General features: G+C 40.3%; 3 protein-coding genes across 3 annotated transcripts in view; 2 read left to right on the forward strand and 1 right to left on the reverse strand.

Moving 5' to 3' along the window:
- The first annotated feature begins 3,262 nt into the window (after positions 1 to 3,262).
- Positions 3,263 to 11,324, forward strand: PSMC1 (proteasome 26S subunit, ATPase 1). The gene is made up of 11 exons (XM_063399200.1): positions 3,263 to 3,364; positions 3,739 to 3,792; positions 4,610 to 4,706; positions 5,097 to 5,221; positions 5,689 to 5,874; positions 6,066 to 6,194; positions 7,120 to 7,216; positions 7,395 to 7,584; positions 8,593 to 8,744; positions 10,072 to 10,226; positions 10,997 to 11,324. Exons 1-11 carry the CDS (start codon positions 3,362 to 3,364, stop codon positions 11,129 to 11,131), a joined length of 1,323 nt encoding a protein of 440 aa, XP_063255270.1. The 5' UTR covers positions 3,263 to 3,361; the 3' UTR covers positions 11,132 to 11,324.
- Positions 11,325 to 12,894: 1,570 nt separating this feature from the next.
- Positions 12,895 to 43,773, reverse strand: NRDE2 (NRDE-2, necessary for RNA interference, domain containing). The gene is made up of 14 exons (XM_063399199.1): positions 41,197 to 43,773; positions 37,326 to 37,434; positions 35,101 to 35,319; positions 32,923 to 33,072; positions 30,114 to 30,576; positions 29,519 to 29,921; positions 25,807 to 25,940; positions 23,295 to 23,415; positions 21,077 to 21,252; positions 20,004 to 20,390; positions 18,715 to 19,643; positions 17,534 to 17,672; positions 15,542 to 15,613; positions 12,895 to 14,894 (listed from the first exon to the last, which is right to left on the reverse strand). Exons 1-14 carry the CDS (start codon positions 41,273 to 41,275, stop codon positions 14,769 to 14,771), a joined length of 3,507 nt encoding a protein of 1,168 aa, XP_063255269.1. The 5' UTR covers positions 41,276 to 43,773; the 3' UTR covers positions 12,895 to 14,768.
- A 26,458-nt stretch (positions 43,774 to 70,231) lies between these two features.
- CALM1 (calmodulin 1) overlaps positions 70,232 to 72,089 on the forward strand; it is an 11,622-nt gene continuing 9,764 nt past the window's right edge. Inside the window, exon 1 of the mRNA XM_063399201.1 lies at positions 70,232 to 70,411. Coding sequence (XP_063255271.1) covers positions 70,409 to 70,411 — 3 coding nt within the window. The 5' untranslated portion in view covers positions 70,232 to 70,408. The remainder of the gene's footprint in view (positions 70,412 to 72,089) is intronic.

Below are 72,089 nucleotides of genomic sequence, written 5' to 3' on the forward strand. Positions count from 1 at the left end.
TTTCCTCCCTTCCCTTGGGTAGCAGCCTGGCCATCACAAGGAAACAAAGGCAGGGTGAGCTCTTTGCGCCTTGGGGATGCAGCAGTCACTGCAGAGGCTGCTGAAGCTGCTCTCATCCACACTGGGAGCAAGGCATAGAACATAGGCAAGGCAGAAGGACCACAGCCCTTTACAGCTGGGAAACACAACACCGTGTCAGGGAAGAGCAGAGAACTTACCACTGATGATTCGAGTCATGAACCGTCAGGTGAAGCTTCCCTAAGGGAATGTCACCTTTGTGAGTACCCAGTAATTCACATCAAAGGGCTTTTAGCTAAGTGTATTGGATGTAGTTAGGGCTGAAGCTTGTTGGCTCCCACTCCTTTTTGAAAATGAAGTGGCTCAAATGTACAGTACAGACTTCAGGAAAAACACTGGAGGTGAAGGTGACATTCCTACTTTTAAAACCGTATTTGAGCCTTGGTGATGGGAGAAGGAGGAAGCAATCATGTTGCCTGATATCAGGCACTTATTTGAGTACCTTTATTTTAAAAGGTCATGTCCATAGTTCCATGGATGGACAATGTAAAGTAAAAGACTCTTCCAGAAGGTGAGAAGACTTATTCTGAGTTTGGGAGAGAATCTTTGCTGAGTTGTTTCTGTGAAAGCCCACAAGGATTAGTATTCTGCTAATAATTATCCTTCACAATGTTACTTGCCAATTAGTAGGTGGTAGGAATACCTTCCACTTCTAAACTGTTTGAGTAACTTGTAAGTAGCAGAGAAGCTTAATGGTTAATTTGGTACTTTGACACATGCACACTTAAAAAAATAAATACCAATGGTCCTTAAACCCTTGCATTTTTATTCATTTATTGAAGGAGTTTCAAGTTCAAAGCCCATTTATGAAAAGAGGGAGTCTAAACTGCAGCTTTTGAAATTGCAACCCATTATATGTAGCCTCAATAACAACATCAATATTTTTCCAATCTGTAGATTTATTTCATTTTATGCAAACATTAAAAGCTCTAGGCAGCTAGACATATACTAAGAAAGACAAATTAACATCAACAACATAAGCAATCCTAGTAATTTCCTGTATGTGCAAAGGGAAAATAAACCTCTTTGCTATTTACTAACCCCAAACCCAATATTCCCCCGCCTCAGCTGCTCTCTTCCTCCTCAAAGGCCTGGGAACAGAGCTGGGGGCTTTACAATATGCCTAAAAGATCAGCAATAAGCTTACTGCAGAAAAAAGAAGAGGGGTAGAAAACACTAACTAAAAACAAAGCACTAAAACTCTAAACAAGTCTTGGTATTTTTTGATGTGAAGAGTTTTTGATGCCCCTGAGGCTATGTTCACCTTTAACAAACAAGGACTGCGTGTTCCTTCCTGTTACCCCTGCTCCCTCTTTTGGGTTTTTTCCTAGTAAGCATAACCCTAGAAATCAGAGGCACTTGGATCATTTTTATTGTTTATACAATATTTACTGTTTAAAGTTCCTAATTTGTCATTATCTGTACTCTGCAACCAAACCAAAGTTCTGGATGTGTAAAGTTAAGGCAAGCAGCCAGGTTCCAGAACCATGTTTCAATTTGACTTCAGTTGGGCAGCACTATTCACCCCAAGAACTGAAAGCCATCAACCAGCTCACCCCAAACACAGTGTTTCCCTTCTGCAGATCGTGTTTTCTGCCACAGCTGTTCCATAGTATCAAGTGAATGAGCTGGGAGACAATCTTGACGACATCCTTTCACAGTTGCTCCCATTTATAATTTCCTAATGTTTATTAATACTACAAAACCAGATAGGCTGTCACAGATCTGTTTTGTCAGCTTACAAATGGAAAGTTCAGCTTTTACATTCATCCTACACCCCTACCATTTAGGTCAGTTTATGCCATAATCCTCACAGTTAAAATGTCTGCAAAGCTACACAGCACTAAAATCACGCTTTCCAAAGAAAAAAGGTGATAAGAAATCTCAGCCATAACCAGAACTATCAATTACAGTTAGAATTTGAAATAAATATGGGTATATCTTAGTCTAAAGGGAGGTTAAAGGAAGGAAAATTTGTGTGAGGGAAAGAATATTCCAGAATCCTTACATTGTAAGGTTAAAAGAAATATAGATGCAATTCTGTAAGACTGTAAACTCCAAAAAGTGAATGTTATTAAAGCAAAGAATACCTGTTATATTTAATTCCATTTCAATGTCCTTAAAAGATACAGAACAGTTGATACTGTAACAAAAATGTAGCTAATTCATAAACCAATAAAAACAATAGAAAAGTTAAATTAAATCCACAGTGCACAACAGTAACCCTTGTGAGCAAATGGAACAAAACCAAATTAAATCATCAAAACCTCACACCTTTCTACACAGCTCAGCCAGTTACATTAATAATTAATAAAGTTCCCTACTCAAACCGGAATTCTAGAGAAAGTGTGAAAGAAAAAAACCCAACATCAAAGAGAAGCAAAACAATCCCACATCCTACAGTCTGCTGTAAACGGAAGCCTCTTTTCACAAATGCTCTGATCTGTGCACTGAAACCAGTGATGGATGTAAATATCATCTGTATGCTGGTTCACTGGGTGAGGGCAGGCTGTAAGCATTTTTAGACTGTGCTCTCATCCTGACTGTAACCTGTCTGCTGAAGGTGATGCCCTTTCAGCCCGAAGCAGAGGAGCCTCTGCGGATGCCCCGGGAGGAGGCAGGCGCTCTGGTTGTGGCGGGCAGACACCGGGCAGGCTGTGGCCCGCACACGGACAGCGCCTCTGCAGCAGGGAAATGGTGCAAAGCGGGCCAGACCCACAGGCGGCTCTGGGACCGGGATCCTGCCTGAGCGCAGGCTGAGCTGTACCTCGGGAATGCCAAAAGCAGACACGACAAGTTCCAACTGCATTTCCCCGGCAATATCACACACCAGTAGAACCAGAAGTGTAGGTATAAAAGTTATGTTTCTTGTGGAGGGAGGGATTTCCTGAAAACTTTACCCGTGTTCTTAAAGTGCTGCCACAAGAAAAACAATTCTTACAGCACACACAAAAGTGTTTTTACATTGACTAGCTGGTGCAAGAGATGGAAGGAAAGACCAGAGCTAGGAAAAACCCTGTAACGTTAAATACAGGGTATGAAGATTGCCGCTCTTGCTCCGCTCGGCTCTGCGCCCCTCGAGGCGCAGGCGCGGGCACGCCGCGCCTCACACACGGCGGGCTCGTGGCGCGCCCTGCCGGCCGCTGCCGGCACCGCACCCGCCGCTCGCTTGTCCCTCGCCGCTGCCCGTAGTGACGCAGTGACGCAGTGACGCGTCCCTGGCGCGGCCCGTGGCGGTGCGCTCGGGCCGGTTCCGGGGCGGTTCCGGGGCGGTCGCGGCGCGATGGTGAGAGCGGCCCCGGCCCGGCCCGGCACCGAGCGCGGCCTCGGAGGGGACAGGGCGCGGCGCTGCCTGCGGCGCTGAACCGGGGTGCTGCGCCCCTTCGGGCTCCGCCGCCAGCGCCCGGCGTTTTGCGGAGTCACCGCCGGCGCCTCCAGGCCGCGGCCCGGACTGGGGGGAGCGCGGGCGGTGGGGCCGGGCCGGGCGAGTTACTTGTTTTTATTTTTGGACAATAAGCTGCAGTATGGTAGCGCTTTGTTTAGACAGGAGAAATCCAAATAGGGGGTTTCTGTACATGGAATTGCCCGTAGGCTTCTCGAGTCATAGAGTTGTGCATATATTTAGGTTTCTGTCGTTTGTTTTTTTTACCTTTTTTCTAGGGCCAAAGTCAGAGTGGTGGACACGGTCCTGGTGGTAGCAAGAAGGATGACAAGGTAACTGAAACCCAAATAAATACTTACAGAATGAACTACCAGTGTACTGCTGCAGAGCCTGGCTGTAATAGGCTTTTTAAATTTACTTTTAAAAAATTATTCTTGTATTTGGAACTGCATAAAATTATGCTCTTGCTGGCTCTGATGAATGTCTTTTCTGGGTGTACATTGGAGAAAACAGTCGTTGTTCATAAATTATAAAGGGAGCTTAAACTGAAATGCCTTGACAGTGACTTGTTTTGTAAGTACACAGAGCTGTGTGTCAGGGTTAGGAAAGCCTTCAAGCGGTCACTTAAGGAGCTGTTGTTGGCTTGAGAGTGACACGACACCATGATCTGCAGTAGGAGTGTACTTCACCTCGGGGACATCGGGGCCTCCCTGGCCTCCTTTGGAGCTGAAAGCACAGTGTACACGGCAGGCAGTGTCTGGGCTGGGAACCTGAATGTGTCTGAGTTATTGACTGAAGTGCAGCAGAAAGGTGGAGAGTCAATATTTTTCTTGTTGTCTCATCTATTAGTTTTGTTTGTGATTGACTTTTGGCTTGAGCCTTGCATGTCCTCTATTCACTGAAAACTGGCAGAAGTTTAAATTGGAAAGAGAGATGTAAAATAAGCAGGAAAAGAAATTTGTGAACATTCTTGAAAAATAAGAGTCCTGGTTCTTTTGGCTTTTTGCTACAGATCATAAAGAGAAAGTTTTGTTATGAAGTCCTTCACTTTGAGCTGGTTTTATTCTGTGCAGTTTACAGCTGTGTGTATTGTTTCATTGTTATTACCCTTATTTCTTCTCCTCTTATGCAATTCTTTTCATGAATAAGGATAAGAAAAAGAAATATGAACCTCCAGTTCCAACCAGAGTGGGGAAAAAGAAAAAGAAGACCAAGGGACCAGATGCTGCCAGCAAACTCCCCCTGGGTAAGAATTCTGCCTCCCCTGCAGAGCTGCAGCCTGTCCACTCTTTGGGAAATACAGAGCTCTTCTCTCCTCGAGATCTGCCTCTGTGGAGGTCACTAACACAATGCTAAATGTAATTTTATTTCTAATTAACATGAAGAGGCCCCCCACAGAATAAGATTATTGTTTTTCAAGGTGCAGCCCGTGAATTCCCAGGTAAGAGAGAGAGAAATTAAATTGAGGAAAAATTCAGGGGAAACACTGAATGTGTTTTTCGCCTGGAGTTACAGTGGGAAAGCAAGGTAGAAGTTACAGTCAGGAAAATGAAGCAGGATTTCTAGTAATGAATTAGTGGTTAGTTGGTAGATGTCAAACGTGTTCTAAAATCCTGTGGTTCTCCTTTGGTTACAGTGACTCCTCACACACAGTGCAGACTCAAGCTGTTGAAATTGGAGAGAATTAAAGATTACCTCTTAATGGAGGAAGAGTTTATCAGAAATCAAGAACAGATGAAACCTTTGGAAGAAAAACAAGAGGTGAGGCTTGAGTCAGCTGGTACTTCTAATGTTACAGTAAATGCTCATAATTAATGGAAACTACTTAATACCAAAGCAGTGGAAATAGGGTACCACCGATGTGCAGGTTGGTACAAACATACCAGGTTTATCACAATCCCTCATTAATTGGCTGAATTGTTTTAGCCCAAGCATGGATCACTACAGATGAAGCCATGGGAGTTGTTTGTTTCTTAATGCTCTGTCAAAGTGCGGCTCACAGATATCCATCAACAGAGAAAAGATTCTAGTCATTTGCACCCAGATAAATGTGTCCATAGGGTAGGACTAAATTAATTGTGGATTTTATTACTGACCTCTGTCTTTTTGGGGCAGTAGAACAATAGGAAAGACTGGTTCTGCTGTGTTCTGTCTGAACTGTTGAGCCAATGTAAAGAATGTTTTTGCCTGTGTTGTTCAGTTGTTTCTTGGATTCTTGTTGACAACAGGAGGAGAGGTCCAAGGTGGATGATCTGAGAGGAACACCAATGTCTGTGGGTACCTTGGAGGAGATCATTGATGACAACCATGCTATTGTGTCCACATCAGTGGGATCAGAGCACTATGTCAGTATTCTGTCTTTTGTGGACAAGGACCTGCTGGAGCCAGGCTGCTCCGTTTTGCTAAATCATAAGGTGAGATGTTTTTATAAAATCAAGCTTCTTACAAGTTCTTGTACTGTTTATAGCTGGCCTTTTTCTGAAGACCATAGGGGAGAGAATGCTGTTTATTTCACACACCTAAATAAGTGGGCATGGGGATTAGACTTCAGCTTGTATTAAAAATGCTGCTTGCCTTCTTTGACAACTCTTAATTCTTGAATTAGGTTCATGCTGTGATAGGAGTCCTGATGGATGACACAGACCCTTTAGTGACTGTGATGAAAGTAGAAAAAGCTCCTCAAGAAACGTACGCTGACATTGGTGGCCTTGACAACCAAATTCAAGAAATCAAGGTATTTAGTTGTATAAAATAACTCATTTACAGTTAAGCCAGCAATGTAACTGTTGTGCTACGAGCTGAGAAGGGAACAGCAGGACTGGCTCCTGTTCCTGTAGTGGTGTTCTTTATCCTTCTGTAGTGCATTTCTTCACTAGATTTCACTAGGCAGACTTGAGGACCTCACTGTTCTAAGCAGGTCACCAGAGGCTGTGTGCACAGGAGTTTCACACACAGTTGCTCAGGAATCTATAAAGCCCAAAGCTCATAAAGTCTAATAACTTTTTACTTTGCAACAGGTAATGTTTCAATTGTTGCAAGATGAGAGTTAAATTGTAAAAATTGCAGAGGTGGTTTTGAGTGTCTGATGCCCTCCAGTTTAAGGATTTACTCTCTCAGGACAGTTGCTTGTTTTGTTTTTGCATTTGTTTGTTGTTTGGTTAAGGTGTGGTAGGTTGGTTGATTTTTTCCCTACAAACAGAATTCTGCCTGAACCTTGCTAAAACTCAGCCCTTTTTGTTCTGGGTTCATCTAAAACCACAAATGCTCTTAAAATCTGTGGTATCTGGTAACTCTTTATAGAAGGCACCCTTTCATAAAGGGTTCCCTGGCCCCAAGGTCATCCATGGGTGTTTGGGGTTCAGGAATTCCAGGGTTCTAAATTTGGGATGATGCGTTAAAGATGGAGGAGGGGGAATGTTCACTGCTGCTGTACCACGTGTCAAGTGGGACAGTAGGAGGACCTGTGCAGATAGAGCAGTTGTCTGCCTTAGAATGAAAGGCAACAGAGAGCCATCCATGCTGTTCAATGTCTGTCTTGAAATCAGTGAAGTTCTTTCTGCCTTCGCTGCTTTTGTTATTGCTGTTCTGAAGATCCCTGCAGATCTTTGTTGGAGACCACTCAGTCTTATAAAAACACGTTTGTGTTTCTTGTGCTTCAGGAGTCTGTGGAGCTTCCTCTCACCCACCCTGAGTATTATGAAGAGATGGGTATAAAACCACCCAAAGGAGTCATTCTGTATGGCCCACCTGGCACAGGTATTTTACAGTTCAGTAACATGTGCTGAGATAACACAAGTAAAATGATTCACACTTGGTTAGTATTTAAAGCATTGCCGAGTCTGTCACAAATTTCATACAGCTGTTTGTTAGGGCACTTTTTTCTTTTTCTTTCCCTTCTCTGCAAACTAATTAAAATATTTCTTTCCAACAATAGGCAAAACTTTACTCGCCAAGGCAGTGGCAAACCAAACATCGGCCACCTTCCTGCGAGTGGTGGGTTCGGAGCTCATCCAGAAGTACCTGGGCGATGGCCCGAAGCTGGTGCGCGAGCTGTTCCGCGTGGCCGAGGAGCACGCGCCCTCCATCGTCTTCATCGACGAGATCGACGCCATCGGCACCAAGAGGTACAGCAGCTGGGCTCCCTGCACACACACGGATTCTGGGGCAGCAAAAGCTTTACCAGAAACTCTTCTTTTGCAGATAAACTGAGATCAGGTCCTTTGCTCTACCGCTGTTTGCAGACACTGTGTTGATGTAAGCGTTTGTAACAAGTAACGGCTCAAATAACTTCACAACATGTCACAGCCTATTCATACTTGAGTAGACATGACCAGAGAGAACCTCTGTTCTCTTGCTGTATGGCAGCATCTCTAGGAGAGTGTCAAAACCAGAAAGAGACACTGTGTATGTGGGGATCCTCTAGCTGCGAGTCCATCTACAGTAATTGGCTTTACTGATCTAATGGTAAAGCAGAATATTTAATGTAGAATATATCCATGTGTTGTTTGCCTCTTGAGTAGGTGGCTAAATACTTCAGCTCTGAGAGTATTTTACAGAAGGTTACACAGTTAAGTCAGGGAGAAGCATCGCTTGTGCCACAGTAAACTGTTGTTCAGCCTATATCCAAACTGTATTACTTTGAAAATTCTGTAGGCTGTTGGAACTGTCTAATGCAAATAGTCTTTAAAGAAGTCGGTGTTTTTTAAATAAATAAAAGGTGCACATACATGTTTACTACATGGTTACCAGCCCAAAGTGCCACTAGCCCGAAGTGCCAGCTGCTCCTTATGTATGGATGTATGTGCTTTTAAAAATTAGGATTTTTCCTCTTCTATGTTGATTTTGTTAGGTGGGAAGAAGATATTTCCAAATATATAACAAACGTAACAAAACCAGATTTCCTTCACATGATGGCTGTTACATTCCCCAACTACAAGAATAGTCCAGTGTCTCTTGACTTACCTAGATGTCATGATTCTGAAAACCTAAGTTTTGTTTATATGGATAAACATTATTTTTTTTTTTTAATTTCTTATGTGTGTTAACTAACTAAATACGCCTCTCCCCCTTTTGTTTATAACTTTGTGGCAGTTGCTGAGTGCTTTTTCTGACTGTGCTTTTCTTTCTTAAAGGTATGACTCAAATTCAGGGGGTGAGAGAGAGATCCAGCGCACAATGTTGGAGCTGCTGAACCAGCTGGATGGGTTTGACTCTCGGGGGGATGTTAAAGTTATCATGGCCACAAACAGAATAGAAACACTGGACCCAGCTTTAATTAGACCAGGTAAGGGACTTCCCTGCCATGTATGCTTAAGCCACTTTTCTTGTGAAAGGACTTGTCATAACTTGACAAACACAGGCAGGTAAAAAGACTGCGAGTTTGTTCTTATTCACCATCTCATCTGGTGATGAGATGCTGGTGCATCTGTTGAAATCAGAACCCATTCACAAGCTTCTAAATAGGAGAAAAATCTTTGGAAGGGAAGAGATGTGTTCATTCCTTTACATACACATAAATAGTTTGAATATTCTTCCTTTCTGTTAAGATGACACAGCTGTTTTAAGTAATTTTTAGGCAAGCTGTGCAGCAGCAGCAGACCTGCAGCAGCTGGGGAAGGCAGGGCAGCACCACCTGTGTTTTGGGGGTGGGAGCCTGGGCCTTTCCAGCGACAGCCTGGATCCTGGTGCAAGGAAAGCAGGCTGCTCCTTACTGACCTGGCACACTTCCTGCCATTTGGGGGATGAGTGAGGGAAATGTGTTGAGCCTGAGCAGGCACAGGTAGTATTTTTAAATGGTCACTAAAAATGTATCAAAGCGTAGTATGTCTGTGGTGTTAAATTGGAAGGCAGAAAACAACACAGAGATCAAAGGAATAAATTGAAATACCTCCATGGTATGAAGTTGCTGAGGTATGTTGTTGGTTTGGTTTTATCATCATTTAGCTTTAGACCCTTCAGCTTACACCCAGTGCTGTTAGAGTACAGAGGAGATAATACTGTGCCAGAATTGAAAGAGATAGTCTGACCTTGCTTTCTACTCCAAGACATGATTCATTGTGGCAGGAAGAATCACAGAACTGTTTGAGTTGGAAAGAACCTTTCAGCTCAGAGTCCAACCATTAAGCTAACATGGCCAAGTCCACCACTAAGCCACATCCCCAAGTGCCACTTCTACACCTCTTCTGAGCACTTCAGGGATGGTGGCTTCAACACTTCCTTGGGCAACCTGTTCCAATACTTGACAACCCCTTCCATGAAGAAATCTTTCCTAATATGCAATCTAAACCTCCCCGTGTGAACTTTAGGCCATTTTCTCTTGACCTGTTACCTGGGTGAAGAGACCAACCCCCAGTACCTGGCTACTCCTTTCAGGCAGTTGTAGAGGGTGTTAGGTCACCCCTGAACCTCCTTTTCTCCAGACTGACACCCCCAGATGTTCCTTCACATCTTCCTCACAGGACCTGTGCTCCAGATCCTTCACCAGCTCCACTGCCCTTCTCTGGACATGCTCCACCTTAAGAATCACTGTCAGTCAAACCCTTCAGGTGTTCTTCCTGCTGTTTCCAACAGCTGCATGCAAAAAACCTAAGACTGATTTTTTTTTTGTACAGGACGTATTGATAGGAAAATAGAGTTCCCTCTACCTGATGAAAAGACGAAGAAACGAATCTTTCAGATTCACACAAGCAGGATGACGTTGGCAGATGATGTGACTTTGGATGAGCTGATTATGGCAAAAGATGATCTCAGTGGAGCAGATATTAAGGTCAGTGCACATCACCATTGTCTATACTTCAAAGCAAAAATCAAGTCTCATTTTTGCTGCATCCAAAACTATTGTCATTTGAACTGTTCACCAATTTTCTATGCTTACATCACCGAGGGACAGTGGGATGGCTTTAAAATACCTTTTGTGAGTGCCAGGTACTCTGCTTTACAAATAGGAAATTACCGAAATCGTAATTGTGAGGTAGGTTGTGTTGGTTAAGAGTAGGTACCAATGTTACCCGAATATGAAGTTTTTAAAGTAGCAAAGTAAAAACTAAAAGGAGAATGTGGAATCTTTTGCAGGCTATCTTAAACATTATTTAAGATAGTACAGGATAAGTAGCACTTTTAGGAGCTATGTTGCAAGGCAAATAAAAATGCAACTATATATTAGGAAGCTTCAGCCATGCCCTGTGTGCTTTTTTAAAGCAGATAGAGTCCTTGCTACAGTTACAACAGTCATGAGTTTAAACCAACCTGACACAGCTGCCACCTCCCTGCAGAAGGATCACACAGCTGGATGTGTCTGTCCTTGCCGCCTGTCAGGGAACTGTAACTCCTGACTACTTCCGTCCTTTGGGACACACTCATCTGGCTTTATCCAGCCTGCTTTAGTGCTACAGAGCAGTCTCAAACTGAAGAATGCAGATTTTGTTAACACTCCTCCCTTCCACAGTTACTGGAGCAGGGAAGCTGCAGCTGCCTGTGAGGGAGTGTTGTGAAGGGGTTGCCCAGAAAGTGTAACTGTTCTTGCTTCCTGTGTTGCAGGCAATTTGTACGGAAGCTGGATTGATGGCTTTGAGGGAACGGAGAATGAAAGTAACCAATGAAGATTTCAAAAAGTCTAAAGAGAACGTTCTCTATAAAAAGCAAGAGGGAACCCCTGAGGGACTGTATCTTTAGGCCATTTGTCTCTTTGGGATTTATACAGAACTTTCTGTGTTGATGAGTCTTGTGTAAAACCACACAGCTAGTTTGCATTCATGAACAGGTTAAAAGCTGGTGGGCTGCAGGTTTTCAGTCAGTGTAACTCTTCACTTCCCAATAAAACCCTTCAATTCAAATAAAGGTTTTGGTGGCAAAGCCCTGCTATTTACATGGGACTGTCTTTTGCATTCTCTGATTTTCAAGAAAAAATGCTGGTGACCCCCCTGCTTGTCTCAGTGACCCACACCACCTGGGCAGGGAGCAGTGCAGGTGCCCCAACTCTCAGTCCTCCTTAGGCATGGCAGCCTCTTACAGCTACTCTAGCATTGCTGTTGTTCTTGATTACTTTATATCTTTTTTTTTAGGTGCTAACTAGGACAAGTGTCACTTTTAAGTAATCTCAGTGTCATCAGTCACTTATACAAGAAAATCAGTGACAAGTATGCAACCCTGAGTAACAAACACTGAGATACACTGGAAAGGTACCTATATCTAGCACTTGCAGCTTATAAGAGAGCAAGGTGTAAGTAGTAGCTCATTAGTAATCTTACCTTAAACATCTAAACATGTTTGGATAGGGCACTTGTAAGATTAGCATTTAGAAATTTGTTTTTCCCAGAAGGCTTTCAGTTCATTTGATAAACATCCAAGCTGGAGAATGTCTCTGAAGAGAACCAATGCAATAGGAACGGGTTCAAGAGCCCCGTGCTGCCCATGGCAGGATGTGTGTGCTCAAAAGGCAGCAGTCCCTGTGCCAGAGATGCAGGGTCTGGCACAGGGGCTGGTGCACAGAGAAATTCTAACTACGTGTCCCATGGTCCTATAGTGTTCTACAGCAGAACCTTGAATTCTTCCCCTCTACAATTCTGTTGCCCACAGCTCCATTCCCATGGGGGCTAGGTGTCCACTGGCTCAGGTGTAGCCATGCATATACTGCTTATGAAGTATTCTGTGTAGTACACTTCTGTGAAGGGCTTGTTAGAATTTTTAATTAATTTCCAATGTTGTACGTGTGATCTTTAAGGTTTATACAAAAGTTCCACATGCAAACCAGTAATGCAATATGCAGTCCTTGTTCTGGGAACTTTGTGAGGGAGAAACGTGGGCCAGTACCAGACGGTGGAGTTACCCCCAGAGCAATGCCTCTGCTCACTGCCAGTGCTCCAATAACAATGGCAGCAGCAGGGCCAAGAGATTCTATTTTTCTATGTAAAAAGTATGTGGCTCATTGTTAAAAATGAACCCTACAGATAAATGGAGTCCTTTATTTAATCTGGATGACAGAAATCCTGAAATAGAATTGTTTTTCATCTGGCGCTAGAAAAAAAAGTTTCATTACCCATTCTTAAAAACCTTAGATCTGTCTCCTCAGAAAGGTCACAAAAAGCTAGGAATTTTTTAGCACTTTCTGATCATGGCAGTTGAGCTCACTGTTGCTTGAGGGGCTGGAGAGCTTTATGACATGTGGCAAGCAAGGCACATTTTATTTGGGACATGGCTGTTACTGCTGGCTCAGAGCAAGAGGCACAAAGAGATGGGTTCATCTCCCTGAAGAACAGCTGCATTGCATTAAATGAACCCAAGGACTCTGTTCTAGTAGCCTGACTGCCACCACAGGAACTGAAAAACACACGTTTGAAAATTCAGTTCTTAGCTTTTGCAGCAGAATTTAACTGCTGCCCCTTCTGCCAGAGTTTCTGACCTTGACAATGAAAACAAAAGTCATAAATACCAGGAGAAAGTGAACAGCAAGTATATTCCCCACAAGGACAGGAAAGCTACTGGGGTCTGAATTAAAAGGCAGGAATTGTTCCAGGAAGCCTCTGACCATCAAAAGGAAGGAAGCAGCCCAAGTGCTGCTTTGGGAGAAACTGCAAAGGAAAGGACTTGGGCCAGGATGCATGGAAGAACAGAAAAGTGACAGATACAGAAGTCACTGCTGCCATCAGTGGAAGTTTTCAAATGTGACTGTAGAGAGAGCGTGTTAATCTCATCTAGGCTCCCTGTCCCACAAAAAGTCCCTCTCAGCCTGGGTTCCTCTGACTCTTACAGGAGCACAATCAAGCTTCTCCCCTCCCCATGGCCCTTTCAGGGCTTCAGAGGAAATGGCATTCTGCTGTGATGGGGAAGCATTAACAAACACAGGCATAATTTGTCATCTTACTGATCAGGGTACAGAGTAACTTCTACCTCCAATGCAGGAGCTCTGTCATAGTTGTAGAAAGTAAAGATTTAAAAAATAAACTATACTTTTCACAAAGACTAATCAGTTACAGCAAAACCAGCATCACTTGCAACTACATCAGTATTATAAGGCTCTTCAGAAGTGCTGTAATGCCATTTAAAATTATATATATTCCCTGCAATATTTAAAATAATTTTAGAAAGGAACAAATGAAATGGAGCCTGAACTAAAGCGTGTTCTATCTTGTATCATGGTGGCAAACCCGAGCCAGAAGTTGTACATCTTGGTCCAGACATAGCATGTGTAATAGGATCTCACCAGCTGGGTGATCCAAATTGCTCTAGTGCTACTAGTGACAATTAGTTTTCTCATGAAAAATGTCTGAAGCACTTTTGTGTATTCAGTGGCTGCAGGTATGTTTGTTTCACATGAAAACCCAGTTTCTGAGTCCTCGGGTCTCTTTTCCATGTTTCAGCATGTTCTGTTTTACAAAGTATATAACATACCTGTATCTTTAAATTGTTTCCATGTTTCATATTACTTCTCTAGGAGCTTGCTAATAGTCCCCTGGAATATAAGCTACTTTTTAAATAATCATAGAAGACTATGCCTTCTTGATGAGAAGTAAACACAGATCAAACCTCTATTTCTCTTACAATTGCCTGGATTTGAGTCAAAGCAAGTAATCAATTACAAAAATTTGCTTAGAAGTGAGCTGCTTAGAGATGCATTATGGACATGTTTTCATTTTGAATACACTCAGAGTTCTATTAAATTAATAAATAAAAAACAAGTTACTTTTGCATTTTCAAATATTCAGGTATATTTTTCAGAAATCTTTATATTAAAATGGTAATCTGTCAAAGCATACCAAAATAGTTACCTGCTCAAACAAAAATGGAGCTTTTACTCACAGTGTATGTACAGATGTAATGGCTGTTTGACTTGGCAGTTCCATACACAGGCATACCAGGCTGAAGGAAATGACTAAGGTCTGCCAGCTGGAGGACAGTGGAGCATCCATTTGGCAGATGTTTATTTCCTGTGCTGCTCACCAAGCCATAGTTGGCATGTACTGAACCTCTACTGAACCCTAGGGAATGTAATTTCAAACAATGGAATAGGAAATGCAGGCCATGTCCAACAGGAGCCTATTTAAAGAGGGTATCCTGTGGGAGCCAGCAGTACTTCAGAGAAATGGATCCATTATTGTGGGCAAAAAGCAGTTCCTGATTCCAGCATACCTGCAGGTACTAGAACTCCATTTTGATAGGAATTTATATAAAAGATTTAACAACAACAACAAAATATCAAGTACACAGTACCCAAGTCCCAACAGAGTTCCTGTATGGAACTATGAAAAGAGATGGATGAATTGTTCGCTGTGCAAGCAGCTTCTGTACCCCTCCACTCTGCTGCAGTCCTCTCTTAAATCTCTAGCAGCAGATCCAGCTCTTCCATGGGTACCCGCACTCTCAGTTCTTTTTCAGTCATTAGATCAAGTGTCTCCTGCAGATCATCAGGGAAATATTCTACTGCATCCATATAGAGCACCTGGAAGGAACAAGAACATTTTCTGTGCTACCTTTCTAGCAAGAAACCCGGTATACAGAAGTAAACAGACAGCAACAACTCTACAGCAAGAACGTAAGAAATATCATGTATTCTTAAAGTAATATAAACAGAATTAGTACTCCTACAGTGACAGCCAAGGAGATGTTTAATCAAGTCTTTTCCAACTCTTACTGAATAACTTTATCCAAAAAGGTAAAATGGAGGTCAGGAGGCACTGGAGATTTGCAGCATATACAGACATTACCTGAGGAGTTGCAGGTTCCCCTCAGTAATTTTTATACATTATTGCATAAATAAATTTTTATTTGGCTGTGTATTTCTGATACTACCATGCTCATGATAAAAGTCTGAAAGACTCAATCATTTCTAGATCACACAGGATTTCTTACTGCTGTGCCTCAACACACCTCTCTGTCCTGAAACACAAACAGCACTAACTATTGACCATGTTTCCATTTAAGATGCGTCTCTTATTTGCAGAAAATCCTAACATTACTTTCTCAGAAACCTCTCCTTTCATTTGCATTTAACTCCTTACAACAACTACTAAAGATTAATTTTTTTTTCAAATACAGAACTTCAAAAATTAAAGTATGATGACAAGTTCACCTGTTTTCTGTGCTTACCTTTGCCCAAGGACAGTTTTGAAGAGCTTTATAAAACAATCCTTTACTTTTTTCTTTTTTTCCTAGTGAAGCCTGTGTGATTAAAAAAAAGCCATTCATACTTCAGTGCAGTAATAGCTGAAATACTGAAACAATTACTTCAGAGACAAAGAAATGATTGCTGAAAAACTCATGGTTCTTCAGCTGAGAAACCCTTTTGATTACACATTGTGGTAGCTCTGTAATTTGTCAGGTTACACTCGTCAGATGTCTTTAAGGAGTTTCAGGGCTTTACTTGTAAGACAAGTAAGAAAACAAGCACTCTTGGCTATTCAAAAGGAACCTGGACAGACCAAGGGCAGAATTCCTGTGAAAAAGGTATCTTCCATGAATGAAGCACTAGTGATAAAATACATAATGGGTGATCTTTAGCATTTGTGCATACTGGCGTGTCATTATTAATTTGTAAAGAATAACAGTAATTCAGTTGTATATTCCTGTGTACAAAGTTATATAAAATATTTACAAGTGTGTATTTGTGTAGAAATGGTCACAATTAACAGTCCTACACAAGAGATGTCAAACACAAAACAAGATCTCTCCTTCCCCTGCCTCCTCTCTATTTCACAGCCTTCTGACTGCTGATCCCCCTCTGACAACCAGGGGATGTGAACAGAAGAGTAACACTGGGGAGTGAAAGTTTGGGTGTTTTCATCTTCCCTATTGTACTTTGAAAAGCAAGAAAACCAAGATGGCAAAGCTGACTATATGAAGTTGGTTTTATTTATGTACTTCCATGGGGAACTATGGAAGAAACAAACATTATTGCTTTTTAGCATTAAACTGCAATGCCATAACATAACTTTTATATGCAGCTTTTAAGATTCGAAAGACTGTCAAAATGAAGGCAAGTTACAGAAGCTGTAACTATGTTTTGCCTACTGTGCATTTATTTTGCATATGAACTGCACCTCAAGTGTTGAGGGAGCTGGCAGATATCACTGAGAGGTCACTCTTGACAATCTTTGATTGATCACAGCAACTGGGAGAAGGACCCAAAGACCAAGGCAAGTAAAACATCACTCCTGCTTTCAAGCAGGGGAAGACGTACCCAGTGATCTACAGGCTGGTAAGCCTCTCCTTGTGCCTTGGGAAGGTGACAGAGCAGCTAACCCTGGAAACCATTTCCAGGCACGTGAGTGAAAAGAAAATCAGCAGCACACAGTGTGAATTGAGTAAAAGTCATCACTGACTCACTCAGTAAACTGCCATGATGAAATGACTGGCCTGGGGGGAAAGGGGAGAGCAGTGGGCACTGCCTGGACTTCAGTAAGGCCTTTGATACTGTGTCCTGTAAGAGCCTCCTAAATCAGCAGTTGACAAAGCGATTCCATGCACAGTGAGGAACCTCTCAAAGGCTGGGCCCAGCAGGTGGTGATCTGTGGAACAACTCCAGTCACAGGTCAGTGACTAGCAGTACCCCTGGGGACACTATTGGGAGCAATCTCATTTAACACCGTTGTTAATTATCTGGCTAATGGTGCAGAGGACACCCTCAGCAAGCCTGCAGACCACACAAAACTGAGAGGAGTGGCTGATACACCTGAGGGTGATCACAGTGGGATGAAGAAATCAGCTGACAGGAACCTCAAAGTTCAACGGAACCGCAAATTCCTGCACCAATACATGCTGGGGTCTACTCCACTGGAAAGCAGCTTGACATCTATTGGTATCTTATGACAAACTTTTTATCTATGCAAGATGACAGATACAACGTCTGCATCTATATTAGTATTACACTGTCAGAAGCTATTACTCCTAATCCATGTCAATTACCTCTTCCTTACTGTTCCTAACAATAAGGAGCAGTACAAGTCAAATATATCACCTTGCAAATCACAGAAGCATGGTAGAATTTAGTATTCATTTTTCTAAGCAGTATTGCACCTGTGTTTATGAGAGTTCCAAATATGGTAAAACAAAATAAAACAAAACTTATACTCATCTTCTTACCATAAAGTTCAAATACATTCTCCATAGCAGTGGACAGTGGGTACCATTTTCACTCTGAACTGCATGTTCAAATAGAGCTATAATCCGATTTGTTAATCCAGTTTCAGGAATAGTACAATGTATCTCACCAACATCTGCCCTGAAACAGAGGAGAGAAGAAACAACAGTCCTTTAAACCCAAGCCAAGGGACTACATCTGGGTAAGAAAGGTAAAGAATGATGCACTGCCCCTGTTTGCAGCACTGTATATAGCCAGGCTTTTGTAATTCATTCTAGAAACCCAGTGTTATAAACCAGATTTTTAGCACTTGTTAATGTAATCAACACATTTCCAAACTGGAAAATTAGGAAAAAAATATAAATTAAGTATTTTTGTGAAAATTCATGAAGCAAGTTCAAAACTAATTTCTCTTTGAACATGATAATCCACTGTCTTATGACCTTAAAATATCTTAGCCTACCTCCAAGATTAGTTACCGTTCTAAGCTTGGCAGAGCAGCTCAAAAGAAATTCAAGTCTGGATCAGCACATCTTCTTCTGGTGCCTAGGCAAGTTTGTTCAAAGTTACCCTTAACTTTTGTAAGGCCATAGAAAATTTTGTAAGGCTTCCCATATCTCCTACCCTTTCCTCCTTTCTCAGGAGCAAAATATCTGAGCCCAAAATGCTCTCAATTCATGGATTTTCCAGCCTTTTCTACCTAGTAACAGCCCCATACAAAAACTAAACTCTCAAGGCCTCACTATGGAAACAGATCTGCCACAATTTTATTCTGTGATTCAGGAGTAAAGTAGGGCAGCCAGCTCAAGCAGAAACTGCAGCATAGCTCTGTATTATGCTCTTTATTGCTGTAGCACTAAATTGCAGCAGTTTCTAAGCTCACAGTGTCACATCTGAACAGGCTTAGTTATTTAAAAATTCCTTTAAGAAATGTGTCCTGATGCTAGTAGCAAGTAATCAAACAAACTCAAACACAATGTGGCTCAGTAGAAAGGACATAAGGCTATCACCAAGGGCTTTTACTCTGTTCAAGATTCTGCCACTGACTCCCTGTTCAGCCTTAAACAAAAAACCTCCAGCTACAGCTTCTTCATCTGCAAAATGAGAACTGTGATCGCATTTTCTCTCCTCTGTTGAGTGATTAGATTCAAAAAGCAGAATTGTAAGGAGCTGCCAGTGTTACCTCTGGACCTTCTCTGTGAGTTTTTTTCTCGTCTGCTCTGCTTGGATTGCGAACAGCCATGGCTCTAAGGAGTCAGAAGACCTTGTGACACTATCAAAGAATCTCCTTGCTTTGCTGGCACTGTGAGACTTCCTTTGGATGTGGATGTATGACCTCCACAGGGACTGGTTGCTAGGATACCGTTTCAGAGCCTCCGTTAGTGCCTCTCGCAGGGGATTCAAAGGATAAACACTCATTTTCATGTGGAATCTCAGCAGATTTGTATGCAGCAGTGTGATGGCTTCGAGAGCAGTGGGAAAATTTAGAATGCCAAAATTCTCTCCAGTATTTTCACATTTCTGGGAACCAGAAGCTTCAAGTTTTTCTGAAGCCTGTGTATATATTAATACTGCAGCATCAATGCCAACAGTCAAATACTGGAACAGTGCATAACAACCAACCAGGTTAACCAGCTGATCAGTATCCTTGACCTGATCCTGATCAGAAACTGGTATTTTACTTAAATAATCTTGCAGAGCATGCTCATATGTTTTACGAGCTTTCAGGACATTCACAGGCAGCACTTGTCCGCTGTAGGGCACATATGGCCCATTTTCAGTCAGTTTGGTCAATATATGAACAGCACGTGACATAACAGCTCCTTCTGTGCTTTCCAGCAGCTCCACTTCCAGCTGAGCATAGAGCAGGCTGAGGCTGCAGAGCTGGGCACTCTTCAGTCCCCCTGTCCCTGCTGTGCACAGAGCTGTGTCAAACACCTTCCTGGAATCATCCGTGTTACCAAGCAGCCATTCCAGGTAGGCATAGAGTTTCCAGAGAGAAAGGTTGTTTCGGTTGTCAGGTGCTTTAAGGAAATTCTTCGCCAACTTTTTACTCTTCCTCCCTTGTGCTTTCAGCTTCTTTTTCTTTTTTGCTTGGAGACACTGAAGTACCTGCAGGGGAAAATAAATAGAGCATATTTTGAGAGGGATGGAAGCAGAAAGGAGAAAAAAAAACCTCACAGCAATTTTCAATAATATAATTATAAAATTATATATTCTCATATAATAACATTTATGCAAAAATTCAAAAAATAGTTTGCTACAGGTATGCCACTCTTTAACATGTACTGAAGAAAAGGGAGTTTTGGTTTTCTTTTTCTCCACCTTGTGCAATCTTAACTGGTGATTTCTGATTTGAATATTTAGTCCTGCAAGACAACTTTCATCAAGATTTTTTAAAATTCAATATAAACATTAATGCAGAAGAAAGCCACACATCACAAAATCGATTATATGCAGACTCCTCATTACCTTAGATATCTCATACTGTAGCCAACAAATGGCCAGGTTAGCTTTTTCCTTTCCTGAAAATAACTGGGACAGGACATGGAAGACATTCTGTATGAACTCCTCTCCTTCTTTATAGTGGCCTATCTGATGTCTGCCTCGTGACATCGTATCCATGTGACCAATACTGTTGAATCCAGAAAGTGGAAAATCAACAGAAGTCAGCGGTTTATCATCATAAAGCACACTGTCAAAGATGTTATTTTCATCCATGGCAATGTAGAGACTGGAAGGAAAGAGTTTACTTGTACATGGAACTCCCAGGAATTGCAAGAAAGAGTACAGTAGTTGATGTTGAAGCTTTGGATTAGAAAGACGGATTAAAGATGGTCCAAGATCATCAAATAACACCTAAAAATCCAAATTAAAACAAATTCCATTAATTTATGCAATCAAATAAAAGCAGTTACTCTGTAATCTATGTAGTTAAAGAATCTTTTCAAATCACTAGGATTTAATTAAATTGTATCAAAATGTCATTCAACTTAAAAATGGACAAGTTAAACAAGCAATCCATTTTTCCAGTCAGACTGTAAGTTTGCTATCACAAGATTTCTTTTTCTATGAACAACAAAGACCTCCATAAAAAACTTACAGAATGAAGGTCTGGAAGAATTTATTCATAGGCCTTTTAATACATTCTAATTTGAAAATTAATCTCTGATTTGACCTATTTCCCAAGGAATAAAAAATATCCAACTATCTGACTTTAAGGCAATGAAATCCTTGTTTAATTAATGCACATCTCTTCTTAGACATATTTCTGTGAGACTTCTCCACACAGATGACAGGAATCACTGAACAGCAAAGACAGACTATTTGCCTGAAGACTTTACAAAGTTTACCATGAGCTTCCCATGGTTTCCACAAGTCTCAGCACAAAACCTCAGGCAAATTTTGAATTTCAAAGAAAAAAATCTTTTTTCCAAACAAAGAAAAGTATTACTGTTCTAAAATATCCACAAACATGACAATGAATTCAAATGAAAGGATAACTAGTCTTATCATCTCCCCTTGTTCTATTATATCACAGTGACCTGTCTTTCTGGATCTTCACAATCTTCTTCAGTTTCCTTTTTGGTTTTGTCTGGCCTCCAAGGTAACCAGTGCCTTGCCTCACGGGAATATTCAATATCCAACCAAATATGCCACTTGGGACGAGTTTTATCTTTTATTTCTTGATCCTCATCTAGCTCTTCATCATCCTCATCATCTAAAATGAAATCAATACATACACACACAAGATTGTTAGAGAAAAATGATCCCACCAAATCCAAAGGCCAGGCATGACATACACTTTAACTACTTTAACAATGGAAATAAATATAATGTTAATAAAAAAACACACAAGATGTAACTGAGATTTTCCACATCACAGTTCTGGGTTTTGACACCAACTCTGTAAGAATAGGAAGGCAGGAAGCTTCCAAACTTTCAGAAGCTGTGGATCAGTGTCAGCACTCAAACTTTTTCACAGAGGAGAAAAGAAAACACTGACAGGCTGTGGATCACTTTTATCAACAGCAATTTGCAAGCAACAGCCAAGAGTCAGTCATCCTTTTGTGTAATTTAGATTCTTCACTTCATACCTGGGCATAAAATTTCAAGTATGCTTATGAATACTAGTGTGCATAAAACATTTTGAGAAAACCACTGTACATAAGAAATGGTACTTTAATATTAAACACTGCAAAACAAGTTTGGCCATGCTGCTTTAGAGTAAGTGGTATTTTCAACATTTTAATTAATGTGCAGTTGAAACAACCCATGTAGTTACACACACACACACAAAAGGACGTGGATGCTTAACCACATCCCACTTCTATCTATGATAATCTTTCTGGACTGTTGGATAAAATTACACATTTTTCCTCTGACAGCAATATATTAGTTCTGTGCAGAAACTGACGAACACCTATAGGCAAAGGGAAAGTTTGTAGAGATGCTTCTTTTTTATTGCTGAGGAAAACAATAGCCCTCAAAATTTACTGGTTGCCTGCATTATTCAAATCAAGCCATGTCTACACCACCTCCAAATTCTTGATCCTGACATCTGCCATTACCTAGGTGAAATGGTCCCAATCCCAGTTCTTCTGAAATTTCAGGTACAACAAACAGGTGGTTGCAAGATTTTTACTCTCTCTATATTTTTGTGATCAACAGTATCTCCTTTAGTCAGCAGCTCTATGAAAAAAGACAGCACTTCCACAATCTAATCAAAGTTTGAAGAAACCTGCTAGTTTTTAGTGAACACACTCAAATGAAAATTGCACCTGAATTTCAAGGGTTGACACAGATGGGAAAAGCACTGATATATACTGGAGCTACCCAGTAAGACTGGCAGTGGTCTTCTTCTCTATACTGAGTCTTCTCGATTTGTGAACAAAATGTTTAGAGCCAGCAAAAAAACCCCTGCTGACCTCAGTTGGGGGCCAAGGAGATTCCATCTTAATCCAGGAACAAGGGAGGCATATAATTATCTTTCAGTTCCTTTGTTTACTAAAAGCAGACCCCAACTTGCTTCATCAGAGTTGTTACAGCAGGAGCAGCAAAAGCAAAGACCACTCAGCTTTGTTCAGACACATTCCAGCCTCGTGCTTCCCTGCAAGCTGTATCTGCTTGAGAAATAGTCCTTGACCTGAAAGGAAGTGCTGTAGACCACAAGACAGGGTGAGGCTAAGCAGCAGGGAGTGTTTTCTGCATCCCTGCTCTTCCAGAAGCACTCCAGCCAAGTGAAGACACAATTCCTTCCTTTTCTGCATCACAAAAAGAAAGGAAATGTTTTCCTCCTATTTTAGCTATACCTTTGCTTGATTAACTAAAATCTGATTCTAGAAAGAGAATCATAAATCTAGGTATCCTTGAGGCAACTATCATCTAATAATATAATCCCACCTCACCTTACTAATATGGTGAAAGGGTCTTAAGAGAAGTAGCTTCCTTTCACTTTTGATGGGCGTGAATCTCCACCAAGTACTCACACCTCTGGCTCTTTCCACATGAAGTGGAGGATATGCCTCTCCCTCCTCTAATTCTCATTGTAGGAAGGACAACAATGTTCCATAAACAGTAGCATACATAGAACATTCTACACGTGCTATTCCCTGTGAAGTATGATATACATTATCTTGATATCAGTATTTTTTTAAAACTTTTATATAAAAACATGACAAGAATCAGATCAGTGATCATTCTAATCAAAATGTTCAGATGAACACATAAGACATACAACTATACATATTGAGACACACATACCAGGCTTAAGAACAACCCAGCCACCCTTTTCTTGTTGGTGCATCCATGCTTTCCAGCCTCTGGCTCCTTTTTCCCCAATTCGTGGTTCTCCACTATCCCAGAAGGGTTCAAAGAATTCCACCTATTGTTTTTGACAGGACCAACCAAAACAAAACATATAGGAAAACAGTTTTTGCTATTGTACAGCCATTATCTCTGCAAACTTACGTTTCCCAGACCCTACAAGCACATATCTGGATGTAATTTCTGTATTTAAAGCCTTTGTTAGATGCTGCTTAAGATTCAGCAGGATCAATTGAGTACTTCAGTTACAGCTGTGGCATGTAAGGACTGTCATCAGCTCTTCTCATGAAAATAAAATTTGTTTTACAAGGTAACTGGCTTTAAATAAAGCAAAATACTTTTGTGCCTGCAGTCCTTTACAGATCTTTCAAGGATAAAGATCCAAAGTCCCCAAGGTGTGGCTTTCAGAATCCAAAACTCCCCTACTCCCCAACTTCTATGAGATCACGAAGAATTTGGCTAACGGAATGATAACCCAATCACACACCTATGGTCAAATCAAAATATTACATTGCACATAAACATGACCAGACTACAGACATGAGGGAAAAGATGTGTAAGGACTTATATCTTTCAGGTTTAGGGAGGCCAAAAAGGTCAGGGCACTTTCCAGTGGATCAGAAGTCCAGGGTTCCAGTCCTAGTGACTTTGTCATCAATTCATCAATTCCTCCTCTGCTTTGTGTATCCTAAGCTCTGATGACAATCTCTCACCTATTATTAAACGATTCTGCTGTGTACCAACCTTTGGCTTGGACACTGAGATGTGACTCTTAATACAAATACTAACAATAAAATTTACTCCAAGAAAAACCAAGCATCAACACATGAGAAAATTCCAGGCTTACAGCAAACCGCAAAATATAATTCTGCTCCTCACAGATTTATTCTTTGCTGAAAGTGAGAAAGTGAACTGTGAAAACAGTACAGAAACAAGTAATTCCAGACTGAGTCATAACCCTTCTGTAAGACAGCAGAATGTACGATCAGCTGTAAATCTGGCATTTTCCTGTTTTCAAGAACTGCACTTTCCAACCCAAACATGGTCCTTTTGAATCAAGGCTCCTTTTCAACCTGCTCTAAGATTTTTACTCCAGGTAATCATACAGTTTTTCAAATTATTAGAATTGTAACTATATGTATGTGTGCAACTACACCAAATCCTCCATGATAGCTATGACTGAACTCTAAATTTTAACTCTTTCAGAAGACATCACTATTTTTTAACCTATGAGATTGCTCCATTTGTGGGTAGCAGTGTTAATCGAAGAGCAATAACTGGAGTCTGAGTTTCTGGGGAAGACAGTGAGGCAACTGAAGCAAATTCAATTTTTATCCTCTACAGTACCCCAGCTGCCTAAATGGTGGCCTCTCTACCACTCATTAAAAAAGAAACAGTTCTTAACATTTCAGTGGAATGATGCTACTGGCATCTAAATATTATCTTCCTTATTATTAGTGGGGTGCATGTGCAACAGTCTCCTGAACAAATGAAGAAAAAAGTGATGCAGTACTTCAGCATTTACCATTATAAGCTGAACAGAATCTCACGGGTCAAATAAAAAGCACTTGAAAGCATGAAAGTGTTCCTAATGTAGCTGTAGGAACAGGGTTAAAAACTAGCCTGTCATTTCTTCTAAATGCAGCCAACAAGTAATTTGCAAGTTCCCATATGAAGCTGTTTTGAGAATGAGAATGAATTGAGAATCTTGTGTTTAACACAACAATCTATTCTGAGGGTGAAAAATAAGTGCACCTGTAATAACAAGGGATTTGTCCCATCAGAATCAGTAAAGTATGCAAACAATCCAAGAATAGACAGATTTGATAGACAAGTAAAATGTCTTTTACTAACCAATAGAATAATTAAGAAACCTGTTAACCAATTAGAAGTTGCCCTCGAGGTTGTAAACTGTATAAAAGACAGCATGTGGCCTTAATAAAGGCCTTCTGAGCCTTCTGAAAACATGGTACTGTTTCATTCAGTATGCTGTGACCGTCTCTACAATGACATGTAGCCATGAAATTAATGGAAATAGCTAACAGAGAACCTAAGAAACTTTTTGCAAAAACTGAATGGAAAGATTTTATGTCTTATCAGCCCTCTCCATCACCAGTAACAAAACAACAGCATTTTGGGGGAAAAGAAGGAGGGCAGGTGCTAACTAGACACAGACATTGGTCAGCTAGCTCCATTTTTTATTATTGAAAAAGATATGAAATGACTGGTTTGTAACATTTCTATTACATACAGTAAAAGTAACCATTTGGCCTGTAGTTCCAGAGGACCCACAAGCATTTTTTCAATGCAAGCAATACCTTGAAGAACCTCTAAGTAAGCTGTTATCCAAAATATTTCCCTATGTCCTTAAAAATTCATCAGCATTTTTCTGGTACAGCATTTTCTGTAGTACATAAAGACACACACCCATTTAAATGGAAATTGCTACCTGTCCCCTTGTTGGCAGATCTTTTACACTGTCAGGCTTAAAGAAGGTGAAGTCAATCAGAGCCTGAAACAAAGACACTGCCTTCTCAGAATGGCCAGCCTGTCTCAGAAAGTGGCATTGCTGAATAAATATAGCTGTAAAGAAAAGAGGATAAAATTTTAGTATTTCAGATTTTGTTGCAGAGTATTTTATTACAGCCCACAAATATAAAAATACATACACAACATGCTGTAAAACATAATTGTTTTGGAACAGTATCCAAATTCAAAACATGGAGAGTAAACAGCATAAATGCATGTCAAAATTGTCAGTTTAATGAACTTTAAGACTGCTCACTTTAAATGTGCCAAAGAGACAACTTTTTATTCATGCTATACATGAACTGTCCTTACTGATGGAAGGTTAGACACAATGGTCTGAACTTCATTGCATGTAACATCTGTCAGTGTGTCTGAGCCCTCTCTGAAGATGCTGGGTGTAATCACAATGCACACAGGGAGGTGATAACAAGAAAAATCCTTTTTGCCTCAGTTTTGCATGAAATATTTACATTGATAATATGCTGGCAATACAACATTTTCGTTCCAATTGTCATTACCTTTTCCTTTATGTAAGACCTGAGTTAAGAGAAGTCCAATCTTCTGGCCAAAACATTACTGCTTAGAAGTAGGGAAAAGCCCTATCCCTCACTCTTCAACAAATTATTTGTCTAACCACTGTATTATCCCTACTGCACATTGAGCCTGAGTCTCAGCTTAAAAAAAATGAGAAGCAAAGTCCCAGTGTTTCTCTTCATATTTTGCAATGAGAGTCTTCAACTGAAGAGTTGGAGAAGTAACAGGTATTATGAACACCTCCATTATGAGGCAGCTCAAGGATATTTCAGTGATACTCAACCACTCCAAATTATACTCCAGTCTTAACACAATAGAAACTGTTCAAATTGCTTTAAATTATAATCAACTTGCAAAAATTCCTAAGCCCATAAAGACTTAAATCACTGACAGCTTGGAAAACAGTAAAACAGGTCTTTAAATACTACTGTTCCTTCACTAAACACATTTGCTTTGGAGGGTTTTAAACAATCCAAATATTTAGGTGTCTAGATACATACATGTAACAACGTAAGTTAGCAGCAACTGCTCTTAATCATCATCTTATACTTAATACATAGGAAATGATTTACTCCTTTTATCTGAATTTAGGCATATATCAGATGTATACACATAAAAACCTGAATTCAGCTACAATATACAAACAGGCATTTAATCCAATTTTTTATGCAAAGTCAGTGATTATTCCTGCTAACAAAGACTCTGAGATTTCTGAAGATATTTAAACAACAGAAACAATTATTAAGTTTATAATACAATCTTCCCAAGTATTTTAACTAATTCAGGCACTGCATCAAACTGACACTGAAAAAATTGTCCTTTCCTACTCTCCCAGCTTCAGAGATGAACTTTGATTAAAATACTCCGAATGTAGAAAATGCCTCATCAGGATTTGCTGCCAAACTGGTGCCAAAAATAAATCAGAATGTAAAATTTTCTGCATTTTAAAAAACAAAAAGGTATTTGAAGAAATGCAAAGATCAGCATTTTCTCTGTGGCAAAAACTGAAAACAGCATGAATACATACCCAGTTCAGTCCGTGATGCTAAGACACCACTGCAGCTGAACTGACCTAGAAGATAAGAATTTTCTCCCCAACCAGTAGGTACAGTTTGAAAAACAAGACTCCCTTTATACAGCAAAAATTAAGAAAACTTTATATTCATCTGCTTTATATTAACAGTTCCTAGTAAACTTAAAGTATTACAAATTTTTATGTCAAAATTTACCTAAAGGCAGATCTACCATTTTAAATTCAGCTTTATCTTTTTAAAATTTTTCAATAAAAAGTTTTTTAAAAAAACACCCACTTATTTCCAAGCAGATAGTACCGCATACTGAACACTAGATGGCACAGTCTCCCACGATTTAAAATTAGAGCTCTTCCACTGTCCTCAGCAAAGGTCAAAGGTTGAAGATGTAACCCGGATGTACATCGGCAGTGCTACTCACCTCATAATTAGTTTGTGAAATATTCTGTATATTTAACTTAGTGAAAAATTTGATAACCTTCCTAATAAGTATGTCAATTAAAACTCAGTCCAAGAATTACATAGCTGAGTCACTAAGAAATCTCAAACCAGGAAGTCTCCCAAGGGAAATTTCTCTAATCCTATCATTTGAATTGTGAAGAGGAAAAATAAAATACTTGAGATGGTTCATAAACAAATCACTACAGGCTTAAGACAGAACAACAAGAAGTTACTTGTGTTTCCGTTCCACTCAAGAATTTGAGTTCATTTTTATTTTAAGCTATCTGTGGATATTGCCAGCAAAAAAGTATTTAAAAAACATCAATCTAATATTAGTTAACTTACTAAAGGAACTCTATTAAAAAAAAATTCTCATAGCAGTTACAAACTGCTTCATGAGTTTGTATTTCATAAGTCACATATGTTCAAATATGTGCAGGAAAACAAAATGAAAGAAAAACCTTCTTGTTTCCAAAAATATTCTGAATAAAACCTTTGTCCTGAGAATCATTCCTTGTGGTTAGTGTACAAAGTGATGAAAATACTGGAAATCAGAGACAGTAGAAGCAATTAGAAGCTATCAGGCTGAACAATATCCACTGGCCAGCAGAGCATTTTTCCTTTGCAGCACTTTTTCCAGTGCTTGATCCCAGATGAATCAGCCAAAGACTGTATGAGATCTGAACACCTGAGATTAATTTGGTAACCCAGCATCTCAATCTGTAAGTCCAGACTGGATATTGCATAACATTATTGCTCCAAGATTTACAGGACTGGATAAAAACAAGATGTTTCTTGGACTATGATTTACATGAAAAAAAGAAAATGGACTCCCCCATAATAGTCTCTTTTAGAATGAAAATTACTGTAAAAATATATATATATATTCCTGGTGACACTAATATTTTCCCCTCCTCAATGTATTCACAGATTTATAATCACAATGACAGAGCAAGGTAGAGAAGAAAATTGCAATGAGTAGGTTAAGTCATTTTGCTCGAAATAAATTTAAAGACCATGCCAGAACTGAGCATGAACTCATTTGTTCCCTGAATCCACTCCAGCATCCTAACTATTCGACTTATTTTCCTTCCAGGGATAATTATATAATAAATTATAAAGTGGTAGATGAATGCATAGAAGAAATACAAAAGGCATGATCACAGGGTATTACAGCTTAGAATTCTCCATCTACAGACTGGGATGCTCAACAAAATTTCACTTCAGACTTGTAATGTTCCTTATCTTTTCTGGATTAAAGTAGTCAGGTGTAAAACTTCTAAACAAGAGATAATTATTTTTTTCACAGGTCTCCTTTTTATAAAAGCACATCTCCGGGCTGTTGGCTGTGATTCTCCAGTCTCCAATGTCTCCTGACATTGTACTGTAAACCACTCAGCACGTTAGACTTTAATGGATGTTGTATCATAAACTCTCCTGGGGCAGAGAAGGATCTGCTACATCCATATTTGGTTGGAATATTTGCTTTAATTCCCAGCTAAGAACCAGGATGCCAGGCACTTTGTAGAGAAGAAAAGCTTCACACAATACATAAGAAAATCTGTTCTTCATGCAGCTACCCCCTATAAAGACCAATCTGACCATACTATGCAGAAAGAGCCTTACCCAGCATAGCCTCTTCTGTGCCAGGCAGCAGAGGATGGGATAGCATGCTGCCATCCTGTACAGCCGCCAGTGTTGTCAAACACTTTCCATAGAGACTGTTGATCTTCGAAACAGAAAAGGTTGTGAACTGACTTTGACAGAAGAGAAGGTATTTCTTCCACATCTCTGGATTATTGGGATGTAAAAAAATTAGCTTCTGCCATTCTTTGATCACAGCTGGTGGTTCCCAGAATTCTGTGCAAAGCTTCAGCCTGGCAAGTTTCAGATCAACATTACTTGGATTGCTTTCAATTGCCCTCTCTAAAATGGCCAGTTTCTTTTCCAAGATTAACTTGAGTGATTTTCTCCTTAATTCCTGCTCTCCCTTACTGGCATAAGGGCTAGGTCCTCTCATTAATTCATCCTAAACAAAAAAGAAACGTCATTACAGCCTTAGGAAGAATGATCACTAGAATCACAAGAATGCTGACATTTGTGAAGTTAACAGGTCATTATCACTTACAAAATATATACAGCTCTAAACAAATGAAATGACAATATAATGTTCATGTATTTATTATTTATAATAAGCAACAAGGCCCATTAGAATACATACCTGAAAGGAAATAAATTCCATCCAAGCATTAATATCTCTTGGGTTTTCTCTGACTTTCTTGTTATATTCTTCTACTTTTGACATTAGAATGGAGTTCATGTTTATCCCAGGCTCTTGAGTTGTTTGCTGTGTATTTACAGACTCATTATCTGCACTCTTGCACGCTTTTCCTTGCAGCCACACTGTGGTTGATGGATCATAAATCCCAAGAGGATTTACTTCTGTTTTGTCAGAAGAATCATCCATTTCCACTTGGGAAACTGGTATGAAAGCAGGTGGATCAGATGGAGAATTTTTATTACAAACAAGAATGCCATCTGTGTTCAGCATCTTCACATTGTTCTTTGTAAAGTAGCGCTCAGGTCGACTCTGTGCTTGCTTCCTTTTTGATGCAGAACTGTCCCAAATTATACAGTGTTTCTTTGCATCTATGCCAAGACAGGACTCGCCTTTCCTTTTATACCTTGGAGAGGAAAATACAATTAAACATCTTCTAAAATACACATTAGAAAAGATACCTCCTTCTCGAAAGAAATCCTTTCATTCAAATTAACCCAAATAATGTATGCCTAGACCTTCAAAAGCTTAAGAGCCTGGTAAATTTCTGCTCATTTAAGACTTCAACTTATAAATTCTTTCAGCACCATAATACTTTTACTATGATACTAATAATTGTCTGAGTTCAACAATGTATGTCATACTCAAGCAGAAGAAAACCCTTTTTCCTTTCCATCATTTTAAGCCACATAGATAAACCTGGAGAAAGAACAACGGACATTACTTAGGGTTACTTAGATTAGATTATTTTAAACTGAAAATGAGACACCAGTTGTTCAGTCCAGTAATTTCCTTTTGCATCCCTAGGCCTCTGTCTATTTTATATGCCAAAAAGTGGAGGGAGGTGTGAAGAGAAAAAGAGAGGCCAAGTTCATAAAGACCACAATAATCCTATGGTTTAAGACAGGAAAATACAATCTTCAAATATTACCAAGAATGTAATTTCAGTGGCAGATATAGTGACATGCAATGCTAAAGTAATACTTTTCATATCAGAAAATAGCTGACAATCCAAAGGTGATAGAAAATTGAAAAAAAAATTGTAACCAAGCAATCTTTTTGCAAAGGCACAAAATGCTACAAAAATATAACCCATAAATTCTCCCTCCCTCCTCCACAAATAATTATATACAGTATTATTGTATATATGGTAAAATGTTTTCCTGAGAAAATCAAGAAGTGTACATACATAATGCATGAGCCAACTGTAGGCTCCTTTGGAGGGGCTTCTGTACTAAAGCAAAGATATGTTCTGAAGGATCATCACAGTACCAGTAACACACTAAGGATATTCAAGGTGCAATTTCATCTATACTAACATGAAACACAGCATTGCATAGGACAGACACATCCCAGTACAATGTCTGGGTGAAGAAATCTGTATGCTAAGAAAATATCCGTAACTTTTTTTTACAAGAGTATCAAACTACTCAAGTAAGTAAACCTCTTGACAAATCTAGTATGAAATAATCAATACCTTCACTTCCCTTTCAGACACAGAAACAGAACAAGAGAACAAAAAGAGCACTTGCCTACAGATGATTAATAACAGAACCTGGGATTTCTGACCTCAAAAACATACCTTTGAATCTGCCCCATGCTGCCACCTCTAGAGGGCCCTGTAGTTTGCTACAGAGAATGTTTTTAAAAACAATGAAAATCATGCACATTATACCCATTATTTCATGCCATCTTTTGCCTTTTAAAATATTCATCCAAGAATTATAGAATGGTTTGGGTTGGAAGGGGCCTTACAGATGATCTTGTTCCAACCCCATGGGCAGAGACACCTTCCACTAGATCAGGCTGCTCAAAGCTCCTTCCAGCCTGGCCTCGAACATTTCCAGGGATGGGGCATCCTCATCTCTGGGCAGCCTATTCCAGTGCCTCAACATCCTCACAGTAAAAAATTTCTTCCTAATATTGAATCAAAACCTATTTTTTCAGTTTAAAACCATTTCCTCATGTCCTATCACTATATGCCCTTGTAAAAAGTCCCTCTCCATCTTTCTTGTAGGCTCCCTTCAGGTACTGGATGGAGCCTTCTTTTCCAGGCTGAACAACTCCAGTTCTCTCAGCCTTTACTCATAGGAGAGAGAGGTGCTCCAGCTCTCTGTGATCAATCTGGTGGCCCTTCTCCGGACTCACTCTAACAGGTCCATGTCGTTCCTTTGGGAACTCCAGAGCTGGATGCAGCACTGCAGGTGAGGCCTCACCAGGGCAGAGCAGAGGGGCAGAATCCCCACCCTTGCCCTGCTGCCCACACTGCTTTGGTGCAGCCCAGGATACAATTGGCTTTTTGGGCTGCCAGCACATATTTCTGGCTCATCATCCACTTGCTCTCATCTTTGCTGTCATCCACCAGCACCCCCAAGTCTTTCTTGTCAGGGCTGCTCTGATCTGTTCATCCTCCAGCCTGTGTTGATAGCCGGGGTTGCCCTGACCCAGTGCAGCACCTTGCCATTGCTAAATCTCATGAGGGCCCCCTTGCTGAGCTTGCACAGGTCCCTCTGGAAACTTACTGAGTGTGCACTCGATCCTGCTGTCCATGTCACTGATGAAGAACACGTTAGACAGCACTTGTCCCAGCACAGACACCCTAGGGATATCAGGTGTCACTGACACTGGCCCAACGCCAAGCCAAAGTTTGAAATGAGCTACTCAGTTACCTTGTCTCATCTTCTATGTAAAAACCTTGCAGACAGACTCAAGTGTGCCAGTTTGGACACCAGTAGAGAACAAGGTTCAGTACCTGGCTATGTCCCCGCGGTACAAGGATTTGTAGGCCCAGTTGGCAGGGTCTGGTTTCTTGTCTATCCGGAAGGTGTCTGCTGTGGGGGCCTGAATATCATCAAGCCAAATAGAGCGACTGCTGGGAGCATTTGATGCTTTCCTACCTAGACTGCAGACAAGGACAGAGAGGATATTCTAAGCATTTGTGCACATATTCATTTACATAACCCAAGAAACATTACATTTCTGTAGTTCATAATAATTTAACTTATTCAAAGTCATTGTATGTGATCCACTCTTGCAAAGCCAGTCCCACACTTCAAAAAAAAACAATTAGAAATACACTAATAGAATCATCAAATCAAAACACTAAAAGTCTCTGCACTTCCAAAAACTGTATTATAAGGAAAGGTAATAACCAGATTAAACCAATCAATCTAATCAATGGCTTGGCACACTATAATCCAAAAGCCACATACTACTACTTTCAAAATTTACCTTTGTCTTGGTAGGGTATTACCATCAAGGAAAAGAAGATAAAAGAAGTCCTAGTAAGAGGACTGACTAGCTGTAATTATACTCATGCATTTGATAAAACAGTGTGTATTAAAGTGATTTATGGATTACAGTTATACAAATGATAATAAGTGGAAATTGAGACCTGCCTCTGAACTGTGGATAACTATGAATTTCCAATCTGAATTCATGGTACAAATATGTGAGTTTTAGAGTCTTGAAAAGTTTTCTAAAATTTCGCAACACGTTTCACATTCAGAGCAATTTTGTGGTTCAGGTTTCAAAACCAGTCTTTTGAAAATTCAGTATTCTGTCAGCATCAACAATTTATGGAAAGTAGTAGAAAAAGATACCATGAAAGAACTTCAACAGTTTTATTTGGGCAAAGCACTGGCTGGCTGGTCCAACTTAGCAAGCAGCTTATGAACCACACCCAGGCACCTTTCCAGCACAGATGAGTGATGGGACTGAGCAGAATGGGTTTAGCACCCATTTTTACTGTCCTTCCTCACAGTCAAGGAAGCCTTAGCCCCCACAAAGCAATAAAAGTTCTCATAAAGGAGGAGCCACCTGTGGCTAAAGGTATCAGACAACATCTGCAGTATCTCCACCACTCTTCCACAGGGAAACCATGTTGCCTTGGTATAGGCACATCCCACAAACTTGCACTTTCAGCTCCTGATTAATCCCCCTTGAGAAAAGTACTAAACTGGGGGAGATTCAAAAACCACCTAGACTACATCAATTGTAGCAACAATTCCTTAATGTCACCAAATCCTCATTCTATCACAGAAGCAGCTGCAGTGTGGTGAATTAGAGCCAGAGCTGCTGATGCCAAAGAAAACAAAGGATCCAGGGAATCAGAGAGAGGCAAAATGGCTGCTCACACTAGCAGACATGGTGAGAACCAGGAGAAGGTGACTCACAGCCAGCTGGACAGGGCCACCTCGAAATGCTGAAAACCCAACAGCCTGAGGAAGGCACAGCTAGGTGTGCCAAACCCGGATACTTGCTGCTTTCACAGAACCTCTGCAGCTGCTCAAAGGTCATGACAGTCACTACATGCCTGTTTTCCTGTTCCATAAAAATGACATCTCCACTAATTACACAGTACTTTAGAGCTCCTGGAATTAACGAAGAAGGTTTAACAAAACTATTTCAATTGTTCAAATATTCATAATTGAAGTAGAAAGCATGAAGCTAAATATTTGGATGTAAAAATACAAATCAACAATATTTGTCTTAAAATGAAAAAAAAGGAAATGCTAACTCTGTGAGGAAGAAGCTACATTACAAGGCAAACCCAGCCACATATTAAGATTTCTGCACTAATTAAGAATGTTTAAAACAATCGCTTTCCAAACCCTCATAAAAGATCTGTGAAAGGAAACAAGATGGTTGCAAAAACTGAACATAAGCCTCTACATGACTTTAAAAATTTATTTCACAACCATCATACCATGCTTTGCTCTGTACAACAGCACTTCACTGAATATTTGAGTCACAGTTTTTTGATATGATTAAACAAGTGGTTCTAAATCTGTTTCCCTTGCTTTGAATGCAGGTTTAGTCATACAAAGCTTAGAAGAAGATGATCAACCAGTGGTCAAAGTTTCAGTTGAAGAAACAAGCACAAGAACACAATGAATTTACATCTTGCATAGTGTTCATATATACATACTTTGCTGCTGCTTCCTTTCCACTGTTTTTGCCACTTCCTTTGTCCTTAATGTGCTTAGTGTCCACATCTGATTCGCTGCTACTGGAATCTCCTTTGGTTTTCTTTTTTGTCTTCTTATTGTGGTGATGCTTTTTCTTTTTCTTTTTTCTTTTCTTACTTGTCTGTTTCAGACTCTCATCTGTGTCACTCTCCTCTGACACTTCGGATCTTGAAGAAGTCCTGCTTGGAAAAAAGTATATACATTTATATATACTTACACAGCTAATTTTTTTTGAGAAGGTAGCAGTAACATATACAGTAAAAGTGATATAAAGCTGCATTAAATCACAAGTATATTTTTCAGCTGCTGCAATTACTGACAACTACAATTAATGTTTTAATTGCCAAGGCATTTTGATGTGTGATCTGTACAAATATCCATCTGTCAACATTGCCAAATTAAAGAAGATGGCCAAGATGATAAAATTTTCTAACTTTCCCAAACAACTTAGGTCAAGCTAAAAGACTGAGAAATATTTCAATGTGATCTGCAAAAGAAAAAAGTCTGAATTTTTTTCCCTGTTTTTTCCATGACTTATATAAGAAGTATCAAAACCACACTTTTAAAAATCACTTCCAGATTAAAAAAACCCAAATCCACCAATCAATAAACAATTTTTGATGACTACTCAACTAATGTTATCATATAATAGAGTATAATGTAATAAATAACACTGTGTACAACAAACAACCAAGTTATTAAGAGATCACACAAAGGATACATAGTTTTGGCAAAGCACATGTATATTACTGTACATACCACAAAATCTCCCACACTTAATAACCAAATGAATAATGGAGGTCTTCTCTAACCCTTAATTAAAGCACAAGCTCTTTTTAAACTTTTTTTTTTTTTTGCAATCTTTCAATGAAAGAAAGGAGTGGCAACTCTTAGTATTCCTAAAGTGTCAATAAAAGAAAATATTGTATTTTCAAAACAAGGCATCTCAAGCAAGAGCCCTGATACAATTTTTTTGTGGACACTAAGGAAAAAGAAACCAAAGAGGAACCATTAGAAGATCTTTGAAACAAACACACAAACTTCTGCAAACCAAACAAAGCAAACCCTCTCAAAACCATCAAGTAGGTTGGAGCAATTAGTTTTTATTGAACTGAGATAAAACCAATTCATTTTTATTAAATCAAGTACTCAAGTAATAGGCAAAAATAACCCCAAACAACAAACACCCAAACATTTTTCTACATACCATTTTTTTCAAAGCCCTTTTCAAAGATAAAATTAATATGGTGGGTTTATTATGTCATTCTATCTAATGGTAACTTGCAAAATCCTTAGCTTTATGACATGGAAGTCCTAAAAGATTTGAAGAAACACAGTAGAATGATAAACAAAACACTGATTGCATTTCAAACACACAATGCATGTAAATGCAAGACTAAGTAGAGAAAAAGATGTACCCTGGTGTGCTTGGCATTATAAAGATATTCTCTATCATGACCACCCATAATCACCATTGTGGTGACCTACCAAACAAGGCAGCTGGTATCAAATTAAAAATGACTAAGGTTTTGAACCTGACAACTACAACCTGACTGCATTCACTCTTGTGTGCCAGTTACAGAGTAGATAAGCCAAGTATAGCAACCAGTGCAGTGAATGTATTAAAACCAGTTCTTCAGCAAACGTGGCTGCTTAAAGCTCATTTCTACAAAAGGACATAATCACCCACTTCAGCTGACCAGCATGTTCTACAGCCACACTCAACCTGATATATGTAATATTTCATTAGTTCACATCTGCAGCTGTTTTTCAAAAAATGAAAAACTCAACTGTGAAATGGCTGATTTCTCTGATTTCCACAGAGAAATCATAAAGCTGATGCTTAATCTTTAGAGTATTTCAAGGGTCACTTCAGACATTGAAAAGCTAATGAAGAATCATGATTGCTCAGTTCCTTCTCCATTCCAAAATAACAACCATTTAAATGCAGCTCTGAGAAAAAGAAAATGGGAATGCAACTGCATACATACAATTTCTCATTATTTTAAGTTAAAAGACATGAAACGTTATTCATTCTTTTACACATGACTCAGTTCAGGCATTTTAAAACACTGAACAGTAGAATGAAAAGTAGCTTTTAGCTTCTGAATTTCGTCTCACATAACAAAAGACAAGCAGGACAAAAGAAAGAGGCTCTTTCAAAAGACATTGAAGTACACTCTACCTTATTAATGGTGATTTTTCAGGAATGAGATTGGCAACTTCTGTAGTGCGCTGGTGCAGTAATAGTGCATCTTCTGCAGAGAAGCTTGGGTTACTAAGCCAGTCTAACTCTGTAGGTAAAAAAAAAATGTGAGATCAATACAAATTAGCTTGCTGTGCTTCTTTAAGTTGGGAGTTAATCTAGTCAGCAGACAGTTAAATTCACAGTAAATGTCTAAGTCATGTGCAATAAGTGAGCATACTGGAAAGCCGTCCAGGAAGTTTGCATTTAGCGCATACTGAAAGCAGATTCCATGTTTAATATACAGCTTTATACATAAAAAAATAATCTATCCAACATTCATTTTTGTGATTTAGAAGTTCTAACTCTCTATATTTACAGACTGTATAAATTTGTTGTATAAAATAATCTATTGTATCATAATATATTTACTAATATACACCAATGACACATGAATTTCTATATACAATATAGAATAGAAGTAGTTACATATTTCAAAAGTGAAATTAAAAAATTACAGAAAGGCATAATTAAACAAAAGGTATAGTTAATGAATGTGATAAAGCTTATACAAACTAACAAAAGTGTACTTTACTGAATTTGGGAAAAATATTCTTAACACAATTTTATTGATAGGCACATCCATTACTGATAAGAATACTCAAGTGTTTTATACATGGCCAAAACATGTCACTGGATTCTCAGTTCTCTAATCACTGAAATATCATTGGACCTTTCAACAGTGTGAAAGAAAGCTAACTGATGCTAATTTAGATACACTAGTCAGCATTAAGCATTCTGCATCTAAATCTCTGCATTTCAGTCACAGGATATGGAAGGGAAATTTTTTGTCACAATTTTACTGATATAAAAAGTTTAATAATGGCTTTCACAGAGTTTTCATTTCTAGAATTCTTTTAAGCATGTGAAATTTCTTATCTGGTAAACAATGAAAGTTATTTTGTGAAAATACAGAACAGCAGCCCCTCCAGTGCCACATTGACAGAGATAACATAAGGAACAAATCTGGTCTCCCTGCCTCTCCTCCATGCTCTTTACAATCACTTCTGCCTCAGTGTTCTTCCTGTTACACGCTTGTCTACACTGACTACACTGACCTCTACTCCTTAAACAGCATGAACTCATTGTCTGTCAAGCAATGTACCTCTCCTCCTTCTAAAGCATTTCTTTCAGAAACAGAATTTTGGTATGAAAAGCTTTCTTCTGTCTCATGTCCCTGAGCTGTCATCCTCAAAAGGATTTAAAGCAGAGTAGGCTGCAGAACAGTTTGTTAACCTAAGTTAAACACATCCAGAAATACATAAAATAGAGCAAAGCTACAGTTTGTGTTTCCCAGGAGTCCACCCCCACTATGAAAGGCCCCATGAGGAGTGTTCACCTCCCTGGCTCTTGAATCTCCATCTCTGTGCATGGGACAATCCACAATTCGTGGCACTGTCAAGACCAAAACACACTTCCCATGAGCAGCCCAACCATGCTGCAGAACACCACCATGCACCACTTCCCAGCCTGTTCCTCTAGCTTGGTTCTACCTAAGCAGATAAGATCAAATTGCATCTTTAATGTATTGAAGAATCACTCCATGAGAATCAAGCCCTGCAGCAGAATCAATACACCTCTGTGGCTAGAGCAGGGAAGTTCAGAACTCTCCAAGTACAGTATTTTCTGAAGAATTTAATCAAACTGACCTAATACTCGGAAAGAAATGAGCAATTTTTGCCATTATGCCACATGCAAGTTCAAACTGCTTGTAGTAATCCCAAGTGAATGTTAGCTGGATACAAGCATTTCAAACATCACAGTGCATTCCAAACTTTAAAACACTATCTCTTGACTTGTTAGGCTTTTTTCTTGTAGACTCTCTAAGAAGTTTACCATTTTCGCAGAGCAGATATAAAAGATCTATTTTTCAATAATATACATGTACTTGTTACACATTTGTGAGCACAACAGCTGAAGCAATCCAATGACATTCTCTTTATACCTTCTCAAGCAAAAAGAAAAATTAAAACTTTACAGTGCATGTCTACACAGACAATTTTTAAGAGTTACACGAGCCCTTCTGTTGCCTCTCAGAATCCTGAAAATCTGCTTTCAGCAAAATTCACTGCATCATCTAACCTACAGCAGGGTTCACACTGCAAATAATGCTGCGCATTATGCTTACTAATGTCACCAGGGTTACTTATTACCACTGCTCTCTTCATAGCTACAGATAAATTTGCAATTTATCTTCCACCAAACGCTAATTAAGCTTGACAACATAATTGTAATGAAGTATATGCAAAATTGCAGAACTCTAGAGGCTGCTGCAACTCAGCAATTGGGCAGCCTAGGAAGTGTAAGCACCGCTTCTGTTTCTGTTTCATACGGCACTTTGACTTTAGAAATGGTTCAGGAAGTTTTTTAAAAGCATGAGGCAGAGTGGTTGGCTGCATGAAATATGACCTATATATATATATAATTATTACTTCAACTTTTAAAATAAAGCTATGAAGCAGTCCTAAATGTCTGGTAATGGAACCTTAGTTTAACACAACATTAAAATCAAAATACTCTGGGATTGCTGTATAATGATGCACTTTGGCTTCACATCAGGTCTGAGCAGAGAACCATCTATCAGAGAGATTGACGCCTGTCAAGTTCTCAAGTTCTCACAAGCTGAATGTGTGAAATTTGATATACACCACCATAAATGTGGTTCTGAATGAATATCAATTTTTACAACTTACATTAAGATGTCGTTGTCAACAACAAAGTACAATATTTATTAAAACATAACCCAAACAAATTATGTTCCAGTTTTAGCAATAATTCTCACACAAAAAGCTTCCAGTATGCCAAAATTTAAGTCATAAGCAGTGCTAACAACTGAAATCTGGATCCAGAAGCCAGTCTTACATCTTTTTCTGTATAATCTCATCTTCCAGACAGATGGCCTGAAGCAACATAGGCTACCATAACAAACTTAAAGGCTAAATTCCTAAAGTTTTACAATATAAAGTCTTATTACCAGAGAACTTTACTGCATCTCTCCCTGAGAGAGCAGCTCCTCTATTCCTAATAGCTACAGTTTGGGATCTTGTTATGTCCACTACTCCCTACAGCAAGTGTGATTACCAGAACAGGTCCCAAATGCAGCCAGACCATCTCTGTACTGACAAAGTATCAACCACGGTAATGCCATCAGGGGTAACGCAGGGGTTAGAACAAGAGGCTAATGCACCTTACCGACTGCACCAAACATACAAGAAATTTAGCCTGGGTAAATAATTCTTAGGTTTCCCTATCTAGAGAATGGACAGATTTAAGAGTGGTAGAACCTAGCAAGCAAAAGTAAGGGTTAGTTTAAATCCTGTTCAGTAAAATCAATAAACATAGTACCTACTTCACCGCTTGGCATTACACTAGACAGTGTTATTTACTTTAATAGTATTATTTATTTTATTAAAAACATTACTCACTAGACATCAACTACAACAGTCAATGTGATACGACTCATAATCTCATTTGTAACCTTCCAAAAAAGTCCTTTACTACTATGATTTGGCTTAATGAACACGGAATTTAAAAACACTTTTCAAGATATCCAAAGCTAGTGAGGAAAAAAAAAAAAAAAAAAGGGGGAAAGAAAGAAAATAACAAAACCAACAACAAACCAAACGCCCCGGTGCCGCGCTCCGCAGCCTCCGGGGGCGATGGTTACGGGCCGATGGGCCCGGCCCGCCGGCAGCACCGCCCCCACCGCCGCTCCACGGCGGGGCGAAGCACGGCCGGAGCGGGGCTGGCGGCGTGTGCCGAGGGCCACTGGAGAGCTGTTAAGGGGAAGAGGGTTCTCCTAGGACTTTACCTCTGGCGGAGCCCTCGGAGCTGCCGGCGGGGGGCTCCCCGGGCTGCGCGGCCCCGGCGAAGGCGGGGAACAGCGCCATGTCTCGGCCGTCGCCGCCCCCCGCGAGCGGCCGGCAGCAAGATGGCGCCGCGGCGCCGAGCGCGCTGGGAGCGGTAGTTCTTCCGCCCGGCCCAAGATGGCGGCTGGGGAAGGAGGCCCGGGCGGGGATCGCTGCTGGCGGGCGGCTTTCCCTGCGCCTCTGCCGATCGTGCGCCCTCCGCCGCCGCACTGCGGGACTGGAGCGGGAACTGCTGCGGGGAGAGGCGGGGTGGAGTTTCCAGAGCCAGCCCGTCCTTCCCACCGCCCTTATCCCTCATGAAGCTCTCCGGGACGGAACAGCCGAGCGGGGTCTCCAGAGCCTGGAGCGCTCGGCTGTGTAAAGGGTGATGCTGTAGGAGGCCAGGCGGCCTTTCTGTTGGTAACCAGGTATGCCCGGAGGCCCTGGCAGCCTGTCCCAGCACCGGCAGCGAGGGCACAGATAACCTCCTGCACTCGGCCCTTCCTCAGCCTCCTGGCCGCGGAGTCAGCCGGCATGTCTGATAGCATCCATGAGCCTGCCCTCCACAAAGGAACGAGAAAAATAACTTTTTATGCTTTGACACTTTGTGCTTTCTTGGACAGGATGTTCCGCTTCTTAATTATGTATTGTCTGAAACAGTATTTCCTTTTATTCTCTAGCCAGTGCCTGATTCTTGCATTGTGAGGAGAAAATAAGCACCCTATTCACTTTTTCTGCAAATTTTAATACCCTATTAATGTACTTCAATATTCTCCTTCCTAGACTGAAAATTTTGCCTATTTTCTTTGTATGCTAAAGCCACTCCTTGTTGAATTTCTTTAGTTTTTCCAATTCTTACATTAAAACTAGTGCATGATCAGAATTTCACATAATGATTAAGGTGTACAGTGAATTTAGGGATTATATTGAATTATGATGACTGGTTTGCTTTGTGCTCCTTTTCCAATGCCTTCTGATCATCCTGTTTGGCTTTTGTCTTCTCCTGTGCTCCAGCATCTGTCGAGAGACCATTTGTGATTGGCAAAAGATAACAGGTAACTACTGTGTGTAGATAATAGGATTAAATTCCCTGTACACACTGCTTCACATCTACCAAATTGATTTTTTTGGTAATTTTATAATTCATCTTTTAAATACTTCGGTGACCTTTCTCAGTCAGATTTCCAGTTGATTGCTGCAAATACCTTTGCACCATCTGCACACTTTGTCAACTCTACAGTCACTGCATTTGCAGCCTTTTTTTAGATGCTGATGACTTCATCCTTCAAAAAATTCTAAAACTATTTCTTAGTCCTTGTTTCCTACCTTTAGTTTATTATTGGTCCATAAAATGCTATTCATCAACAGGAGATAAGTATGAAAGTACAGAGAGGAGAGGATTCAGAACAAAACAGTGATCATGGACACCGATAGTCTGGAAGTCATCAAACGAGTGAGGCCTGATTGCCAACTTGGAAAGTTTGGCATTAAATGTACACTCACCTACTGATGTGGAGGCAAGTTTTGTTCTATGAAGTTTTGTAGTAAAACATTAGAATGTAGAAAGTGTAGTATGTAATATATAGAAATATATATCTACCTAGAACTGATACAGAAGATAGGGAAGTAATCTCAAAGAAGCACCTTACCAATTTTGAAGAGAATTAAAAAAATAATTACCTTGCCACATGCACTTTTTAGTCTTTATTGCGAGAACAGAAAACATATGTAATTTTGTAAGCTGCAGTTGTCTTCTGGCATAATTTCTCCAGGTAGTTTTAGAACTCGTGACCAATATCAACCAAATTTAAAAGAGGGTTACAGGTTATTACTGCAAATGAAATGAAAATAGGTCAGAACTCACAGCAGGATTTTAGTGGGAGCAAAACTGCAGTGTGCATGCAGTTTACATTGGGAGACTGACCCACTGAGAAAGTTGAGTCAGAACTCTCCTGTTCATGGAAATATGTGTTATCATATTTGGAAGTTCCTGAAATCTGTAAATGTGTTTATTCTGCATACTTCAGCAATGAGAAAACTACCACCTACCTACAGAGGAATAATTATTTACCTCTTCTCTTATGAGTGAGACTCAAAGCCCTTTCAAGCTTTTGATGCTCTAGTGCAAGATAAACTAAATAGATTTAATAAAAAAGCACTCAATTAATTTGCAGATTGTCATTTTTTGCATTGTCTCTGACCTGCTCACAGTGATGGTAGCTAATGGCTTCTCAACAAAGAGAATACAGAAAATGTGCTTTTTGAGAGTAAAGCAAATGACCAAAGAGAGAGTTTATAAGAATCCTATGCACAGATTTATGCTCTGTCCCTGAAAGTTATACCAGATTATGGCTAAAGAGAAGGATACATTAACACACAGAATTACTGTTGCCATACATCTGTTACTGTGACAAAGAAAACCCCAACCAAACTAGCAATATTTAACACTACCACAAATTGAAAGAAGTATCTTCCATTATCAGAAATGAAGTTAAACTTGAATGAATGTTGCTTTTAGATTATTGCACAAGTCGTTACGATTTAACATTAGTAAAGTTGGCTCTGCAGTAAAATCTGCTTTGACATTTCTTTGTATTTTTGAATGAGCAGTACCCATGGTGATGAAATGTAGTTTTCTGCAATGTATCCAATGTGTTAAATAAATTGGTTGCCTCGATGCAGTTGAGCCACACTTTTCCTTAGGATTTACTAAAAAGTCTCACCAAAGGACCTCTTGATGTCTAGAGTAAAGAAATACTCAGCAGTTTCTTCAGTTCTATCCTCATAAAAGCAAACCATCATTACAGATAAAACTACAGTAGCTGCATATAACATGAGTTCCTTGTTAATAAGAAGGAATGAACTAACCAACTATAGGAACTAACAAGTCCCTTAAGAACACTCTGGTCTGCTTTTTACATTGTGTCTACCTATTTAACATACTAAAATCTGGTATAGTTGTTTTTTTTTAAATTAATCAACTGTAAGAATTTTTCTTCTTTGATAAGGATTTTCTTCTTTGAAAAGCTTTATAATGAATAATGTACTGAACTACCTAAACAGATGTGAGAGGGATTGTTTATAGCAGATTTAGGATTTGAGTTCTTTTGTATGTTTTGATAAAATCATAGCATTGTATTTAGGGGCAAAAACAATCCCTCTCATGAGGTCCATAACATTTTCCTTATTACAATGAAATTGTAGTGGATATTTGTGATTCTGACATTTGTGAAATGGGTGCCATTGAAGCAGTAATTCGAATCCCTCTGTGGCCACAGAGCTAGAGGGACAGTTGGATGTATTCACTGGTGCCACCTCTGGCTCCCCCGAGCAGCCCTAATGTGACAGACTGCAGGCTTTTGCTCCATCAGCCTTTCCAAACCTCACTGATGCCCTGAGTGCTTTATGTGATGATGCACTTGTATCATGATGAGAATGCTTATGCAGCTTACTCCTATGTGGCTTTCATACGATGCATTTAGCATGTTCCAGGAGTGACAGGAACTGGGCAAATGGAAAAGGAGGAGGCTATAACTGTATCTCCCTGCAGTGGGACCTATGGAGCACTACAGGATTTCCAATAACACAGGTTCCTGTCCTGATGGCGCGCCAAGTTTCCAGCCTTACTCTACATTTTCCCGGTCCTTCCTCAGGTTTCTTTCACTAAAAATCTTTATGTCTATGCCAGCACTACTCAGACGTACTGAGACCTTACTCAGTAATTTTACCAAGGTCTAATTTTTTATTGACACCTACTCAGCATGCAGAAACACAAGAGCTCTGTTTCCAGCTCTGCCAGGTGCGACGCGTGGCTGCTGGGCTGTAACCTCAGCACCATGCCATGGCCAGCCTTGCCACGAGAACAGCACAGAGGAAATCATCTCCTGCAGGACTATCACATGTTGGGGACTTCAGTGGTGCTAATTAAGTCCCTGTAGCTATTTTATTTCCTCTTTCTGCCCTGTTGTCAGCGTCCTGTGTGGACTGGCAGCTCCTGGGGGCCCAGGAGCTGTGCAGGCCAGGCCAGGAGCTCCCCAGTCAGGAGCAGGGCACTGGGAGCACCAGGGGCAGCGCTAGCCCTGGAATCAGGAACCACCCTGGGGACAAGGACAGGCTGGACAGGCTGGATTCTCCAGGCTGAAGAATGCCCAGCCTGGAGGGGCCCGTGGCTGGGGAGGGCAGGGCTGTGTGGAGCTGGAGATTGGCTCTGCTCTCTCTCCCTGCAAAGCTGCTGTTACACTTCCCAGCCTTTCACCCTCCACATCTGCTGCTCACTTCAGGAGGAGAGGACAGGCCTCCCCAGGGACCAAACCTCCACCACCTCTGCTCCCTGCTGGCTTTCTCTCCCAAATAACCAAATTCATGCTGCTAGCATCAAGCAAGGCATGGCTGGGGCATTCCACAGAGGGAAAGATGTAGAGCTCTCTGTCATCTCACGCTTTGCTGTTGTTTGAGAGAGGAAACTCAAGAAGATGTCTTCTAAGAAAAAGTTCTTCTTAAATGTTATTCTTCCAGTCCTCAAAACTGACAGATCTAAACAAAACAGTTGGACACTAATGTATAATAATTTTACATCTGTCTTTCAAAGGGGCTTCTCTTGTATTTTTATAGGGAAATAACTCATATTTAGCTACAAATTTCAACTACTAATGTTCTCTTCAGTTTTAATTATCTATATTACTTGCACAATAAGTTTTCTTGGTGATGATATTGTATAATACTGCTATGACATTTAATGTATCATATTTTCTCCTCAAAGGACCTACTTTACAGGTCAGTAGAGTATTTTATACAGAGATTTTGAAAATTACATTATAAAAATGCAATTCTACTGCCTTATTCTTACAATGTAATAAACAATACCTGAATAAAATCTTAGCAGTTTAAATTATTAATAAAATAGGGCTATAAAATTATATGGGAAATGTGCAAACATTTTTCCTTCAACAGATAAAATTAAAGAGAAAATAAACATATACAAGATGATTGATGCATTTTTGCTAATATTTTCACAAGGGCTGTCAGGGCATCTTTCTAATGCTTTAATAAATCTGGTGGTTTATTTACTGATCCAAGTTCTATCTGTAAAATCTTCACTGACAAAAAGCTTGCTGGGCTATCAAATGCTTGCTGGGTAGATCAGTTATGACAGGTATATTTGTGATGGACATATGTAATAAAGATAACTGGTTCAGTTCAGATACACATTCTGATGCTACACTTCAAATACCTAAAGGAAGTTTTTTATTTGATTTTTTCAGGCTGTATGGTAGTGCTGGCCTTGAACTTCAAGTTGAAGCCATGGTCAGACTGATCCTGTAGGCAAGTTTGAAATATGTATACACTGTTCCATTATACAAAATATAAACAGCAACACAATTAATATGAAAAATCTGCATCAAAGCCATACTTTAGACAGGTCTATCAGGTGTTTAGACATAAACCTCAGAGTTGTAAAGTATTTTAAGTTCTGCTATGTATTCATGTATGAAAATGTGAATATAAGTCTGTATTTCTATACAGATTCCAAAAAAATTGGGGTCTTGATATTGTTCACAGTCCATTTCCTGCAAACAAAACACAGCAGGAGAGGAAGGAGGTATTTTGCAGACATAATCACAGCATTTTGTTTACTAGAAAGGCTCACGAGCATTTTATACAAGCTTCTCGGGGCAGAGACTAGAACATTTAAAGAAATTCAGAATGATCAGAACTTCCTGTACATATCCAGACCCATAAAATTTTGTCCAGTTTCTTTTTGCAGAGAAAAGAGGCAAGGAATTGTGGTCCTCGAAAAAATGCAAACCAGATCAAACAAACAAACAAAAAACCCTACCCCACATCCACCCTTATTTTTGGCCTATTTTTATATTTTTTACCATGTAGTTCTGCCGTCTTTCTTTTTAAAATACTGCAGGAATAGATCCTCCTGCAAGAAAAATGCACATGACATACTTTTATTCTCAAATCAAAATAAGTGTTACATGCCATTTTGTTAGAAAACATAAAACTTACTGCATAATTTTGAGGTGACTTTATGGCTTCATTGTGCAGCCACAGGTGAAGCTTCCAGTTACTGTGATGAGGTGGGTTTTTTGGTCTCTTGGGAGCAGATGTTAATTTGGAGGAGGAGTCATATTCCTAATGAACTTTTCAAAATGCAGTCTGCTTACATAGTCAGTATTTAAAAATAAATAAGCTACACCAACAGTCAGAATTTTCCATTTTCTATTGCATTTAGCAATTCTGCATTTTCCCTGGATTTTATGGTTTCTTATATAAAATCCATGCTAATTTCTCATTAGATGTTTTCCCAAAATAAAATTGATCCTGCCATTTATGCCTAGTCTCCAGCCTTTTGTGGATATATGTTTGCAAGGGATGGTCTGAATCACTAAGTTCAGCCTTCTCTGCAGAAAACCTCACCACATAAGTGTGTTCATATATTCAATTTTGAAATTTGTTGGGCTTTTCTACCCACAACTCCTGCAGAGAGACAGGTCCAGAACCATGATGTTCCAATATTTACAAGCATCCTGACTTCCTCCTTAATTACCTTGATGTTTATATCCATCTGTTTCTGGGCCAGCAATTTCCTATGGCTTAAAATAGCTCTGTGCTTCATGAGGGTGCTAACCTGGATGTAATCTATGCACAGACAGCAATCTGCCACTCAGCCCTTCTGCCATTAGGCAATTTAAAAAATTTCATTGCTCAGTCCACTGAACTTTTTTGCACGTTTCTCAGTTCATATTCTGAACTAGAATTGTACACAGTATTCAAGACACAGTGGTACTTCTCAGTCTCTACTGGAAATATTCTACAGCCCTGCATTTAACATTTAGTTGGCTGAATCATACTAGTGGCTCATAATGACCATAATTATTAATTATAATTTGGCATTTCCAAACAATTGCTTTCCTTATATGAATTCTCCCCATTACAGCAAAAAATTTTGTTATTAATCCCTAAGGACATGGCCTTCTATTCTGTATTAAATGCAGCTTTACTTCCATAAGTCACCTGTTTTATAGGAGTGAAATTTTTGATATGGCTCATTGTGAGCAATGCCTCTGTTTTTCCCATCAGCAAGTTTAATTAGCACATTCTTATTTTTGTGTCATTGTCTTTGTTAAATAATCTTGGCCAAATGTTAGTATAAGGAGCCCCCACTGAATTCCCTCTTTGGTCTCATAGTTCCCTTTCCAGCACAGACCTATTCTCTTCCCTCTTTTAGCCACTTCTTCATCAAACTTACATTTCTTGTGCTATTTCCCATTTCATCTAATAATCTCACAAGTGCAACATTGTCAAATGCTTTCCTAAGATAAAAATTAATTGTATCTAATGGGTTTCCATCATAAAAATTCTTCTGCTGTTAAAATACACTCATGGTCTGTCTTTGGTAAAACTGAACTGCATTTTATCCCATCTTCCACTTATTTCCACTCTGTTCATTAATTTCAAGCTTTATTTTAAAGCTTTGTGTCTTGTTGTAGACTAACAGAATAACTGCAAATATAGCAAATGTTTATAAAATAAAAGGGAAGCTTGTTATATAGCACCACCTCAATACCACAGGTGGATTAAAATCTGTACCACAAGCCATAAAACTTAATTCCCTAGTTTTTTCAGTAGTCAGGAATGCTCCCTTCTCCTTTGAACAAGTTGAGCTCTCCTAGTTTAGCTTCCATCTCACAATTCTTTTCACTTTGTGTACATTCTCTTGTGGCTTTGACTTTCCTTTCTACATCTTTGTCTGTTCTGAAAGCTGCAAAAATTACTCATTAGGCTGGGACATGCAACTAGATTATACCAGACCTTTAGGGCTCCCCGTTCTTTATGTGCTAGTTGCAATTAGCTGCCTATATTGCTAAATAGTCTTTTACTTTTTGTTTCAATCTTCTGCAAGGTCTAGCTCTGAGTTAGGTTTGGCAAACCTTCCTGAGTCTGCACCTCCAAGACTCTGAATCACAGCTTTCTTGGTTCATTCATTTCCCTTTTCCATTCTATCCAGAGCTCTTCCTTGCTTTTTCTCTGACTGTGAAGTAGTTACTCATCCCTCTTTCATACTTGGAATGTAAATTCCAGACATTTTTTGTATCTGTGTTAGATAAATTCCAGATCTCTCATGTTTAAGCCTCTGATTTATTACCTCAATTACTATGTCTAATTTACCAATATTTGTTCTTATAGTATTAAAAAAGCCCTCTAAAACTTTGCCAGAACATTTTTGTTTACTCTTCCATTACATTTGGATTTTCAGCCAGGTGGGAAGGGAGAGAGGACTGTTCTGTTTTTACTTTAAACACAACCAGTTTCCTCCTCATCTTTCCTACCTACTCAATTAGTCTAAAATAGCATCAGTTTGTAAAAGATAAAAAAGCTTTTCATTTTTACCAGTAAAAAATAAAAAAGCTTTTGTTGTCACTTGCACAAGTACCTGAGCTATAGTGGCATTAACAGCCCATGTTTTTCACTGTACAGGTGCCTTTTTTAATCTCTCTTCAATCTTGTCAGAAATCTTCTTCATCCCCATGTTTTGCCAAAAACTGAGCTGAGCTGCCTACAGATTTTCTTTTCTCCAATCTCTATTTGTGCTGCAAAATTACATTAATTCAGTTGCCAATGAGACTGTAAACTTTCCTCAGTTTTCTAGAAAATTTCAATTTGTAAATAATATCAGACAGATATCCATTATTGATATTGAGAAGTTTATTACCAGACAATTTGTATAATGCTTGAGTTATATGCAATGTCACCTCTCTGCAAGAATGCTGATTGCTGTCACTAGACAACTGATATGACAGGCATTGAAGCTAGTTGATAAATACACTGTTAAAATACAGTATAATGACCTGAAATCCTGCTATCCTCAACTATTACACTGTTCTTTCAGCACACAGAAGATTATTAAACCTATAAAAAACCCAATCTAATGTACCTAAATTATGGATGGCATCACTAAGTCATAATACTGTATTAACTGAGACTAATCAATTATATATTTATTAAAATTTAATCCTCTATCCTACTAGCAGTGAAAGTCCCATCATACAGACTGCAGTTATTCTGCTGATGTGCTGTTCCTTTCTATCCTAAAAGGATCAGTATGCTGCACAACCTTGAAAAGAGGAGAATGCATAGGTAAGTACACTTGGTAAGCTCTATAACAGCAATTGGAAATGTAATTTTCATGTAGAGAAGAAAGAACATTAATTTTATTTTTATAGTTCTTCCTCAAAGAACCATAGGTATGTCCTCAAAGGTATGTCTGTGCCTTTTTCATGCACTTCTTTTTCACCTTACCTGTCCTTCAGTGTTTTGCTACACCTATTAAATTGCATGAAAGCAGTCCTTTTGGCTCAGAAGGCTGGAACCAGTCATACAGTCATTAAATGTATCAGGAGGAAAAGTAAGGATGATGGCAATTCAAACCTAGTTCTTAGTACAAGAGTAAGAATAGCCTAAGCCAAAATAATCTGAATGCCCATATACCTGCATCAGGGTAACAGTGAACATATATATACAATTTTATATTCTGTAGCTTATTTTATACACACATACAGGAGTGGAGCAGTCTGAAATTTAGAAATTCCCAAGAAAATTGAGTACTTCAAAAATCTGTTAGTCTGTACCACAAATATGAATATGCACAACTTTATCAATATGCTTGCAATCATCTTCATTCCAATGTGAGCAGGAGGTTGGACTAGAAGATACTCTGAAGGCTCTTCCAAGCTGGCTCAGGCTATGATCCTGTATGAATTCTCTCTCTCTAGAATTCTCTCTTCACAACCACTATTCCACACCCAGACATGCACAATACCAGAAGGCAACCCTTTGTCAAAAAGCTTGTAGCACATATCTGTCTCCCATACATATTTATTCCCTTTTTAGTGAAAAAAAACTACTCAGGATGATCACGACCACACACGATCATCTGCTCACAAATGGCCAGGCATACATTGTTCCTTTTCTTTTCCCAGACACTCAGTATTGTACACCAAACATTTATCTCACTCTCTATCCCAAATACTCTTTCTTCCCTTATTAAATGTTACTTTCTTTTTTAATTCCCCACAGATTCTTCATTACTTTCTTTTAAATCATAAATTTTGCTCAATGCTGTTGGGCTTTCATGAACCCTGAGTTCATTTTCTCAACTGCAGCCATTATCCAAAATACTTTCCACCCATCTGGCTATATGAGTTTTTTTGGACAGAGGAGTTCTCACCTATTTTCATGACTTCACTTTATTTACATGAAGTGTCATGTAAATATGGACAACTTCTAAGATGCTTCAGTGATACTTTCGTATTCCTTACACTTTGCTTTGACAAACAATTATTGTCTACTCTTTTCATTATTATCCACGTTAGATATGAGCTCTTCTTTCTATAATTTAGCCTAGCAATCAGGTTACCATTCTGAACTAGAAGTCATATATATATATATAAAAAATACCAAAAAATCCATCTAGAAGTAAATAGGAAGGCAGATAACAATTTACACAATTAATTAATGATGAAGAAATTATCATTAGTGTTCATCAGTATATCCAGAACAACTTAACAAAGTATAGCTTATCATGCTCGACAATCTTGTGCTGAAAGCAATGTAATACTGTAGCTGTATTTCCTAGGAATCACAACCATTGATTCCTGATATTTAGACCTGCTCAAAGTCCTCAAATTTAAATAACACTTAAATGGCATTCTACCAACTCTGCTATCAAAAGGGTATATCAGTGAGATTTAGAATTAAGTACTTCTGAGCTAAGCACATTGCTGTTTTAAAGAAGAAAGTATACCATCTGCTTAAATCAAAAACTTCTGGCACCTTCACACTGAAAGGGGAAGCTGCACTCCACCCCAAACTATGTTACGGCCTTTGGCAGAAGCACACAGTAGCCTCATATGAACTGCGGAATCTCTAAACACTGTCAGAGCAGCCTTCATTTAGGAAGAGCTACATAAAGCAGGCTCTGCTAGGTTCATCCAAGTTCATTTATAGAACACTGCACCTTCAGTTTGTGAGTTGCTATCCCACATTTGTTAGCAAAAGATCAGGAACGCTATACTAGAAAGGAAAGAGACTTCAATGTTGACATTATAGAAGTTCTTGTACAGCCATGGTCGTTAATGGAGGCCCTGTGCTGGAGTACCACTACAGAAATATAAACCCTGAAGACTGTAAGACCTTGACTGTAAAGCATCCTATTTTAAAATGCTAAGATCGGGGGTTTTCTTTGGCTGCTAGAAGTAATTACTTTTTATTACTATTCAGTGAATAACTATTTCAAAAAGGTAAATTACTAGGACTGACAATCACAGACAAGCCCAGGGAGAAGGACATTCAGATAATCAGCACAGTGAGTTAGTGAGTTGTCAGAAACAGAGATAAGATGGGGAGAGGTGCTTTGAGAGACTAAGGAGGAAAGGGAGGGAGTGAGGGAGGGAAGCAGCAAGTAAGGCCAGAGTTAGAAAATGCCGATAATGTCAATTAATAGCTGTAGCCAGAATTTTCTGGTGATAAACTTTGTTCTTCCCAAGTCAACAGAAATAGAGTATTTTCATGTGTTGTTTTTCCCCATTGTTCAGGGATCTTCTTCCCTGGGGTTGCCAGCTGTGTTTTGATAGTCAGATTGGGTAGGAGATTTCTCCAGCAGCAGATTCTGACGTCTTTTTTTTCCTGTCAAGGAAAGAGCTTGACAGTCATCAGTTCTGCTGCTCGTCAAAAGGGAATCTGTTTGCTCCCTATCAAAGTGCCTGCTCTGCATTTATTACCTTTGTTTGGATTTCTTTTCCCTTTCAATTATGTTTTCTGCACACAAGGATTCTCAGCCTCTCAACAAAAATCAAAGTTAGACCCATCAGATGGCGCTTCTAGGAAGGATTTCTGAAGCCTGATGATCATCAGTCTCCCTCCACCCTGTACATTTCCCACCTGCCCCACAAAGGGGTGGCACGACAGAGGCGGCTCCAAGGACAAGAGTCATTTATTTCTCTGCAATGTCTGGCCCTGCCACACTCAGCTGTCGGGCAGAGGGCCCCTGCAGCAACTTTATTTGTAGCCTTTCCTTCACTGAAGTTGATGACAAAGATGACTGGCAAACCTGAGGCTCTACTGCCTCCCATTCCCAACAGGCCATGAAGTGCACAGGGGTACATGGCTCAGTGAAACAATCGAGTTTTTTAGAGAGTACTGTCTGTGATTTGTAATTCTGTAACCCTGCAGTTTTCTAAGTGGTGGTTCAGTACTAAAATGAAGATAATACTTTTTTCATCTGCTGAAATCAAAGAATTCTATTTATTGATGCCTTTCCTAAATTATTTTATTTGCAAGGGAGAAAAAGCCTTCTCTCAAATCTCCAACTACCTACCATGATTTTTCTTTTTTTTTATTATTTCACCTCCTCAAAACATGTTTGGTGATTGTGAAAGCATTGTTTTATTTGAGATTACTCCTAATTTACAATTGTATAGTTAATAAAATTAGTGAAATTACAGAAATACAGCTGAACTGTGGCTACTGTTTCATGATAAAAAATGGCAGTAGTAACTTAAAACCTTCTCAACACCCCTGTGCCCCTCAGCGGTGCCAAGAAAATTGCTTGCAGGGCTTCTTAACTAAGGTTCATTAAAAAGTTGTCAGCACTAAGTCAAGGAACTGACTGGAGTTTAAAAAGAATTATTAATTGTGCTAATCACTAGCACATTCAGTTGCTAGCACAACTGAATGGCTGGCATGCCACAGGCAGAAGAGGGAACAGGAGCAGGGGAGCAGGAATACCTCATGCTGATAGTGGTGCCTGGACAGCAGCAAAGCAACAGCCTGTGCAAGATCAAAACTGAGAGCAGGATTGTAACACCCATTGAGCCAATAATTCCTAATTATCTATGATTAGATTATTTTCATTGCAAATTATCTGTGCTACAAATGTAAAACCAACCACCCTGCCTCCAGCATAGGTATTAGCTGAAGCCCATGGCTGTACAAAACATCTCTTGCAAGACTGTGTCTAGCTTGGAAACAATACATGCACCTTCCCACAGAGCCAGAGATCATAAATTCTGTCAAACCAAAGTGGCCTCTGTGAAAAAACAGCTGAAGTTTTTTCTCACCGTGTTCTCAGAACCAGGAGTGACAGACAGCATGCTGCAGTCACACCACATTGCTTCCCCTCAGGAACAGCTCAAACCTAGCTGGGCTTCAGGCCAGCTGCAGGCGCCTTCATGTGGAAATGATCCCCAGCAGGCAGGAGTATGGGAGGCCTTCTAGGTCAGGTGAATACGATACACATAGATGGATCTGCTTTGGATATCTGACCCAACAAACTCTCCCACAGGCAACTGGGGAGATAGCATTGAAATACCAACAGCAAGAATCCTGGCCAGTTTCTGGAGGAAAGTGTGGGAGTAGAATGAAAAGGCCAAAATGTCATAGGTGACACCACCAGTGAGGCATTTACACTATAAAGTACTACTTGCAAAAGAAAAATGGGAAGCATTACAATTAGAAGGAGTATGGTATTGAGAAGCATTCCATCTCTGGGTCAGCTCCAGCCCAGTTGTGCTGCATGACCCTGAGGAGTCACCAGAAGTTATAAGGTGATTCTTTCTTGGTTGTTTGTTAAGGTGCTTACACTGCTTGCAAGCACAGCTGTTTCCTACAAACTATGATCACCTCTCAGTGTGGAAGTATGTTTTAATTCTGGATAGCATTTTTGTAGCCGATTATTCTGTTTTATTTGTATTGCACCATAAATGTGCTTACCATTTTGGATTATTTTGAAAGACCTTCATTTCCCAAAGCAAGCCAGCTTATAAATGAGCACAAGTAATTTTACTTTAATGTAATCACTATTGTAGTTTGCCTTTAATGGGTGATCAAAAATTCACAACTAATTATTTTCATACTTTGCATATATTCAGATGAGGTGCACAACTTCATAAAAACAAGTTAGCCTCAGGACTTGCAGTTCTGTGTGTCTTGCTTGCCCATATAAGCAATATCAAACAAAGCCAAACAAGCTGTTGGCCTGTTCTCATGTTGCAATCTTGTAGAATATTATATTCCCTAGAAGTGTCAATTCCTTTTAGCCCCAAGAGTGGCTTAGATTTCTACATCTTTAAGGATTTTTCTATTAGGAAAAGAAATAGATGAAATTTGATATGATCCTTTGTTTTTTTAGGAATAATGGGCATTACAGCTTGATTTATGGAGCACAAAGAAATTTACATGAATAGGAACAATTTATTAGCCTCTAGTTCCCAGACTTTTTGCAGGCAGATGCATTCTAAAAATCTTCCTTCCAGCATTTCTGATGCCACACAGACAGAATTAGAGCAGCTTGCCAATGACTTCCTCAGTTCTGAAATTATTTCTAAACCTTCAGAAAATCAGCTGAACTCTTTGACCCTCCTATTGTCTGCACCTACACAGGACCCAAGGTGAGCACAATATTTTCTACTGCCCACTATGTAAATCAAAGTTGTAATTGTTCCTTGTGGTCTCTGAATGGAAAGTGGCTCTCACGGCCCCTACTTTGAACAAAACAGTTGAACTGTCCAAAGCCCAACATAGTTAGCATGCTCTTCAGATTTCATTTTTCCATATTGTCAAGCAGATCCCTTTGGAACTGTACAGAATCTCTTTGCTTAGCCAGATAGCACAGGCAATCCCATGTGACCATCCACTGAAGCCAAGAGAATTATTGCAGGGATGGATCTGGCAGTACAGCATGTTGAACTGAGTTCCCTTAAGCAAGAAATCAGCACAAATGTACAAATCCAACTGTGTCTGAGGGTTCTGTTTTGCAGCCATCTGTACAGGCTTCTATTGTTAAACAGAAGTAAACCAAATGTTAGACTAAATGATAGAGTCATTGATTTATACATGAAGGTAAAAAATACACATAATTACAAAAGCTGAAAATAACTAGATAAAGCTGGTTTAAATTATTAGAAAACCCAGAAAACATTATTTTTCAGAAAAACATCAAGTATCCACCCGAAGACACATTGACACTGCAAATTAACACCAGAATCCCAATATGACATCTTAAGATAATGTGATCTAAAAGATACAGCCAGCTGAAGGCAGTTTGCTGTATGTCAGCTTCTCAGACAAAACAAGAGAGCTGAAATGTTTCCTCCTTTGTAATGGTACATAAAATCTTGCATCAATTTTGTAGAAGAAAGCTCTTGATTACTGTTTGCCAAGTCAATAAATAATTGCATGGTGAAACATATTGCCACAGAAATCCACCAAGGTCAACAACTGAGTAAATTCTAAAAACATACATGAATAGCAAACTACCTGGAGCTGAGGTTGTTCACAGTAATCCTGCAAGCCTTCTAACAAGTCATGCTTCAAAGTTAAGAAAATCTTTTACTGTTAAAGTTTAGAATGCAATGCTTCACGGGGAGGGACTGATTCCTCTTACCAGCAGCAAGCAAGGTCCATTCAAGGACCTCATCTTGCCGTAGATGTAGAAAGACACTGACCCAGTCTGATCTCCAGTCTGATGTGGAATAATATTTTCTACATAGCAACCTCTGAGCTTCCTGTGATCCCCCTGCTGTTTTGGAGCTGAAGAAAGCAGAGTAGATGCCAATTTCGGGGTGGGGGTTGCCAATTGTAAACAATGAGAACAACATGATAACATTCAGCAATTTTTCTATAGACACTACTAATAATCAATTGGAAGTCAATGCAAATGGACAAAATTAAGATACCACTTGTTCCTGACAAGTGCAACATGTCTTACATGCAACTGGAATAGCTTATACAACAACCAAAACAACCTCTTAACAAAAACACTCCTTTATTTAATGCAACTGCATGATGGTTGAAAGCCCATGATTATGGCTCCAAAACTAATGAGATGAACATAAATCTGAACTTGGCCAACTGGTGCATGGAACAAAACTTATGCTGAATATAGCACCTTTCTCTATGGTGGCTACAAAAAATATACACCAAGAGGATACAGAAATAAAAGAGGTACCATGCAAACTTTGCTGGGTGGAATTGGTGTAGGACCACAAATTCATTTAATACAGAAATCCTACCAAATAAATTCTCAATATTGTAAAAATTGAAAGTAGAAATCAGAAGAACTGCAAGCTGGCTACTGACAGCTTTACAAACTTTCATACAAGACTGGCAAGGTACCTGGTACCTTTAGTGACACACTATCACTGGTGCCCATTACTAACCTCTGAAACCATAGCACAAGAACTCAGCAGTGCTTTATCTTGTATTCTATTTCAACTAACTAGCATATATCAGGTTAATCAAATTTGGTTAGCCATTGAAAATAGTGAAAGACAAATCTTAGAAACTATATTCCTAACTCAGCAAAAGGCAAATTCAATGGAGGATGGCTCAAAAATATTTAATATAATATTGAGGGTTGTATAATGCTGCTTCAAATGAGTTAATATTGCAATTGTTAGGAATTTGTCAGATGAGTGCCACTCACACAAAAATCATACCCTTATGCCAATTTGCTGTCATTCCTAAAGTCTTTCATAAAAAGACATGGCTACCTATAGTAGCAGGAGATTCTTTGCATTGGAATACACATGCCATCAATGAACTTAGCAAACACTATGCTCACTGGCTGTCATGCTGAGGATGTCCCTGCCTGACCACACCTCGAGCTCAGAATGACACAATATGAAATACTCCTCTGGGATCTGCATCTGGCACCAGGTCCCCAGTGAGACATCTATATGGCAATGAGTTTGAATGTCAGTCTGTACCCACCTTCAAAACTACCCACTTTGAAGATAATGTAAATTTTGGACATGGAAAATTTTGCTGCTATCATACAACATTTGTGGTTTACAGATTTACAGGTTAACGTCTTGTTGACTGAAAAAAAGGAAAAAGATGTCTTATTTTGTACTGTTTAAGACATAGTAACATGTGGCACGATCTTTGAGACACAAGATAACTTCCTCAAGCAAAATGCTAATGTTACCTAACATCTGTCTGAAACTGGAAAACATTTAGATGAAAGAAAAATAAAAACTGATATATGACAATAATGAACTGATTCAAGTAGTGAAAACCAACAATGCTAGGACTTCTTTGTGGTGGTAAGGAGTACTTCATTTCATCAAATTCAGTTGACAGTAATCTAGATAGCAGTTTGTGCTTAGTGTCTTTTTCCAGCAAGAGTATCATGGTAGATATGAATATTTGCAAATGACACTAAATGGAACAGGTATAAGGTAGAGTATTTCCTAGTACAGGTACAACTGGGAAAAATCAGGCATCCTCCTACATGTTTAGATTCCAGGCACTACTAGATTTTCCAGCAGCTGGTAAAACTTTGCAAAACTTCACTGAATGCTGGACAATTTGCTTAAATGTTCCACTACAGTATCTTACTGCATTGCAACCACTTAGATCAACCACTTTCCTAACTCATTTCAAACTTTTCAAAAGCAGAGTAATAAGATCTTTCTGAAGAATCCTTTTCACCTAAAAATAAATTTTGCACCAGTTAAAGAGAAAATAATGTATAATAATACTTGATGTACTAATTATAACATATTTGTGTTCCTGTGCATTTGTTCTTGGCTGACCCAAAAGTCACTTATCAAGTTTATCTGACATGAGCTTTTATAAAAATAGAAAATAAAAACAAACAAACCTCATTTTAGCAACTTTAATAGCAGTGCCAAAATTTAATCACTTGGGCTGAAAATTGCCATGATGATTGTCTGCTTTGGCCTGTACAAACTTAATTCAAAACTGTTCATATTATACTCTAATAATAACAGTTCAGAAAAGCCCATAGAGGAATTAATAATTTCATCTTGCAAACATGACTTGACTAGCTTGCAGCAAATACAGCACAGTCACACTCCAAACAAAGAGGCTAAAGCAAAATTCTGAACAGCCACTCACTAAATAGCATCATCTAACCTGAATGCTGAATCAGATAGATCAGACTGAGCTCCCCCAAAAACTGCATATGATTATGTTGTTCCAGGCTGTCATCTAAAGACAACAACCAACTTCAATTTCAACTCTTCTCAGCTTTTATATGCTTGAACTTGCAGTGTAATACCTTTATTTAATAGTGTTTACACATGTACACTTGCATGCACACATAAATGCTACAAATATACAAATCAAATAGAAAGAGTGCACCCAAATGGTGTGAATTTCAGAAGAAAGCACACATTACCTGTAAAGGAAAAATTCAAACTATTCACCTAATATGAACATGTAGCTCCACATTTTGTTATTTGGCAGTACCGTTCAGGCTCCATAAGATGGCAGACCTGCATACATTTAACAGATGTTGGTGTTAACGACATTGCTGCAAATACATTGTTTTTTTAAATGGTTGCTTTAAACTGATGGGACATGTTTTCACTCAGAATGTTTAGAATGTGATATATTTAGAACTGTAACGAACTCTGCTTACTACTCCACATTGCTTTTGCCATACACTCTCATGGCTTTGGACATGGCCTACATAAAGCACCCGTAAAAAAATAAAATGTGGCATCATCACTCAGAGCTGATTGATTGGGAATTACCACGACTTGATCAATGTAATTCTTTCTAATAAATATGTAATTGTTTTTTATTCCTATTGATTCATTCTAGAACTTTTGGTCATTGTAAGGTAACTCTAAGAATACACTGCTGCCCTGAACACAGTGAAATCCTTGAGGTTATCTTTCAAATAGTCTGCTTTACAGGAGACTGTCTGGGGCAACAATTACTTACTTGTTAACCCTGAAATTGGTATATTTATTTCCCGTTGAATGATGGGATGACATCGCTTCTAAACACTTTTTTCAGGTTCTCTGACATTAATGTACTTCTATTATTTGTACAGTCATTATAGTATTATTATAGTAAATGAATACAACAAATTTGGTTTATGAGTCATATTAGATTGTTCTGGAAAATACTCCAGAACATGGTGATGCCTTTAGCAATGCTTTATACTAATTTCGTTTCCATTTGTTAAGATATCAAGCTGGTTTAGACCTAAGATGTTCAAACACGAATTTTTCAAAAACATTATCATACTTTAAATGACCAGGTAAGAAACAGAACAAGTTTGCAGTCTGACTTCTATGTTTCACTTTAGCAAATTTGGACTCATAAACATTATAATTACACAGGCATATAATTTTCCCATAAAGATTTCATTGCACTTGTTCCACTTGGCTAGGATTACAAGGAAAAGTGGTTAGACTGTTTTTAATATTTTGAAAGAGTTCTTTGGAAAAAAGACAGTAAGAAGTGTTCACGCCAGCAGGAAAGCAGTTTGTACTCAGTAGGGCTCTGAAAAGGAAATCACGGTAATTTTAAATTAAAAACTGATCTACTTCCAGGTAACCAAATGGAACAAAGAAAACAAATTACCGAGGAATTTAACTCAAAATCCTTACAGTAGCACATCAAGAATGTTAGCCTGAAAACTATAGTTAGGAAGAAAACTTTCACTAGAGAGAAAAAAATTGGGCTGTTATGTTCATATGCAAATTTGTAATTTTTTCATATGTAAACATGCTCTTTAATAATTGCTTAGCAGCAAAACCTTATTTAAAACACTGCTCCCTGACACATTCACAGGCTTCTTGCTGACTCACTCTTCAAGAATGGGATTTTGAAAAAGAGCAATGAAAACACTCCAGTAACAGAAATACTGAAGAATTTAGATAATGAGTGTCTGTAACCTACTTCTACCTTTAGACACTTATTGTATCAAGCTTCACAGATACGCCAGGAAGTTCTTGCTGGTTTGAAACCCCCATCGTTTTTAAAGCACTCCTGTAAGCTTCTTATTGGTGCAGGGATGACTTTCTTCGCTTCTGGTTTCTCTGTGCTTATTTCAATTAGAGACATACAAAAATCCCCACACGAGTGGTTATGGTTTCTCTGCGGCTCCTTATGCAACAGGGCTGTAATGGGCTTGGCCAGGCCCCAGGGGCTCACCAGCCCCCCGTGGATGCAGGCCAACCTCCCGTGCCTCGGCACAGCTTCGCAGCGCGGGGCTAATTTTGCAAAAGCATCTCCTTTGTGTTGAAAGATTTTGCAGCGTTTCAGCAAGATATTTCAGCGATCAGTCATCACTTTGCCGTGCATATCCTCCCCCAGCTGCCACTCAAGCTGTCACTGGGAGCAGCAGTCCAAGAGACGCTTCTCACACGGGCAGTGGAAGGGCAGCATAACCAGGTTTGTTCTGCCACATTTTGCACCTCTGACACCCTGTGTTATGGAACAGGATTGAGAAAGGAGGCTTTGTCTTTGTGCTGCTTTTTTACGTAGAAACTCTGCTCTAGATTGTTCAGTGACTGAGGAACAGCTTCTTCCTGCCAGCTCTGGCTCATGAGCCAAGCAGTTGCTATTGCTGCAAGCTGCAGCGGTCCGAAAAGGCGGGAGATCTTCCGCTGGGACTGCTGATGCTGCCGGGAAGGGCCGGGAGCGCCCGGCGTGGCCGGTGCTGCGGACAGCGCCTGCTGCAGGCCGCCATTCCCGGCGGGGGCGGGGCCGCGGCCGCCCCCGGCGGCGCTCTGGCACGCGCGGCCCAGCATCCTGCCTTGACGCATTGCAGGTACCGCGCGACCAATCAGAGGCCCCGACTCTTACCAGATAACCATTGCAGAGTCCCGTTAGCCAATCAGGCGCTCCTTGACAAACTGCGGCCTCTGCACCGCTCCCGCCGGGCTCCGCCGTGCCAGGCAGCGGTAACCTTCCGCGAGCGCATATAGGTCCCGGCGGCGGCCGGCGGCTCGCTGCGAGAGGTGCCCGCCGAGGGGCGAGGGGAGCCGCGATCGGAGCGGCCGCACCGGCGCTGCCTCCGCCTCGCTGGCGCTGCAGGACCTGGCAGCGCGCGGGGCGCAGCCGCCGTCCCCCGGGCACCGAACGGCCGCCGGGTCGGCACAGAGCCCTCCCGCTGCCTGCGGGAAAGGGGGGAGAAACAGGGTTCCTCGGGAGGCCGCAGGAGGCTCCGGGAAAGCGAAGCGGTTTGTGCTGCGTCGCCAGGGCCCTTGCTGGTGGGTGTAACGTTAATCACCATCGGCAGCTCCTGCGTGGAGAGCGGGAGAGTCACCAGCGCCGAGCCGAGCCAAAGCCTGGGTTCAGGCGCATCCCAGAGTGCCTCCAGAGGAGCTGCAGAGCTGCCTGCGCCAAGCTGGCAAAGGGCATCTGCGGGAGGCACGGCCGAGAGCCCTGCGGCGGCTCCCGGCTCATTGCGGATGCCGCCACAGCTCCTGCGGGAGCCGCAGTCTGAGCGAGCGAGGAGAGGTGCGAGGGGCCGGGCATGTGGGAAGCCTGGTGACTTACCAGACACCTGCCATGGGTGTACCTGCTTAAAAATCCACCTGCTTCCCCAGATCCGCTGACCACTCTGAAGTGCAGGTTCAGGTGCAGCTGTGTTTTCATGCCAACACAATTCTGCCATGCGAGATCGCTGTTTAAAGGCTGCTCCCTGGCCCCACTGGTGGCTGAGGGTTTACTGCAAGGATCTCAGAGCAGACAAAATTCTAGCCATAACATTTGTTTTCGAGAATTAAGCTAGATGACTGTTTGGCACGCATGGACCCATCAGAGAACAGAGTTTATTTTTTTGCAGAAGCCTGTGGTCCATCAGCGCGTCCTAAGAGAACAAAAGGAGACAAACTAAAGAAAGATGTGGGAGGAAGAGTAGGAAGATATCTATGTTTAAGTGATTTAACCCCATAATAATAATAACAAAATAGCCTATTTTGAGTCTTTTGCTTTTTGCTTATTTAATGCTGAATATCTTGTTTCAGTTATATTTTAGCTGAGTGGATTGGTGCTCCGTAAGCCCCCAAAATAGAATATGGAGATAGAGACAGCAGAAGCAGAATGGTTGCCAAAGTGAAATGATCTGGAGTGCTGAGCACTGCATCAGCCCACACACAGGCCCACCCCGAGGATAGTGATGCAGAGAAGTCTTAGATGGTGCTCCCTGCTTGGAAAAATGATGTCAGTATTGGCAGACCCGAAACTAAACCAAAGGCTAACCAAAATATACTCATTAAATGTACTTCCCTTCTACACAGCATAACCCCCCCACTTCTCAGTGCAGTGTACCTTTGTGTTAGGCTTGTGCTCTTTAACACACTGCTGACAGCTTCACAGCCAGCACATAACAGTGCACTTACTAAATATAAGTACTTCATTAGCATCTAGAATACTTCTGCTACCACAAAAATAACAACAAATAGCCATTCTGTGGGGAAGGTCAATGCTGCTTGCCAGGAAAGGTGTGCACAAAGTGCTACATGCTTGGAACAGATCGGATTTTAGGCATCTTTTTTATTCCACAGAAGCTGATATCCTCAGAATAAAACAGGCAGAACAGAGGTTTAATTAGGTAGCTGATGTGAACTGTACCCTCACAAAAATGTGGGAAGAATATGAAGCCCCGTGGGACAGCTCTACTTCTTAAGTTTACAAAAAAAGATAGCTTTTCTTGGTACAATTTTTGGAGTTTCAACAATGATGGCAGTTGCTTTAGGATAGAGACGCATACTCAGAGGATTAGACATTTTAAGAGTCTGAGTTTCACATGAGCTAGTGTCCCCAAAACTAGAAACCCAAAGGTCTACACAAAGAACTGTATCAAAGAGAAACCTTAAGGGGGATATCAGAATCTACATTCTGGAGGCATCAGATGTCCCTGTTCACCAAAAGACTCTAAAAGAGACGAGGCCTCAGGAGAGGACTTCCTAGGTACTGCCATGGGATGCTCCCAGGGGAGAGGCAGTCCATTGGCTCTCTGACAATAGGTTACAGAGACTGGAATTCATAGTTCTATACTAGAAATGAATCTTCTCCTCGAGGTTGTTGAAAAACATAGGGTTTTTTTCTCTCCAGGAGTGTTGATAAGTTAGAGAATTTCTTTCATTATGAGGTGGGTTTATTACTGGTGCATTCACAAACAATATAAAATAGCTATCCAAAGAATGCAGTGATGCCACAGTTTTCTTTTATGTAAGACAAAGGAAGAAGTGTCATTTGGCAATGGTGCTGGCTTCCATCTGTAATTTGGGGTGTATCTGTACTTGCCACCTCAGGCCAGCTTTGCAGTATGGCAGATTAGAATGCTCAATGTGTCTTGGATGACAGTATTTGACATCCATTATTAACTCAGGTGGTTTTGATCTTGAAGCTTCTTATTCTCAAGTAAGATTCTATCCCAAACTTATTGAAACACATCGATTCAAGTGTGTGAGGGAAAGGAAAAGAATAAATCCCTAACTGATGCAAATTAACATGGATTTATTGACTTCAGGGCATGTTTACATTGCTGAAAATCTGTACGAGAAATTATGATTCTGATTTAAAAGTATGATCACCCTTGAACTGCATATTTGGAGTTGTTGAATTTTTTATCATTAGCTGTAGCATGAAGACTTATGGCAGCTCCACCTGACCCAAAGAAATTTCATTTAACATAGACCTATGACAAAATTACCATTTGGAGTTAAGTAAAGGAGGCTTGGCCATTAAAGGAGGTATCTGTGGATTTTAAATACCTGTCTGCCTATATCATATGTATTCTTATATTTGTTAAGTTGATCTGGAACTTTTACTGCAAAATTGATGTCACAATTTGCCCCACAGGGGTGTTCAAATGAAAATTAATTACTCACAGTCAATGGGGAGGTACAAAAAACAATGCAAAAAGCTCATTTAATAATTTCCATCATATAAAAAAGCAATCCTAAATATCTGTGAAGGTTTTTTTCCCCTATTTTAAGCAGGACAAACTGACATGAGGAGCAACATTACTGGGGATGAACAAAATTATTTCCAGCCTTTCTTCAGCACTTAAATTCTGAAGGATATTTGTCTACCATTGTTTATTGTATCATTATAAGCTATATATTGGTTCAAAATCTGTAGCTAATGGCAACAGCTGTTCAGCTTTTATAAATTCTAATGCAGAAATTTAATATATAAAGTAAACTAGGTTTTGGCCCACTCATTTTTCTGGTATATTCTTAAGAAATAAAATGCAAACTCAAGACATTCCTAATAAAGTGAATCTGACAAAAAAATTCTTGTTTGTTACATTATATAACTTAAACATTTGAGGAATCCATTTACTGAAATTAAAACCAATCATTAGAATAACCATTCCTGTAAGTATTCTTCTATACAGAATATTTAAAATATATTTATGGTAAAAATATATTACTTTCCTTTGACATATGTATTACCTGCTTTCAGCATCAGGGAATATAGTTCTTATACATGTATCTATCAGTGAAAAAACCAAGACCTTCATATGCTTGATAACGTTATGTAAAAATATGTAATACTTAGCAAACACACAATACATAAATATCCTTGCCTTTTCTGCATTTGATTCTTGAAAAATAGTGGATACAATTTGGCATTTATCTGTAAAAACACTAATGGTAACAAAACACAGAAAAATGGAGCAAGTAAATTGTTTATACCATGATTCATCCGATGTTTACCTTTCTATGAAACTGGCAATTGCAAAAACTGAGAAGGAAAATCCTGTTTTCACATATTCCACTGTCTCTAGAGAACTCTTCATAGGACTATGAAGAAAGGTTGGGGGTTTTAAGACTGTGTGGAAAAGTTTTGGGGTTTTTTTTTCACTTATTTTACATTGCAAGTGTTAAAAAAAAGTAGGGAAAAAACCTTTGGTTTAAAAGAATTGTTTTATGATGTTTAATCTGCAAGATATACAAGTGACACTGTATATCTGGATGCAGGTCTGTAATTCCCAGATTTCCAAGTCTTTTTAAGACAGGATCTTGAAGGTTCCCAACTCAAACGATGCTAAGTTTAAAACATGAAACTTTCCAAATTATTGGATCTCGAGGATGCCATTTTACATAGGTACATGAAAAAGGACTCACTAATTTAATTACAAAGTGTAAATAATTTAGTTCTAACTAATGGTTAAATTAGTTTCATGTAAACATCTAAAACTTTACAAGACAACAGGCACTCAACAGAGGTAACATATTCAATTACATAGATGGCTTTCTAACACTAAATGCTCAGTGAAAATCCATAATTGTATGTGATTATTGATCACACCAGTGGGAATGGGGCAATGTAAATAAAATCACAAGCATATAAAAGACTGAGGAATCTGGGGTTTTTTTAAATCTCTTTCAGAAAAGAAACAGTTACCTTCAGGAATATGTATGTACCCATTTAAAATGGAATTTTAAATGTTAACATGAAAGCAACTTTTATTGTCACCTCTTGTAAAAATAAATTCTGTTCTAGCTTTTTATTTCAATGGAGTTCCACCCACTTATTTGCAATCTTAATGATGCTTATAGTTTATAAAGATACTTGCTTAGGTTTTCACAGCTTCCAATGGCATTTAGAATCATTAATTTTTGTGGAAATAGGACTCCCAAAAAAACACTGCCCATATGAAGAGAATTTTGTACAGTATAAAAATTTGATATACCAACAGAATTCCAGTTGACTTGAAAAACAGTACAACAAATTTAGTTTAGGTAGCTCACACACATGACTGGCAATATTATACCCATGAAAACAAATCATTAATTTTTTCCAGTTGCACAGATGTTGCATGCACATATATACTTGATTTTGGCTTCTTGTACTTCTAACTTACTGTAAACTGGTCATATATGCTTATTGCGATACTATCAGCCTCCCAGCTGTGCATTAAATGATATGACAAACTTCTGTCCATCTGTTCTCACATCCATTCTCTCAGGACAGATGTCTGTGGACTATTTTAATTTATTTTTCAGGGTTTTTTAATTTAGGTAAATATAACAAAAGGAAACAGTTGATACGTGTGAGGCCATGTTCTTCGGTGCTCCCGTTAACAAACAGCCAAAGCTGAAAGCACACCTTGTATGTAAGTAGTAAGGTTTTTTATTTTGTCAGGTTCTCAACAGAATTCCTCCTTATATCTTAGGCTGCTCCCAAGGAATGGACATGTTAAGTCTCTGCTGAAACAAAGACCAACTGTAAGGCTGTAATCTTACCTTCACAGCAAGGCAAAACCTAGGAATGTAAGGTAGAATGGTTCCAAGTCTTCCACTGCAACCATTTTATTTATTTTATAAAGAAACCTATGAAATAATCTTTTCCTACTATTGCAGTTGCAACTCAAGTCAACAACAGCATGCTTAGAGAGTAAAGTAATTTAGAACAGTAAATTTATCGAGTCAAAATTCATTTTAATAGCTATTGCATAGCCCTTTGTTCATAGAAAAGCTCCATGTCAATGGGATGGCCAAGTTCTCTGGTGTCAGGCACAAACACTAAGTAATTCCATGGCCCAGTCCAGCTCCCACTGAGATTCAGGAGATTTTGAATGAGGCTGTAGAAGATCCTGGCAAATCATTTGACATTGTATATCATTGGAATGACAGGGGCATTTCTTGCCTGGCCACAACTGAATGTAAATTTTAAGAGAACAAAGAATACTGATCAAGGTCTAGCTGTACGATGGAGTGAAAGCAAATTTACAAGGAGCAGGGAGATGCCAATTTAGATGATCTTTTATTTGCTTAAATAAGCAGCAAAAGATTAGTATTCGGTTTTGTTTACATTTATCGTTGCCATATGTCAAATTAGGAAAAAAAAATCCCCTTAGTCAGAATGGTATTTTGGAACATGAGCTGTGAAATATTTTCAAATACAGAATGATGCAATTTAAATAGAAACTACTGCAGAACTCAACTGTGGCACCTTACTTATCATCCTGATTTTTATTTTTTTAATAAAGCAAGATAACTAAATTGCAAACTACTTGAAAAGTAACTTGATTTCCAAATTTCATTTTAAATATAAATGAATGATAAACATGAACCATCAAGAGTTAGGAAAAGTAGACACAAAAGGTTAAAGAAAAAAAAAGAAATACGAATAAATGCCCAGTGATCCTTCTACTCAAAGGCCCTGTTAATCTTTGGCAACATCCATTGAAAGTTACTGAGTGGCTTTCTACTTCACATTTCCAAGTTTCATCATGTATGTCCAAATGCTGTAATGCTGATAGTTTGTAAGAGAATCTACATACATTTTAATTACTTGTCTTATAGCCTCTCCTCAACAGATAAATCTAATCCCTTCACTTTTTAACAAGTGAAGGTTTTGATCAATGGAAGAACATATTACAAGTGCTCAAAATTAACTTTAAGGAGATTGAAATAAAGCACCCACATTCTAAACTGTCACGTTTAAGTGTTGGTAAGATTATTCTTCTGATAATACCTTTTCTTTGCAAGATAATTTATTAATTATTTAATAAATTTATTTAACAAATAATAAATTATTTAAATTTATTAGCCCAGTATTTATGTTCAATTCAGTGTTTCAACAATGAGATCTTCACCTGTGTAAGACCAGCACAATAAGCTGAACAATTTGTACATGAACATTGTTCTTCACATAGCCCTGTGAGTCTCAGAGAGTTCCAAGATTCACTTATCGAAGCAAACACTCTTGTGGATAAGCTTGGATAAGCTTACACCAATCACACATTGCGCCATACTTTCCATAAAGAAATTAAACTAGGAAAGTAAGAGCCTAAAATTGCTGGTCTGGTTTGAAAATGAAAGATTTGTATGTTCTACCTCAGGGAAAAAAAAAGAAAAAAAAAGCATCACTGTTTGGTAATAAAAAAAAAGGCGTATTAAAAATTGGAGGCTGGGCATTCCACATCTAACATGGAAGCTCTCTATAAACCTACCATTTGCAGACCAGCCAGCTGCAAATTGGTTTTCTGACACCATTTCAAACAGTAGTTGCTATACAAATGTTAGAATGGTTTGGGAACCAAACTATGACACATTAAATGTGCTATCTTGTTTGCTGAGAAGTCCCTCTGCATTGCAAACAGGTAATTGTTGAGCTTGCCAACCTATCACTGTGTTCCAGAAAGGCAAGCAAATAAATTCTAACTTCAGTGGCAAAGCTATTGAAACTGTTAAAATAAACAGAACCAAACTGATTTTGTCTTTATCTCAAACACTGAAAGTACACGTGATTTTTCAAAAACATAATAGACAAATGAATTTCAAAAGATTTAGTGCTATATTGCAAGCAGATTTATCAGAATTATGACCACACTGGAAATACTGCAAGCCTCACAATCCAGAAAGAGGCCCAATCTAAAACCTTCAACTAAAAATGTCTCAAACTACAACAAATCTCAAAATCTAAGGGAACCTGTCAAGAATGGAACCAAAATCCTAGACTCCAAAGTGGGTCCATTTTTGTGCTTCCGTGCCTGTTAAAAGAGGTAACAGTGTGAATACTACAATATTTTTTTGCTTATTACCAGTGTGGACAAAGTCCTCAGAGCTGACAGGGAAGAAATGAAGAAAACACTTTGACATCGGGACATGCTTTTGCTGCCTCTCAACTGCAGGCTTCTGAAGAGGCTCAAGTGACACCTCAGTTGTAGACCATCCGATTCTGGACTGAATTTCGCCGTCGCTTGGAGTTTGGTACTTGACAAAAGCCCTATGATTATTAAAAAGGCAGCTGTGCTCGCTTCAACATTTTAGCTTTATAGTCGCTGTCACACACGCCTTGTCACCGAAAAAAAAAAAGTCCTTTATTAACGCTTCCCCCGTCCCCGCGCCATCATCCTCTCCCAGGTGCCGCTCCGGGCTCCCCGGGGGAGCGCAGGCCCGCCTCGCCGGCGGGAATGCTGTCTAGAAAATAAAAAACAAAGCACCAGCCTGGCCGAGACGCCCTCGCTCCGGGGCTTCCAGCCTGGAGAGCGGCAGGGACCCGGCAGCGAGACAGCTCCCCGCGGGCTGAGCCGGCAGCAGCCCCCAACAGAGAAGAGCCACGGCCGAGCCCGGGCCGCCCTCGCCCCTCTGGGGGCGCTCGGCCGCGGGAGCGGGAGCGGCCCCGCCGGGGGAGGGGCCGGGCCGCCGAGGGGGCAGGGCCGCCCGCCGCAGTCACCTCGCACATACCGCGCCGGGAGGAGGGAAAAGGGCCCCGCTCCGGCGGAGGGATACAGCCCCACGTATATAGCGGGCGGCGCAGGCTCACAGCCCCAGCACTCTGTGAGCCGCGCCGGGAGGAGGCAGCAGCCGCCGCCGCCGCTCGTGGTCGCGCAGTTCGTGCAGCCGCCGCCGGGCCCGCCGCCGCCGCGCCATGGTAGGGGGCTCGTTCGTTCGACCGGCCGGGCGCGGTCCGGGGTGCCCGGGCAGGCGCGGGGGCTGGTGCGCAGTGCGCTGGCTCAGCTGGGGACGGTGGGGTTGCTGGAGCCGGGCTGTCCCCAGAGAGGAGCGGGGGAGGGGGGAGCCTTGCGGGGCCCTTCCCGCCCGGGTCTCCGCGGAGTGAGCGGGTTGGTGGCCGCGGGCGCTTCCTCTCCCTAGCCCCGGCCGCCTTGCGCGGGATCGCCGCGGAGCTGCGGGCCTTCCTCTTCCGCCGCTTCCTTCCCCTTTCCCCGGGCCTGCCGTGCGGGCGCCCCGGCCCCGCGCTCTCCCGCCCCGCCTCGCCTTCCCTCCCCTGCGGAAAGGGCCGGGCGCGTCTCCCCGGGGCCACGGCCCCAGCGCCGGGCAGGGCGCGCTGCGGGGCGGGGCGCGGGGTTGCGGGCGAGGATCCCGCTCGGCTCCGGCACCAGCTGCACTGCGCAGGGAGCGGGGGGGCGGCCGGGGGAGGGCACCGCGCTGCAGCTACTGCGCCCCCCCGTCCTCCCCAGTCCCCCCCCAAAAAAAACGCAGCCGCGGCAGCGAAGCCCATCGCTGTCTGCATTACATCATGTCTCCTCCTCTTCCTCCCGGCCCCCGCGCACCCCCCGGCCGCGGGGACCGGGGCGCTGTGTGTGTTGCTCGGTTGGAAGCGGCCCAGCTCCTGCATGGGGGGCTCGGGGCAGGAGGGGCGCAGCCTCCCCTCTCCCCGGGGGCTGCGGGGGAAGAGCTCCTGCCCCAGCCGCCCGCTGGAGGAAAGGCGATGGGGAGGGAAGGCTGGCCGCGGAGCGCCCTCGCGGTTGAATGATGAGAACGTGGTGTGGCCGCCGGCTGCTGGAAGAGGGAGGGAGGGAGGGGAAACGGGGACGCACTGCAGCAGTGGGTGGCTGCTGGCCGGGAAGGGCGCCTGTTGCGCCGGCGGCTGCGAGCTTCCCGCCCCGCCGGCCGGGCGATGCCCGCCGGAACGCATCGCATCCTCTGCCGGGTGCTGCGCGGCCAGCCGGCGCAAAGGAGAGCAAGAGGAAGGGCTGGGATCCTCCCGGCGGTTTTTCGCTTCCTACGAGAGCGGAGAAACAGTTGCAGACTGACCTCTAATCGCTTTTTGGCAATCTGGGTGTTCCTCGACTCTGTCTCTCCATCTCCCCTTCCCGTAGGAGAAGGCTGACATCACCAGGACAGGATTTGATGACTTGGCTGGGTGGGGTGATGGCTCCAGCCCTGGCTGGGTACCTTTGTCCTGTAGCTGTGGTAGGAGGATAGTAGCTGTGCCTGTTGCTCGGGAAGGTGAACCCCTTGGCAGTGTAGGGTCGGGTTAGGTCCTCGGCATCACCGGATGTGCAAAGGTTTTGTTTTGTGGGGTTTTTTTTGTTCCTTTTTTTTTTTTTTTTCCCGCATTTGAAATACGATTTTTAGAAACATAAGCAAGCTCCGATTAATAGGGCAATGAGCTGGTGCTGTGGGCTGGAGGTTTTTTGCCAAGGTGTGGCTCTGTTTCCTGTTCTGCAGGGCAATGAGTCTGTTATGTAAATTCCTTAGATAATCTTTAAGTGAAACCTCGCAATTTCTGGAAAATCACAAAGAGTGCAGGAAGTCGAGCTGGATTTTGAGCACAAGCTTTTTTTTTCTTTTTTTTTTCTTTATTT

This window comes from Prinia subflava, chromosome 5, assembly GCF_021018805.1.
Source record: "Prinia subflava isolate CZ2003 ecotype Zambia chromosome 5, Cam_Psub_1.2, whole genome shotgun sequence".
NCBI lineage: Eukaryota > Metazoa > Chordata > Aves > Passeriformes > Cisticolidae > Prinia > Prinia subflava.

Bases quoted from the DNA above. Each gene is read 5' to 3' on its own strand.
- NRDE2 (XM_063399199.1), bottom strand. From the start codon at position 41,275: ATGGCGCTGTTCCCCGCCTTCGCCGGGGCCGCGCAGCCCGGGGAGCCC. The intron at 23,416-25,806 runs GTAGCAATTTCC...CAAAAACAATAG, and splicing joins ATCTGCCAACAAGGGGACAG to GTGGAATTCTTTGAACCCTT. The intron at 14,895-15,541 runs GTAAGCACAGAA...TGTTCCTTCCAG, and splicing joins AAAACTGTCCTTGGGCAAAG to GTGCTCTATATGGATGCAGT.
- PSMC1 (XM_063399200.1), top strand. The intron at 7,585-8,592 runs GTACAGCAGCTG...TCTTTCTTAAAG, and splicing joins GACGCCATCGGCACCAAGAG to GTATGACTCAAATTCAGGGG. The intron at 8,745-10,071 runs GTAAGGGACTTC...TTTTTTGTACAG, and splicing joins CCCAGCTTTAATTAGACCAG to GACGTATTGATAGGAAAATA.